General features: G+C 42.4%; 3 protein-coding genes across 3 annotated transcripts; all 3 read right to left on the minus strand.

Moving 5' to 3' along the window:
• Positions 1 to 5,966: 5,966 nt before the first annotated feature.
• LOC119466278 (uncharacterized) lies at positions 5,967 to 15,274 on the minus strand. The gene is made up of 6 exons (XM_037726755.2): positions 15,120 to 15,274; positions 13,421 to 13,566; positions 9,489 to 9,572; positions 8,984 to 9,022; positions 8,188 to 8,238; positions 5,967 to 6,102 (listed from the first exon to the last, which is right to left on the minus strand). The coding sequence occupies exons 1-6, from the start codon at positions 15,181 to 15,183 to the stop codon at positions 6,073 to 6,075; spliced, it is 414 nt and encodes a 137-aa protein (XP_037582683.1). The 5' UTR covers positions 15,184 to 15,274; the 3' UTR covers positions 5,967 to 6,072.
• Positions 15,275 to 21,857: 6,583 nt separating this feature from the next.
• On the minus strand, positions 21,858 to 31,494 carry LOC119431164 (uncharacterized). Its single transcript, XM_037698633.2, has 6 exons — positions 31,347 to 31,494; positions 28,967 to 29,112; positions 28,008 to 28,091; positions 25,869 to 25,907; positions 24,594 to 24,644; positions 21,858 to 22,048 (listed from the first exon to the last, which is right to left on the minus strand). The coding sequence occupies exons 1-6, from the start codon at positions 31,408 to 31,410 to the stop codon at positions 22,001 to 22,003; spliced, it is 432 nt and encodes a 143-aa protein (XP_037554561.1). The 5' UTR covers positions 31,411 to 31,494; the 3' UTR covers positions 21,858 to 22,000.
• A 1,824-nt stretch (positions 31,495 to 33,318) lies between these two features.
• Positions 33,319 to 37,975, minus strand: LOC119431165 (uncharacterized). The gene is made up of 6 exons (XM_037698634.2): positions 37,817 to 37,975; positions 37,235 to 37,380; positions 36,566 to 36,649; positions 35,444 to 35,482; positions 34,649 to 34,699; positions 33,319 to 33,439 (listed from the first exon to the last, which is right to left on the minus strand). Exons 1-6 carry the CDS (start codon positions 37,878 to 37,880, stop codon positions 33,401 to 33,403), a joined length of 423 nt encoding a protein of 140 aa, XP_037554562.1. The 5' UTR covers positions 37,881 to 37,975; the 3' UTR covers positions 33,319 to 33,400.
• Between the last annotated feature and the right edge of the window lie 21,674 nt (positions 37,976 to 59,649).

Consider the following 59,649-nt stretch of genomic DNA (forward strand, 5'->3'; position numbering starts at 1 on the left):
AAAATATGCCAATAATCAGCAGCGCAACCATTCAGTAATTTCTTCGTTGTACTTACAGCATTCTTTCTTTCAATAGTGCCTTCAATTCCAGATTTCGTGGATGCGCATTTGGTTCCATCTCTTGTTATTGGGACCGCCAGCTGAAACAACAACGCTTGTAAATATTGCATTAGATGGATTTGGGGCATTAGACGCTCAATTAGACGTAATAAACGTGGCATGCAGTCGTATTGACACTGTGTAAAAGTTTCAGTCGGGTTTCATGAAAATAATTCGTTGAAGCGTTATGCTAAATGAAAACTGAGGCTTTCTCAATTATACATTGAAAGAGCGCTCGCCATCCTTACCATTCACGGGTGGGAGGTGAAATAATTATGTCTTGAAAAATCAAGTGTATATTCCCAAATCGCTGGTGCTATTTCTCGTGCCAACAGACGATACTCTAACAGCTGATTGTAATTGTGTTGCGTGACACTATTTGTAGCACTATCTTTACAAAAATAGTCTTATTTCTGCAGCAAATTTAATTCCTGTTCCGTTTTGAAGTGATCGGCGACTGTGGCATAGGCAAAATGAGGAATATAAATGCTTTTCCTTAATTAGTCACCTTATGGAGCACTAAAGCTTCCGGATGTTCAGCGACACACTCTTGAGAAATCTTTGATCCTGAGAAAAGGCCTTCCAAAAGCTCATGGCTGCCAGCGTTGACACAAATATTTAGCTCAATTAGATTCGCCACATATTCCACTGCAAAAAAGGAAAATGCGAAAAGCTGTGTTATTTTGCCTTAAAATGGGCCTGCAGGAAAGCAATTTTAAGGGGGCATTTCAGAGCGTTTCGTTAGCTTTATGCTTAAAATCCACAGCAGCTCAGGCTTTATATATTATGTTAAGCTGAAGAAAAGACCCTACAAAATTTGTAAGATAAAGTGATGTTTCTTATCTTAGCATGTAAGATAGTTCGAGTTGAATATTTCTACATCGGGATTGTACCTTTCTCCGGCTGCATATACGTAGCCTACGAACTGGTCTTGCTCAAAAGCATTTCAACATGTGAACAAACTCACCTTCATTTGCTGCTATCAGTTTTTCGGCAATACTAAAGCACACGTACCCGGCCCGAAAAATCGTAATTCTGGCATTGTAGTGCACTGGATCAACAAATACGCCGACTACGTACACGGAGCAGTAGCTCACATGCGTTGAACTTTGTTATCGTGACAAGTATTTATATTCTTTCACGCCGACACCTGTGCCTTGAGGCCGGTGACGTTTTCAGACTTATGGTACAGCAAATCAATTTATGGAGCATGTAGTAAAGTTTGCAACAAACTCTGTGTGACCGAGGAGTTGGGAAAGCAGGAAGGAAAACGCGCCTTCGCACAGCAACAAATCATCTGTCGAGACATTTATTGCTGGCTGACGCAAGAAGGTATGTAGGTGGAGCGAGGCTGGTGTTCATGAACGCAAACATTTACTTGGAATTTTACTTTATCTTATGTGGGAAACCAACCACTTAATGGTTTTCGAAGTCGGGATTCTCTAATGTATAAAAGCGACTGTAATGGTCTACGGCTTAAGAAATGGGTGAAAACTGCCCGTGCTTTCTTTTTTCCGCATCACGAAAGAGATTTGTGAGCCGTGACCGAGATTCAAGAGAAGTTAATTCGATGTCTGTGGAAACCTTAATTTTCCTTATCTGCCGTTTAACCGTAAAATATCCACAAGGACAACTATGTAAAGTGATGCTGCGTCGTTATGCGACGGTGTTTTATGCATGCGCGATTGTTCCCCGATTACACCAAAAATAAGAAGGTTAGAACCCCATTTTTTTACGTAAGTACTAACCATCCCATTGTTTCGTAGAGAAGCGCCATGTTCACATGATTTGTCGATGACAAACTGCTAATAGAATCCCTGATACTTCCATAAGTAGGATTGCTCATCACAGCGATGGTTGGATCGCATTGAATAACTTGCAAATGTCGTGATTGTGTTTTTAGGTTGCGATGCACGTGATGCGATTCCAGAGAGGCAAACTTTTTTTCCAAGAGCGTTTCTGTAAGCGCATTCTACATAGCACTTCTTCCTGTTTTTTTAAATCGTCGCTGTGGCTTTTGTGCGGCATGCATTCAGAGAATAATATCTGCAGGAGCTATTGAATGCGTCTGGACGATCTCTCTATAAATATAGTGCAACAGTAAATTTCAACGCAGATGTAAAAGTGCATACGAGCAAATTCTAGGTACGAGCTAGTCGGTAAGTCATACTTCAGGAAAGCGAGAACACGGTAGAGACAGCACAAAAAGCACTGGGAGAGGACGGGCGCTGTCTTCAGAATAAGTCTTATCCAGAACACAATTTCGCTGTCTGTGCAGCAAACACCCATGCGATAGTCATGAACATACTCGCTACAAAATACAAGCAAAAACAAAGGATGATCGCCAAAGGAACTATGAATAATGCGTGCGAGTCAAGACTTGCGTCGAGAGCTGCAAAGGACAGATTTTTTTGGGACGACTCTCCGCGCATGTATTTTGGTTAAAATTAGTTTTTTATTGTTCGTTTCGCATGCAGGCTTTGTTTTTGTCCTTTTTTTATTTTGTATCAAGCGTGTCCACTGCGATAACTTGCTTCTTCACTTTACCTTAAGCAATTTCCTTATTCAACATGTAAACTAGTTTAATGTTAGCGCCCATCTTGTGGCATGTGATATTTCTCCGCATCTCTAGTTTGCAGTTGATTTCAGAAGTGCTCAATCGGAGCTTGTTTATTCTTCACTAAAATGTTCATTTGCTAAAAAAAGCCGGCAGATCCCACGCTATGTGGCAATAGATGTTATGCGAAGCAATGTGCGAGGAGCCTACCAAGTTAACGAAACGACCATGAGAGCACCAAGACGTAGGCGGATCTTTCATGACCTACATGACACGCATGCCATGATATTCATGTCATGAGTCCTCAGGAGTCCCTTTAGCTACACCTGAGAGACCTTAAGGCGAAAGCCTTAGTCATGCTCGTGACTATGACTTTTCCTTCACTTAATAGCTACGACAGAACCCATTTCAGTGGCTTTTGAGTGTTAATCTTTGTTGGCTGAGTCATTGTCATTTTTGTTGAGTCATGCTCACGACTATGATTTCTACCACCATGCTTTATTGTTTCCTTCACTTAGTACCTACGTCAGAACCTATTGCAGTGGTTTTTGAGTGGTAATCTTATTTCGCTGAGTCATTGTCATTTTTGCCGAGTCATGCTCAAGACTATGACTTCTACCAGAATCATTTAGTGTTTCCTTCACTTAGTACCCATGTTCAAACCCAGTTCAGTGGTTTTTGAGTGGTAATATTTTTTGCTGGATCGGTGTCATGACTTACATGACACGCATGTCATAACACTTATGTCATAACCAGTCACTTATGTTAGTCATACACTCCTGTCATAATATATCAAATTTGGTAGCTACCAAATTAAAGAAACGACCATGAGAGCACCAAGATGTAGGCAGCTGTTTCATAACCTACATGACACGCATGTCATGACATTCATGCTATGACATATCATTTATGTTCTTCATATACTCTTATCATAATATGCCAATTTTGGTAGATACCAAGTAAAGAAAACGACCATGAGAGCAAAAAGTCGTAGGCGGCTACATAGATGGATACTGGCAAACTAGCAAATGTTCGCCAAGAAATGCTTCGCATTTAAAACAATTGAAAAGAAGTGCAAATCACTGCGTGTGCCTCTTCCTTCAGTAAAATTCATTGAAGCAAACAGCAGTTATAGACCACTGAACGTAATTATAGGCTATCCATATCCGCATACTACGTGCTTCATTAAGGAGTTCCATGTTAACACATATATATACTCTATACAAAAGAATATTTTTAGAGCGAAGCTGTTTAGGGCTAGGGTGCTGTGGATTTTTCAACTCCGTATGCAAGAATTCAGGTATCAAATTTGATGTAAAATCGTTTCATTTTAGGCAAAACTTTTACATCTCATTACTTGGATATGCATTTTGAGTAAATTAGTTATCAGTAGGCACCATTCTCAAGATGAGTAGACTCTCTGGTAGATAATAAGGGTTTCTCAAAGATTTACCGCTATGCGGCCCACGTCGGCCATGTCTACGTTCACACCGCCCTCTCTTTGTCGTCGTTCCAACACAGAGAGGTTAAGCAGGCAATGTCTCCGGTGGGCTACATTGTACTGGGGAACTTGAGGAGGGTTTTGAAAGAATGAAATAAAAGAGAAATGAAAGCTTTAAGTGCACTTCACGGAACTCCAGGCAGTCAAGACTACCCACAATCCTCAACTAGGCGTTCTGATAGGTCGAATGTTGCTTTAAGAAGTTAAATCTCATAGGTAAGTCATTCTAAACTGCTAAATGCTGCTAGCCCTCAAGGAAAAATCCTTAGTGCGATGCGGTTGATACATTTTCAGAAGGATGCGACATCAGGTTAACGGGTATTGCACATATTAGTGGGAACAGCGTGAGAGGCGTGGACTGAGATACACAAAACACAGCGCTCGTCTTGTGCGTGTCTCAATTGTCGCTTCTCGAGCTGTTCCCACTAGTGATTTATAGCTCTATGTCTCGTAATTGCAAGCAGTGCAAAGCCTTGGCGTATTTTCCTGCAATCCCCACGGAAGATTTCCGTGTGTACTCCCATAACTCCACATGTTTTCCGATGCCTTCATGCAAAAATCACACAAAATTTGTATGGAGTCAGTAGATTTCATTAAAATGGTATCAAATCATACGGAAGGTTATAATAGCATACGACCCGCCACGGTAGATTAGTATCTATGGGGCTGCACTGCTGCTGGTCGACGGTTCACTTCCGGGTGTGGCGGCTGAATTTCTATGCGACTGAAACGCAAATACACTCGTGCACACAGATTAAGCCCACGTTAAGGAACCCCAGGTGGTCAAATCAATTCATGAGTCCCACACCACGGTGTGCATTTAAATCATTTCATGATTTTGGACCATAAAGCCTCGCAATTTAATTAAGAGAAGACATACGGGTATTTTCAGCAGGAATATGGCACTGTATTTTTTTTCTGTTTTCAATTTATTCACGATTTACTAGAGCTCCGAGCTGGGAACATGTGTGGCGAAATAGCTCCGATTCCCTGAAAAAAAATATATCAGCAGATCCAACACAAGTCCTTGAATCTCTGTGAAGCGATGCGTCCGTGAAGAAGTTCCGTGAAACTGGTGAGCGCGCATGCGCTCTTGTGCGCCCGTGCTACGCAATGTCGTGCTAGGCAGGGTCATGCAATCATATACGCAGTGGCAAACGCCGCGATGATCTCAGAGATAGTTGGTGTTCGCATATTGGAATTATACGCACGATTGGGTCCTAATGTTTATTAAGCATTGGGCTATTGGGCTGTGGGAGCGAGGTTCGATGTGGCCATCGGCGCCAAGTTCATTTTTTTAAGTATGCGACAGGACAGCAGGAACCATCAGAAGGCAGCAGACAGCAAGCACGGTCAGGAAGGCTGGAGTGGGCTAGCAAAGAAAGTTTCGTTTTAAAATTTGCTATTAAGGTTCAGAATATTCAATTGTATTTCGGAAGTCCTGCTTGCCTCAGCGTACAGATTTTTCTGCTATTAAACAATGTTGATGCGTTGTGCAGCATCTCCTAAATAATTGTTCTATATATTTATTATCCAGGGTTTTGTACGATGGCAAATGCGAAAACAGATTTCGCGCCGGGATCTTCAGACATTTATAGCGTAATGAGAGAGAGAAAGAGCGATCATGCTTAATTAAGAAAGTTCCTGATTATCGGCCAATCGCGTCCTGTGAGGGGCTTCATAAAACGTATGCCGGTATTGCAAGTAGGGTGATACCGCAACAACGTCTTCAGTATTTAAAAAGAACATATTAGAGTGGGGGTATTGGGCGCTGCAAAGCAGTGGAATGAGAACTCCTGCATGAATTTCTTTATTGTAATTGGTGGACAATAAGAGCAGGAGCTTCTTTTCGTCAAGTGGTTCTACGGTTTATGTCTGCGTTCAAATTCCCGCTAGGGGCTGTTGTCTGGAGTTTTCATTGTTTCCATTTGGGGCGAACGCAGTCCTGGAAAAACATAGAAAACCAGTTTGTGAAATGGAATCAGACTCACCTTTGCAAAACTACTTATTTAAACTCTCTTGTGCAACTGCACTGACTTTTGTTGCTGTATTTCGCTATACTTTCTGCTATGATACAGTGAAAGGTCTTGCGTTATTTTTGTAGCGGCACGGCAAAGGTCGTAATAGCTACCGGATACGCTGTCAGAGCGCTTGTGTTGTAGGCTTCTCATGTTGTACTTCTCGTTCGACACGTTTCGCCTCACTGTATATAGGTTTACCTTCGTGTTTAACTTTATTCTTTAATTTACGAAATTATTTGAAACCTATCTTATTGTAAGATTGATGTAACACACATTCTTGCTGTGCTAATTCTAGGAAGTGCTCACGTGTACCCGATTTACAGAGTAACTACGAACACCAAACTAGGAACACTTCGTGCCATCTCATAAATAATAGAAAATTTTAGCTTCAACTGTTCGTAATATGTCATGTTACTGGAGGTACGAACGGTACTAAGAACGCTAGTAGCGACAACTTGAGACGCTTTGGTCCAACCACAACACGTTCAAACTCTCATGTCGCGTGCGTGTTGTCGTTAACGAAACGAAACACCATGTAAACGATTTTGTCGCTGCCCCAACACTTTACACTAGCGGATTAGAAGATAATGTTTGGGGGCTATACTAATAGTTGTGTCTTCCTCTGGTTAGATTGTGTCCTAACAGATTATGCCACTGTGGCGCTGCTCGTGCAAATGGCTCCGTTAACCAGATGTTCCTTAAATGATGGGAATACGTTTACGTCGCAGATTAAACTCTTTGAAAGGTAATTTCGATTCCTCCATTAAAGCGCATGTGTTCAATTCAGAAGGATCAACTTTGGGTGAACAGTGTTATATCCGCGTCACACGGGCGTTTGGAAGGCCTTCCAACCGATAGTCTCTTAACTCAAAGGCCTAGTTCGAGCTGCTACACGGCCGGTTTCGAAGGCCACCGAGTCAGTAGTCTATCGAGTCAAAGGAGCACCCTACAACTCTATCGAAATTCCGATGGCCTTTGAGCAACGGCAGCCGCATCGAGTGGTGCAAACGTTGCCCCATGCAGTTTCGCTTCTCAACAGCTTAAAACCTAAGCCTATATGCAAAACAATGTATAAACAGTTTATTAAAGTGTCAAAACAAACAAAAACATTTTGTGCCTTTTACTTGGATTAATATTATTTAAGTTTTGGTGACATGGAAACGAAAGTAAAGATCCGCAGCGTCTCCCAATTTGTGCGAGAAACGCCTGAATCACTGAACGGCCTTTCGAAAGTGCCGTGTAGCAGCGCCACCATTCATTTGAACCGATAGAGTTTCGGCATTTCGAAGGCCGTCGACTGGAAGGCGCGTGCTCGTGTGACACGGGTATTAGGCACATGCATGTATTGCGTTTTTTGGAGTCCGCTGTCACAAATGTTTTCTTGCCTAAGAAATTGCCGTCTCGCATCAATTTGAGTGTTTTAGAAACTGAGTGTTTTAGACACTTTAGAAGCCCATGGCGGATGCAAAAAATGCGGTAAGAATTGCTCCTTACATAAATAATAAAATAATAATAGCTTATATGTTTACATTCCTTGTGCATTATAACCTCATGTGAACTGAGCAGAAGACCGGAATAAATGAAAGGAACGTGTAGAACAGCGCTCCGTCGCGTGTACTCCCGGTATTACAGGGCTTGGTATCTTCTTTTCAGCTTTAAATCTAACGTTAGTGTAGCTAACGCTTTCCTCCAAGAGCAAATAATTGTCGTTTTCAATGAGTCTAGATGTTAGTGCCATCATTTCAGAAGCGGTGTTTGCACTTATTCGAGTAAAATAAGCACGCTACTTCAGTAGCTATGACAAGGAAGATGTTCCGACCCCTGAGAAGCCGTGGTTTACTCGTAGTAGTCGTCTAGGAGCGGCAACTAGGTAGAATGCCTAGCCAAATTTTTCTGTTTACGTCACGTTGAGACAGTTCTCACATATAAAAATTTCCGTGCCTATATTCTCCTGGCTCTACATGCGTCATCTCACAATGCTCATCTGAGTGAGCAAGTAGCCGACCTACCCTGATCGCACGGTGAGCCGCAGTTTCTTTCTCAGTAAGTGGTGTAGATTCCTGCAGTAAAGAAAAAAAAACGGAACAGATAACGGAAAATTGAGCTACTAACACTAGTGTGCTAGTCCAAAATGTAACCTCGTCCGTAATGTATAGTTTACAGATTTGAAAGCGTCACACCTTTTCTTTGAGCAAGTCAACATTGCCCATTTCTACTCGGTCATTATTGAACGTTATTTTTAGGAATTGTGTCCCGTATGCTATGAGTACGAAGGATGATATAAAATGCTGTTGAAACAGGCGGCGCATCCTTCTGCCTGCATTTAGGCATAAATTATTGTTATTGCTTCCAAAGTGTCCCCAAAATAAAAAAAGAACTTGGCTTTTTCACCCACTTGAGATTGCACCCTAAAACATTATGAATTTCATTCCAGATAACTTTCACAAAATAAATGAAACATTTTTGCGAGTATGCCCCAGTTGCTCAGTGAAACCTATGTGGAACGAGATTAACATTTTCGGCCAATTTAATGAAAAAATTAGAATGAAATACAGTGTTATACAGCAGCAGTGACAAGAAGCTCGAGCGAAGGAAGAGCCTACGCTAAAGGACATTTGTACCACGTAGGTTCGGCATACTAGGTGGAACATGTCTTGCATATATGTTCCACTTAATGGAACATTTGTAGTCTAAGTGTACACCTCACACGAGCATGTGTACCTACCGTGAGGAACAAGCAAAGGTATCGTAAAGTTGCACATAAAGATAGCGATGATAGCGTATTCATAAAGAAAGCAGTCATACCATAATTCGTTTTGCTACTTCTCTGAAGCAGTGTCTCACCTGCAAGAAGAATAAGCAATAAAGTCCACCGTGAATATTATAGATGACAGGTACTATAGAACTTTATTTGTGCTGAATCTGGTCTCAGTGATTTAGAATGATTAGTAATGATAAGTAATTTAGAATGAAGCGTTTAAGCTTAAGAACTGAAATACTATAATGCCACATATTATGGTAAATCGTTTTAGGATGAAGAGAGCGTCAACCCTAATGCATAAATAACGGTGCCTGCTGGTTCGAAATAAATATTCCGCCTGCATCAAGGTACACGTTAGAAACCTTGTTCTTGGAACACTTTATTTGTCAACTCATTGACCAGCAACGGCTTCAGTATACCTTTTTTATCTGTCTTCAAATGTTCTATCTTAATGTATGTCGCGAAACGTCAGCTTTATTAGCACAGCAATGAGCGCTATGTCAATCAGTCACCACCCAAGAGGCGAGAAACCAATGGCGTTGTACTCACAGCATCTTCTCTTTCAATGGTGTCTTCGATGTCGGACTTTGTGGCCGCGCATTTCGTACCTTCTTTCGTAATGGGCACCGTCAGCTGGCACATGGTAACAAAGACTGGGTTAGGTAATCAGAGTGAAAACACGTGACTTCCTCTTTTTATCGCATTTGAGCTATACAATCAAGGCAATGGGGGAGAAAGAGAGAGAGAGAGATGCAAGGGGAAAGGCAGGTAGGTTAACCAGATGGGAAGATCCGGTATGCTACCCTAGGCTGGGGAGAGAGGGAAGGTGGAGGTACCGTGGACAGGAAAGTGGAGATAAAGAAAGGAACGTATCAAAGGGCGTTCCTATGTCCCGATGGACGATGCATTCAAAGTGGGTGGTGTAATCTAGGACATTGATGTCGCCATTCCCAACGCGGACTTGCTTATCCTCATCAAACCAGCAAGTGAGGGGTTTGTCATCACTCACAAATTCGCGCTGCTTCAAACTGATATTCAAAGGAGATTGCATACCATCTCACGTCAAAGTCGGTCACTTCCGACACGCTGTACGGCAATTCATACAAAAGTGTCTTGAATGTCATCAGTGTTCTATGCTTGCACATGTCAAGGGGGTCTGTCCAAACTCGTTACTGTGTCCCGGATGTGCTGAAGGGACTGTGGGAATCAAAGCAATGCTATTTGGGCAAAGCTTCCGCAAGTACGTTACGCCGCCAATTATTCTGGCAGCGTTTGACAGCGCTTTCGTTTTCTTGAAACAGGTAGTGCGGGAGGGGGGGGGGGAGGGGGGGTTAAGCGTAACTTCAGCGTGCGACCGTCTTGCATTCGCCCAAATGTGGTTAGCGAAATAGGACACACATAAAACTCGATGGCCTATTTAATCTTATTTTGCGCTTGTAAACGAGATTGTTTATACTTTTTTTACAGTTTACGCAATAGCTTACACTGAGGAAGTACTTACTAGTGCTCGATCAGCCTATGTAGCGTTACCTTCACTGCACCAGAAAGCTGTCCGCGATCACAACAGCAATGAGAGACTGTGGCAGTCCCTAAAATAGCCTGCGAGCTTTGTGCATAATGAAAAAAAATTATTTGGTATGTACACCTGTACACATGTTCAATAGTACGATTTTGTGTGTTTTTTTTTGTAACCAATAATTAATTACTCACTTTGGTAAGGTAATACTGGAAGCATTAATATTGAAACATAACAGTGTTTTATCATTTGCAGGCGTTGAAAACTTTGTACAATTTTGTTATCTCACAAAATTTTTGTGCGCTCTAATGAATAAGAAGTTTACGATAACAAGAGACACAGCACTAACACGACCATTAAAATATGATGGGCGAGTAAACAAGTCAGCTTCTTTATGCGACCAAAATTTGTTTTGCAGGGGTTACTTACATGAGATGTCTATCACTATCTCTATTGACGATAAGTTAGCTAAGACCTTTTCTTTAATAAACACCAGGATGATTCTCCTTCAAGATCGCTGGACTACAAAAAAGTGCAAAATTTCACTGCGCGACTCGTGAGAGAAGAGCCCCCAAAAAGGTGAAAGTTGCTCTGAAGAGTGCTTATTTGAAATATTGCTCTATATATTTGCTTCAAGTACGTCAGGCGTTACGATCGCATTCCCATGCATATATTTAAAACGCGACCGTATGTATTCTAGCTATTGAGGAAGAACAGGGAAAGGGTCTTCCGCATCACTTATTACTATTTCATTTGGAGATAAATTTTGCACTTTTCCTTCCTGACGAATGTAGACCACCTACTAAACGCAGCATTCTAAGCAGCCTGAAAATTTGTCGATGTACTAGTACTACTCAAAATAAATTCAACACCATAGTGAACCCCACTATCTTGTTTTTGCGAATTGCCCAGAAGCCAGCGGTTATGAAGTTGTTTGTTATACAAGGGAGGAGTGGGGCTCTTCAATAATCTTCAACCATGGTTGAAGATTATTACGTTAGTTTAATGGACGTATGTAAAAAATAAAAATTAGAAAAAAATATTTCAATAATGACTCTAAACGTTGTGGGAATTTAAAAAGAAAATCGTTGGTTAGATAAAAAAATTAAATGTATCTTTTCAGTGTGTGCAGCTTCCTTTCTGTGTAAGACTCGTTCTGCAAATCGAAATACGAAGCGTTTTGAAACTCGCCTTGCCTAAGTAGATTAGACTTATTCAGTTCACATGTAAGTTCATCGAACCAAATGTCTGCAGCTGCATGTCCAAATGTTTATGATTGCATTTTTGGTGGACGCGGGTCAACATTTTATAATTCGAGAATATTTCATTGGAATGGTATTGGCACACCGCTTATATAATTGTTCTCGTGTGTTACAATATTGAGGTTGCCTTGTCGTCATTGTAAAAGTCCTGAGAAGAGTAAAACAGCCGTATTTTTTGTGTCCATCATTCATTCAGACAACGCCCAAGTCCCTACCTGCATGACCTGTCGGCTGCTTGGTATTTGAGATGGCCATTAATTAGAAAGTTTCCTTGCATCATTTTCTAAATTCAGGGTTTGTGGAAACCAATGTTTAAGCCACCGGTGATGAGGCCGGCGGCGTGTTAAAATACTCTTGTCAGGACTAGACTCTTCATCTGCATCGCTCGTACTTTGCGTGTGACTTTGTGATTTGTTGCTCATGCCTCTCTGTTTTCCTCCTTCATCTCCTTCTTCTCTTTGTCGTCTTAATTTTTGTCTCCTCTGCAAGATGGAGGTTGCAGTGTCTCTCTTATCAGAATGGTAGCCCGCTTTTCATTCTGTATGTGGTGTCTGTATAAGTCTGCATAAACAATAATAATGATTTCAGGCTCGATGTGCCGTTTTGAAGGCCTCGGCCCGACAGTGAGACCAGAACTTTTCTTAGAACGCATGCCACTAGCGAAATGACGTATTTCCAGCTACAAAATTTGAACTGATGCTTTTTTTTTCTATTCTTGCTTTTATTATGCATTTGCAGTGCTACAGTACTGCTTGTTCTGACCTCCAAAATACATGCACAGGCACCGCTGCTTTCCAAGCTTATGTGGATGGCCAAAGATTGCCTAATCATTTCGTGGTTAGTGCGCCCTATTCCCAAATGAGCATTGCTGCAGTGACAGAAATTCAAATTACTGTAGTGATGGTTGTGGCGGGAGTATTGTTTTTTTTTTTTTTTTGTTCTTCGCTGTATAGCAATGAAGAAGTTGAGTATAACGAGGTGGCTGAAGACAAAAATAACGCCGATGATGACAACGCCCGTCGTCAGCGTAACGTAATGAATAAACTAACGAGGCAAACCCAGCATTGAGCAGTTAACTAAAGCCACAGCAAAAAAAAAAAAAGAAATTTTTATAGTGGCTCGAGATTATGTTTTGCATGTGACTCGTCGCGAGAAAAAATTCTATAAGATATACTGGGATAAAACAAGTAACTTGTCAGTATTCTGTACGGAAAAATTAATTTTAATTCACCCTCTTCGTTCTATGCGTTATCTTACCTTCACCACGTCTGAACCTTTAACATCAATGTCGTGGCTAATACAGATACGAAAACGATTGCTTTTAAAGCAAAGCTTTTTTGCCTCTTCCCGGATTTTTTTCCGGTGCTAGCTGCCAGCTGATGTCTTGCCGAGTATATAGTTTGGGTCAATGGGCATGCGAAATTGGGCCCATGCCACCGGGTGTATGGCCGAGTAGACAACTTGGATAGAGAGATCGGTCAGTCATAACGAAAAGAAAGAGAGGTTAACCAGGTTGAGCCTGGTAGGCTACCCAGCAATGCAGGGAAGGGAGAATCACTAGTTATACCTAACTGGCCACGTGGCAATGTGTACGTGGACATTCTTCAAGTGGAGAAACTTCAGTAAGTATTAAAGAACGCCTCACTTATCAGGCATTCACGCATAATTGTGGGATGGGCCGATATTTTGTCATGCTGAGTCACCTTCTTAAGCAGCTCTAAGCCATCCTCCGGATGTTCGGCGGCGCACTCTTGAATAGCTTTCACCTTCGCGAGTATCTTCTCCGCCAGCTCGTCGCTGCCAGCATGCTCACGAACACTCTCCTCGATGAGCTCGGCCACATCCTCCACTGCAAAGCCGGAAGGGGCATAACAACTAAAGATAAGTCCTTTCTTCAAAGCAATAGTGACACAATTAATATGAATGCTTGTGTTCTATGACAATGCTTTTTTAGCGCGAATGCAATACTGGCTAACCAACCTGGATGTCGACTCTGTCTGCATGAAACCTCTTCATCCTGCCCTGCCCCCGCGGGCCCGCGCGTTTCGCGTATATCAAAACAAAAGTTTCAAGCGCTAACAGGAAGTGAATTATGGGAGCGCAAAATCATTTACTGTAGTGGTTGGAAAAAGCAGTGTTTCAGCGATGAAGTTCGGAGGAAAGTTTTGTGGTTGCATAGTCTTATCTATAGTACAATACCTGACGCTGTCGGCGCAGCTACGCTCGGAACGCCGTCTCGACGCTTATGCCCAAGCCACGGGAAGCGCATGGGCTAACGAAACTCCCGAACAGCGACGACGCTAGGGTTAACGGTGCAAGCGCACACTAGTTCGTGCTTAACCAGAGCTAAACGTCAGCCATATTTTTTTTCACCTTGACAATTTTTTTTAATCAAACGAACCAAAAGTTCTAAATCTTTAGAGGTGACGAACGAAGCCACATCCAACAGTTCGATAGTGCCTAAAGAAATACTGGCACAATGTATTTTACTGGTCAATCAATATTTTGCATTATGTGAAGTTCCGAACTCTCTAAACTCTTGGAAAACTGTTGGCAAGCGTAAGAACACCCTTAATAGTTGACTATATTATAATACTTGCTTCTACAAACCTATTTCGGTTTCGATAGCTGGGAGTTAGCTGAAATTTGACGTAATTTCTCAGATTTTTTTCGCTTTCATTAGATAATCCATTAAGAATAATAGCTTCCAATAATAAGCGTGCATTTTGTTAAGACTGCCTTGACAAAGTTTTCAGCAATCGAATATTCTTAAACGGGGGAAACACTATTATTCAGGCACCTCACACTATTGTTTAGACACCTCAGGCTAACATTACGCGTTAGTGACGGCGATGGTTTCATCCGTGACAACTTACCAAAGTACGTCTGATAATTTTTCTGATCTGTTACTAGAGAGGTAGCCATACTCAACAGAAAATAAGAAAAGCCATTGTGCAAAGAGATACTGGCTTCACATAGAAAATGATGAAATCTTTGTGTCCCTTACTATTCTATAAAGTGCTTCTATATGTAGCCCAATATTGTGTGCGACTTTGACTGCGCCATACGTTAAAGTATTATTTCAAGACGTAGGACACTTCAACGAATAATTAACTATCTGAAAAAGATCCCGGAATTTTGGTAAGTTTGATGTTTTGTCTCAGCAGATGATAACGATGAATGAGACCGGCAAGGAGTGAAGTCGTGCACTCCAAGTGGCCGCTTATCGTGGTTTACTCACTAGCTGATAAACAACCCATGCGGTCACAAGTAGTAGAACTACAGGTAATAGACTTTAGCACGAATAGATTCAAGGGCAAATCGGAGCCTTTCTTGCGTCAAATTTACAGCTTTCCCTAAGTAATCATTACGAAAGGTGGCATTACAAGTGAAGCAACTTACCTTCGTCCCCTGATGCCAGGAAAGTAATACTAAGGCAGAGGTACACGACAAATATATTTTGCATCTTACTTCCAGTGATGTTCAACAAGAAATTGAAGCGAGTACGTGCAGAAAGCAGTCAACGAGACGTTATGAATTTCTTTGCAGGGACAAATGCTCTTATAGGCGCACGTAGACCGGAGGCATTCACCTTGATGATCTTTATGCCCTTGCAACTCCTTAAAGCAACACATGGCTTATAATCCTGCCTCAAAGAAATTCTTGGCGCGTGACGGTGTTATAATAGGAAAAAAAATACGTAGCAATAAGGACGCTTTCAACGACTGTAATAATGCAGCGTCAAATATACAAGCGCAGTAGAGCTTTGCCACCAAACGCACATGGAAGGTGAATTGGCCAGGCCACGCTCGTATGCGTGTAGTAGGTGTTTTACCTGGAAAACCTGCACGCGATAACGACTTCCTAAAACGGCACGCCTACTATTTCAAGCTCGCTATGGTTGTGTACATCTTTAGAGGGGGGCGTTCCTCTGGTTTTTCCGAGTCACGAAAACGACTTGTGAGCCGTGACCGAAAATAAATACAATGCATTTTGAACAGTTCGCTGGCGTTGCCTCTTCCTTGTACAGCTTATAAGGGCAAAAATAACACACATTTCTCTTGTCCTTTGTAATTGCTGCATAACTGACAGCTCGGAGCGAAGTGAAAAGAAAGCTATCGTTATCATTATGAATGGTTTCCCCAGGTTAATGCACCGCTGAGCTTTTTTAATATTGGTCAATACTCAAGCGGGTTTACTATAATGAAAGGGTATGAAGTGACAAAGCTTGCCTTTATTAAAAACTGTTTGCCATTTGGCTGGCCGCCTTTATTCACACTATATTCAAGATGAAGATTTGTCTGGCATCTCCTTTTACGTAGAATTTTTGCGTATGAAAGTATGTGTAAATGCGGTCAGCCCATGTTTTCTATGTCGCGCTAGTCACACTTCCTGCCTTTTAGCCTATGTATTATGTCAGAAAACATGACTCTTTGTTGACTACTTTGAACGCAGTCTTGAGAGCAGAAACGTCGTGCTGCTTGTTTTTTACTTAACAATATGTCTTTCGAAATAGCGTGACTACGATAAAACGTTGCCTCACGTGGCCTGACAGCATCACATCACGCGTCCTTTCGCGTCTTGTTTCTGCGACATCTATTTTAATCACAGGACCTTGGCAGCGGCGCCTGCCTCGTACCGCTTCCGTATATTTCCCGTCGGATATGATAGCAGGCTAAAAATAAACGAAATCCTTGTGCGCTCTCTCACTTTCATTATATACCCCCCCCCCCCCCCCCTGCCTCGCAACAACAAGTTATATATTCAGTTTCCCTGTGGTGGGACGCAAGTCGTAAGCCGTGATGAATTTCTAGTAGCTTTGCAACATTACGTATAAATTTTTTGTTTTGTGATTTCATGTATTTATTTTATTATTGTTCCGAATTTGTGCGTACAACATAGCGTAGCTCTATTCCGTTTGTTGTTTATTATTGCGCTCATTTAGGCTGTGTTTATTTTGTATAGGTATCTATAAACACTAGTGTTCAATTGTTTTTGTTTTGTATGAACTCTAAATCACACACAGCCTAAAGTGAGCGAAGCTCTTTGTTTCGGTGCTTACTGATCCTCCAGTGTAGTAAAAAGCGTTTCTGGCATATTTTGTATTTCTTGGTCTTTTATGAAAATTTTCTGTATATTTTATATTTTTCTTATTGTTAATTCCTGATTTACATTGCACTGTTTTTCTCTCATGTAAATCTATAATGCCTTTGGATGACTGTAGGTATATCAATAAATAAAAATAAAAAATCTAATCTTTTGCAATATATCCATGCTAACAATCATAATTCCCATAATGTGCATGCCGCTTCAGGCATTGCAGAGTTATCAGTCTTAGGCACTTTTAAAGCGTAAGCTGTTATGGGCTCATTCCAATAGCCGTTTCGGTTCGCTGTGGTGTCCACCGCCGCCGCCGCCGCTGGCGACCGTAACCGCTATCGCCGGAAATACGGAAAAAGTACCCGGTTCCCGCCGGGATCGAGCCCGGGCCCGCTGCGTGGGAGTCAGATACTCTACCACTAAGCCACGCAAGCGCTTGCTATCGGGCAGCGGAAAAAGTGTCCTATAAACGCTCCCTAGGGAGGCGCGCAGGTGCAGACGACCTGAGCCTCCACCGGTATGGTGGCGCCATCTACGTAAGGCACCTGCAAACGCAGCGTGCGCAGGCGCTGACGACGAGATGCGATTTAGACGTGGCGGGTAATCAAGGCGATCCCGAGCAGCCCAAGCCTCCGTCAGTATGGTGGCGCCTGCAAACGCAGCGTGCCCGACATGTAAGTTGCATCTAGCAATTGCCTATGTAACTGGACCTGGTTCACTCAAGCGGACTAGGTGACTATTTGTCTCCAGCCCATTTTGAAGATTCCAACAAACAATCAGGATCGTAATCATAAACATCATTGTCAACGTACCGTGCCACGGGTCAAAGGATGTGAGATGTGCGCCACGTATTCTGGATACCTCTTCGGCACACATTATGGCGTCCCTTCGCAAGGTACGGATCGCTGCCGAAGAAGCGAATCGTAGAGCTACGTGTGTGGCTACAACCATGCGTGATCGGGCTCAGCAGACTGCTGTGCAGAGAGCATTACAAGCCGCAGCTCGCCGTCGACGCCGGGCGGACAGTCAGATCGTTCTCGTCAAAACGAGGTGAAGTGGCTTTGCCGCGGAGACCCTGTTGTGCGTGGTGCCGAAATTGGACCTACTTTTGAGGCACTGCACCAGCTTGCACTGTGACTGTGCTGCGTGTGCCGCGCAGGCCTGTGACTTTTTCATTTATCTGGGATTAAGAGGAAGCTTTAGCTCGGGGGTTCCTATTTAATATATGAAAAATAATAAATCCTTTTTCTCGGCAAGCATTGCGCCAAATTTAATCAACTTATTGCATTTGAAAGAAAAAGGTAAAACTAAATAAGTATTGGCAGCGAAGTTATAGTAAAGTTCTAAATAAAGTTTGTTGAAAATCGCAAATGTTCAAAAGACAGAACCATCAAGTTTACATCTGTGTAACTCAGCAATGAAAAGGAATATCACAATTCTATCGATTACGTGTAATGGTACATCTTAAGCGGAGAAAGATTCTGTATTATACATGAATGTGAAACCAACTACTAATACGTGAGTACGACTTTTGCAGAAGCCTTTTAAACAATGTAGCAAATTCACGTAAAGTATAAATTGATAAATCAAATTTATCCGCTTTGTATGCTCTAACGAACGTAGTTAACATAATTGCGATATCTGTTCTTAGTGCAGAGCTAAAATTTTGTGAACTTCGTGCTCCTTTTCAAACTTACGAAATTAAAAAAAAAATTCTTTAGAAAAATCAAGCCTAAATAAAAATTCCGCTTCTAACTGTTACTAGGATTTACCTTCTCTCTGAAATGCAAGAGAGTTAATTGAAATTGACCCATTGGTTATCTCAGAAAAGCGTTTCTGTGTTTTGCATGTATTTGAATAGGCGGCATCGGAGTTGGGCCCGAGGTAAAGCTTCCTGTTAAGCTGCTGTATTAGGCTTTTTGCAGAGGTACGTTTATCTGCTGTATCGTGTAATAATGAAGCTACAAGATGTTTCTGCCTGGCAGACAGGCATTCATACATTTTCGAACTGGTGAGATAGATGGTAAATGAAACCTAATGCGTTCAAATGCAACAATGATCTGAGTAGCGCACTGCAATTTACTACTGTTAAACTTACCCACACGCTTGTTACACTACCGTTAACGTCCGTACCTTCGGTCAGGTACCTTGTAGTACATATAGCTCAAAAGCTGTCATGGAACTAGCATGTTGATCATATTCGTTATAAAGCTGATCGCATGCTTGTATAATTGGGCCGATACACTTACCGGCCCCAGCCGCCTGAAGCTCATTTTGTTCAAACTCTTAGCAAGATCGAAAATAGGTTTTGCTTCGTAAATATCAGATCTCTCAAATACTGCATTAATAAAGGCCCTTGAATACTTTCAAATTACTCTTGTCCCGCAAGCCTTTCGTCAATGATAGTGAACTTAGGTCTGCCGACATTTCAATCCCTCCGCTTATTCTGCCCCCCAGCCCCTTGACCTGTCACCAGATTTATTTCATAAACACAGCTTCTACAAATGAACATTTTCTTCTCCCCACTGTATGTCTCGTCGGAAAGCAATACCTAAATAAATATGTAGGTTGCATCATGCGTCGCTTAAATCTGCCATGCGTCACTAATATATTGAAGTAAATACTTGTTTTTTGGCGCAAACTAGCAGTGATCAGAACCAAGTTCCCAACTCCGTCGCTGTGACCTATGATTCTGCCGCCTTCAAGTAGGCCATGAATATTTTTTTTCTTAACCACTTCTCTCCTTGTTGCCTTCGGGTCCTGAGGGTATGTCAAAAATAAATAAATACATTACACTCACACAGTGCAAACTTTGTTTCCTCTAACTAGTACGTCTTCCCAAGCTACGCATTGTGCAAGTGTAAAACAAAGTAACCATCTTTGGTGACCTCCCCTCCTCCCTCTGTGCAGTTAACAGCACGACACAACTTAAGCCGATACACGTATGCCCTATACTTGGAGAATGCCAATAGACGAACAAACTACGAATACCAAATATATCGGCATATTAGGCCAAACGCTGCAAAGGTTTCATCAAATTAACGCAGATATGTTTAAAGTAACGTGCGTAACAATACAAACCTGTTAGACGTGTTAACATGCTACACTCTTGTGCTTCCTGAAATGCCTGTATTTTTCGTTAGACGTGGTATTTTGTTTGCACAATATTGCACATATGTGGCGCATTGTCGGGCTCTGAAATTCTCAAGCCCTTGTAGAATTTCGGCCTGCACCCTGAGATCACACTTTCTAAAGCGAAAATAAAACGTGGCTAGAGAACCGTGTGTAAGGGAACCGTTTTCGCGTGAAATAAAGACTTGGTTGATTCTGTTTATTTTTGCGACTACGGGTATGAATATTTTTTTTTCTTTTACCCTTTTCTCTCTGCTTTACTAAACATAAAAAAACTTTCTACGTTTCTCGTAGGAGTTGAACGGCTACCAGATAAACTTCTCCGTCCACTGCCTAACGAATAGACAAACACATGTGTTTCAGAAAAACTACAAGCGATGATCCTTCACTTCATGACTCCAGCACCCCTCCTCACGATCACCCCTGTGGCCTGCACGTTAGTTCACTAAAATTTGCCTTTCAAGTTGTAGGTACGGAGCTTGCAAAGAATCTTGACACACAGCAGTTGTCACTGCCATTAGGAAACACAAATTGTATACCCTGATCGAAGTGCATGGTGAATGGTAACATTCAACAGACTGTTTTGCCTTCTTGCAAAGCTGTTTTGGCATTCTACAGAACACCAGTTTTCATTGACCAAAAGCCGTTAGCACGCCTGCTTCACTTGGACTAATAATTATCGAAATTTCGGTTTTACATGCCAACACAACGACCCAATTCAAAGAGAAGGCCATCGTGTGCGGCTTCGTATTATCTCTGACTAGCTGTGGTTCTCTAATGTGCACTCAATTCACTGTACACGAGGGATTTTGCATTCGGCCCCCGTAAGGATGCAGACGCCAGGGCCAGCATTGAACGCATGACCTCGAGCTACAGAGCGGAACGCCTTCCCGACTTCTCTACCGCCTGGTAGACAAGTCGCGACAAGAGAAGGCCTGGTATCGTACTAATTTTAATTCAGAGACTGCAGAGAGCTTACTTGTTGAAAGTCTGTAGTCGTTAGCCAACAATTATAGCTGTCTAAACGCACTGTTTAAACATTCCAATAACGTCACATGAAAAACGTCTACGTACATTCTATATATGGCGCGGGCAGGGAGAGTGATAATCGGCTTAGTAGCAATCCCGACTTGCTGATACTGGTTGTCCCCTAATGTGCAGTGCCATAATGTGCATTATAGTCATCGGGGTCTTTCGGCCAATAGTTGCTTGGCTTTACCAACGAAAACGTTTAAGCTGTTCAGCTCCTACCCGCACATCCGTGTTGGACAATCAAGTATTTTCTCTTAGAAGCGCCTAAAAACCTAAAGCCTGTGCCCATGGCCAATACAGCGTGCCCCTATACCTTGCTGCAATGATAATCACATTAGCTTCTACAGCCATCGGGAGATGATTTCTGCCAGTATTCGTTTTCTTCCGCCTCCTCCACAACTGGAATATGTCAGGGGACACAAATAAAGGCTTTCCAAATGGTGTGAAGGGTAGAAATAAACCTGAGTACTACGCCAACCAAAGTATAGATTTATTAGAAAATGACTATGCGACTCCTACATGGGGGCCTTGCTCACAGTTAAAAACCTGGTCGGCATAGTACACGGGATTTTTTTTTGCGCCTTCACATTGTTGCATTCCGAAAGACGGTTTTCCGTCAAACCTTTAACTTTCCTAATGGTGTTCAATTGTGCACTACAATGTGCTGCGGTAAATTTTTATCTCGTGTTACCAGCTCGATCCAAACCAAAGCAGGCTGCTAACTAATCAACGATCCCTGCGAAGAAGATTCCCCACCATCTTTTAAAAATGGTTATCTCTCAATCTGCAAACGTGGCGCTTGCTATCACGATGCCACAATATGAATCAAAGAGCTTGATGTATACGGGACAGTAAAGGGAAGGGACAAGGAACGAATAAGAATAGCACCGAAATTTCCGGTTCATGATGTTTATTGAGCATTCAAAAGGAATAAACACTGCAAGGACCCACTTCGTTCACCTCCGTCAAGCAGAACAAGCAGTTAAACTTGGTGAACCCTCATGGGCTGTTGCTGTCCTTCAAACGCTGCCGGCCTCCAGCGCAGCCAGTTTTGGAAGAAAACAAGCCTGAAACAATGGAATATGAGTGTTATTTGAAGTAGTTTAAAAATGTTTTTCCGAAGCGTATCTGTTGGTTCTATGGGCATTTATCCAGGCACGTACCTGGGAACAATGTATTTGTGTAACAGAAAGCATGCACATGTAACATCAGGTGATGTGAGAGTTGTCTCAAGAAGACGAATTTTCATATTGAACCTGCATATGGTACATTGCCAGGAATGCTTATCTTCTCACAGAGACCAGTCACGTTAAATGACGACCCTCCGCGATAGCTCATTGGCTATATGGCGTTGCGGTGCTCAGCTCGAGGTCACTGGTTTGATTGCAACCGAAATGCGCGAAATGGGCGAAATGCAAAAATGTTCGCACACTTAGATTTATGTGCATGTTAATGAACCCCACGTGATCAAAATTGAAACTACGGCGTGCCTCATAAGAATATTGCAGTTTTGGCAACTAAAACACCATTATTTTATAATAATTTAGCATTAGAAGAGGAAAACGATGCTTCTATCTTCAGGATAATTTGACCGATGTGAAATTCACAAAGTTCGCTTTCAACTCATTCATATTGCTCGCTTCTTGAATGATAGAAATCCGAGTAAACAGGGTGTCACAATTACATCTATGCTAATGCTTCGCCAGAAGCATTCGTATTTACTTGAATAGGCTGCTTTCCAGTGCCACAGCCCCAGCAGTCTCCGTGATCACGCTTGAACGTATTCAGCACTAACAGGATCCCCCCAAAATCACACGAGCTAAGTTAGGTTGGTTGGCTGATATCAGCAGTAGTAAGTTGCTAAATCTTCGCCTTGCGCCTGAGGCTGCCGTCATTTTTGTGCGGTTATTTGGCCCTATGTTTTCTTCCACTGGAGTAGGTATCGATTTTCATTATACTAGTAGATTTATTTACAGATTGCAGCAGTGAACAATTTCTTCACAGGCCTCTCGTTACAGAGTTAGGCGCCTCGAAGCTGAGTTGGGAAATATGGAGCTTACCACGCTTGCTTGTTTTCTTGTGTGGGTATCGTAACTACGAGTTGCTGGTTATACTCTGCTAGGGCCACCTGGGAACTTATTGATCGATTTTTTTTATTTCCAGTCGTACACGCAACATAAATATTTGTCGTACGAAAGTAGCTCCTGATGTACGGCATCAGTTACTGTAGTTGAGACAGACGTTACGCTACGACAGGCGTTGAGACGTTGCGACAGACGTTCTCATGTCGCAACAGGAACTTTCTGTCGCGGCGATAACGTCGCACTTGGCGCTTTCGGTCGCGGCGCTAGAGAGGTGACAAAATATTTGCCGACGACGTGAGTTCTGATATTGCGACAGAACGGCGTTCCGTCGTGACGTTAGAATTGGGCCACGTCGCCCTAGGGAACTTTTTATCCCAGTTTAATATCGGTGGTGTAAACTGTACACTGTAATTTTTTTACGCAGTATTGAAAGGCGCTTTGTGCATATCCGGGAATTCTGATAGCAGCGATAGAAGGAGTGACGTTGGCGGGGTAAATGACTCCGATTTGTCGTGATCTTGCGGTGAAGACGTGCCAGAACCAACGGTCCTACCGTAACCCTGGAATCGGCCGCTGCTCAAAATATCGCAACAAAACGCATGTGCGGCAACGGCTGCTTTCCCACTCTGTGTTCTCGTACTCAAACTTTTGTAAAAACCTTGTGAATTTCTAATACACAATATTCAATGCTCATTCATCCGTCCGATTGGAATTTGGGACTATGTGGTTCTCTTCCACCGGAGGTGAGGCCTTGCGCACCTCGGCTCAAGCATATAAAAATTGAGACGGAGATAAAGGGCACTAGAGTTAAGCTTTGGCCACGGCAATTTAGCATAAATGGTCATTTTTTGTTTCTGTGATGACCACAGATCAAATGAGGAGCACCGTCGCCACGTATTGTCAACATGTAACAAATTTGCTGTGTGCCTCGGAGGCAGCCAGTCTTTCTCTCCCGCGGTTCTTTGAGTAAGATCTCCCTGGCGCGCGCGAAAAGTCGGCGCGCACCATCCCCTACTGTTATCGCTTGCGCGCGCGAGAAGATGCCGCTGTACCAAGCCTCCATTCTTGTCGGCTCAGTTTCGAATGCTTTACCTCGCACCTACAGCTTATGGCGCGCGGCCGCGATCCTATCGTATTTGCACTCTATATGGAACCTCACGGCGACGTCAACGGTGATTTTTTTCCTGTAGTGTTCATAAAAATTCTATCTGCAATCGAAATTTATTTCGTCTTATAGAGATCTCGGTCGTCTTTTCTAGTGAAAGATAATTAACTACTACAGGAATTCACTACATAAATCAGACGACAGGACCAAAGTTAGAACAGAAATTTTCTGCGTTGTTTTTCTAGTGTTTATTTATTTATTATTTATTGATTTATTCATTCCCCAAGGGTCCCAAAGGGACATTAGATGACGTACGAGTGTAAAAAGGGCTAAATTAGCGATGACAAGATTGCAAAGATGAATCAAAGCGCGGAATGACAGATCTAATGCAGACTGCTATTCATTGCTTTGTCATACACTTACCTTCATGGTCTCGTACAAGGCGGTTTCTTTCTCCGTAGGTGGAGTTGATTCCTGCATGGCAAATAAATGACCGACATATTAATACTGACCGTTACGTCTCCGCGATGAATCAAACAGAATTCAACCAAGCACAAATAATTTTATTAAGGGCATGATTTCTTATTACAAAAGAATAAAAAAGAGAACCTACCGCACCAAAAGTTGGACCTGAAAGATGCTCCTTTTTGAAACAGAAGTGATAAATAATTTGAAGTAATCTTGAATTAGGAGCTTCGACAGATTAGAAGCCATCCCTCAGTGACATGATGGTGTGTATACTTATGCTTCTCGCCAGGTTTTATATTGCGTCACAATTGCATAGGGAATGCCCTGCATTTCAGCTATTTGTCGATATATTGTGGTGGGTCTTTCAAACCGAGATCTTTTTTATGCACGGCTAGTTTTTGTGTAAATGTTTCCTGGATTGCCTGGATTCTTGTTTCTTTTACTTTGCTTCTCTTGTTATATTTGACAGGAGGACTTCTCTATGAATAATTCCCTATAACGCCCACTACAATATTGGTTGATAGCAGTCGTTTTATATTCTGGGGAATGTCCCGTATCGATAGTGCCACAAAGGTGTCATAGCACGTTTAGACGTCGAATGAAAGAGCCGTGTTGTTTTGTGCGTCCGCTGGTAGTATTACCTCGCACGTTCTATTCCTAATTTTCCAGCAAGTGCAATAGGATACAAACATTTCCCAATTTCTATCACTTACAAATGAACTGTGTTCTAGAAATCGAACATAGGAACTCATTAAAAATTTCAGTTAGTGGCACGAATTGTGTTTCTTTCATTCAAGGAAGCACGAAACTGTCACTAAAAGCAAACAAATATAAAAGAAAGAACAGTCAGCTCTAATCTTGAGTGTTGCACGATGGAAACGAGTGGAGAAGCTAAACGATTCATACCGTCGTGTGAGACGTTCCATGGATAAATTTAAAGGGACGGTCACTGCAGATGAAGTAGGTTGACCTTAATCAGAGTTTTTAGTAGAGATGATATGATTGTTCTTTTTTTCATCAGTATAACTGCATTATTGCTTCCTTAGCGTTAATAAACTACTGGTTTAACATATATTTTATGGTTTTGGAACACTTGCCGGTTGGAGAGCTTGCTGAGTCACGCTGGGGTAAAACAACACTTTTTATGTTATCGCGTGTTGCGCTCTATATTTTCTATGTGCCAGCTAAATGTAACGGGGCAGAATTTCTCGGTACCAGCGCGCAACTTACCAGATGGCGTTTTGAAGCCTCCCGGTAGCATTCCTTCTCCTGAAAAAATAAAAATAAGTAAATCAACAAATTACAATTATGAGTAGCGCCGGGGAATTAGTACCACCGACCGATCCCGGCCACGGCGGCCGCATTTCGATGGGGGCGAAAGGCGAAAGTATCCATGTGCTTAGGTTTAGGTGCACCTTAAAGAACCCCAGGTGGTCCAAATTTCCGGAGTCGCCCACTACAGCGTGCTTCATAATCATATCGTGGTTTTGGCACGTAAAACGATATACTTTAATTAATTTTTGGTACCACCAATCGAACGTCGAATTGCTAACCATGGCCTCGGAGAAGTAATACAGCTGCTCCTATTTCAACTTTTGAAATCATTTAAAATCTTGGTCATGGAGTTCTTCAAGCGACAATGATATAAGTTTACTTCCCTTTACGCAGAGGTCAGTTTAAATATAAGCTGCGTACTTCGAAAAAATGACGCCGCTGCAATGCAGAATGTAGGAAACCTGGTAATAGGTTCTAACTGAAATTTATGGAAACATCTGAGACAAATACATACCATCTCCGAGCGTTTGTTACCCACAGCTTTCAAATATATATTTCCACAAAGTGCTGCAGCTTTCCATGAAACAGCGGAAGTGTCATTCACGAGCACACGCATATCACTGTGCCCGTCAGAAAACTGTTCAATATTTATTCCCTAAGGTTCATATTGTTATATGATGAATCTAGATGTGGTGAGGTTCATGGTGATTACGCTAAATATGTCCGCAAGTTCATTATTGCCCCTCAAAATGCAAGGTGATGGCATTTCATCTATAAATCAACGCTGATTACTGCAGTGCAGCATGGTCATGACGTCACCTTCTGCCTACTGTTTGTGGCCTACTGCACACGTTAGAAGTCTTAACGCTTATAAAAAAAACAAAGAACGGGGTTTATAATCAAAATTATTACTCATTATTTTTCACGTAGCGGCTGTGGTATTAGTAATGATCGCTGTTCAGTTCTAACTCCGCTGCATTAGACAATGCCTTTGCGCAATGCAGCCCGGCCATTGCTTCGAAATGGCTTGGAAAAGAATTACTTCATTGAGTACTTGACTTTTTTTACCTCGAATACCGCGAACAGTGATTATTAGTAGCCCAAATCCTGGATTCGTTTAATGAATTCCTCGTGATCACGGAAAACATTAAATGCTCCTGCCCCCTCTCAACCTCTACGAAACTCAAACAGAACTCTTGTGCTACCGCTGGGCTGCTGAGCACGAGGTCGCGGGATCAAATCCCGGCCGCGGCGGCCGCATTTCCATGGGGGCGAAATGCGAAAACACCCGTGTACTTAGATTTACGTGCACGTTAGATTTAGGTCCAAATTTCCGGAGTCCCCCAGTACGGCGTACCTCATAAATCGTGGTTTTGCCACAATATGAAATAAATTTTTAACTCTTGTGTTACCAAAATAACTCCTATGAACTCTTTGAATCGCTAAGACGCACTCCACAGCAATCTGCAGAAGTGTGGTGTAGCAACGCCCTAATTATGTCCGCCCCCCATGCATTTGCGAGCCGGAGAAGTGAGGCAGGCTTCGTTAGCGACCCTTTGCGCGAAACTGCCGTTACTGAATTCTGGCCCAACATACTATTGCATGTACACTGTTCTCGTAGGAGGAATGAAATAAAATTGGTGGCACCACGATCAATTGACAGCGCCAGGCTTTCCAGTGATGTGCCCCCCTGTTGGCAAGAATGTCCCGTGGTATACGCGGTGGACAACATGAGGACGACGTATAGTCGTCTGCATTTGTAGTTATGTGCGCACATGCGCGACAAGTTGGCTTGGCTTAGTGGGTACAACCCTCTGCATGAAGACGCTTGATAACCACTTGATTACCACTTGAATATCTTTTCGTACGTCATGTTGTAGGGCTTCTTGACCAAATCCCGCCGAGCAAACACAGCGAGCTTGCTTCTTAGCTTACAGATTTGCTCGCATTATAACATTTGTTTTTTTTTCCAGTAGTTCATGAAGTGTTACATAAGTCAGTGCCATAATTGCCGTTCACTAGGTTGTTCCGCCCGTCTGTAAGTTAGACAGTCAGTCAGTCGGTCAGTAAGTGACTCATCAAATTTATACTTACAGCAGCGTCTCTTTCTGTGGCGTCCGCAATTCCAGATTTAGATGCGGCGCATTTCGTTCCCTCTTTCGTTATAGGCACGGTGAACTGAAAGAAAAAGTTGGAATAATTATTGCATGCTCTTGCCAATGAGCGGCCCCGTATTAACTACTTCCGTGCTTCTCGTGGTAGAAAGATTCGGATAATAAATCCAAAATGCTTTATTTTACCTGCTCAAGTACTACGCTGCTTCTTAGGTAAAAGTTTGATAATGCTTCAGTTTAAAATACTTTGTTTGTGGCAAGAGACGCTAAGGCGGAAGGGCACCTAGCTGACTGGAGCAAAGCCCATGGATCAGCTTGACCGGAGGCTAAATGATCACGGCAGGGAGCTCTATGATGGCAAGCGAAATATCTTGCCTGATTTCTTACCTTGTTAACTTCGATTTCGTTTGGAAGGCTAACACGTATCGATTATCTTCAAACAGTGAATTCAGACGTTGGGACTGAAATTTGTTAAGCAGCACTGCCTCGGTTATAATACCTTTACAGTTTTTAACCGCTCAGCTAGATGTTTATATTTTGTTTCACCAAATACCTGCCTAGGTTTTTGATCCAGCATACTTTATACAATGGGTGCTGCCAGTGGTCATTTCTTGCTTGTTCAAAGCTGTATTGCATTGACTTGGCCTGCACGCCAAATCGCTATCTCAATTCACTGTGTAAGATCCTTTTGTAGATAAGTTTTGGTTTTTATATACCTGGTGCGAAGTACTTTGTATGTGGAGTTTCGTCAGTGACAATTTGACAAGGCTGCGCCCAAGCTGGGTAGCACTAGTTGGTCTATTTGGTTGCTGTCACATTAGATGAAATTGAATTTACCTTACCACCTATACAAACCTGCAAATGTCTTCAATTCTGTGATAAAGTATGAAGCAGAGTTTGGAAAAAAAAGTAAGAGCATCTTTTTACATGTTGACTTACCTTTTTAAGCAGTTCGATGCCATCTTCTTTATGTTCCACGGCGCACTCCTGAATAAGCTTCACTCGTGCCAGTACCTTCTCCGCAAATTCATCACTTCCAGCGTTCTCGCGAACAGTTTCCTCAATGAGTTTCGCCACATCTTCGGCTGCAAGATTAGCAAGCACGAAAATCTAGTTATTACCCGTAGATGACAACAGCTGTAGAACAGCTTCACAAAACAAGAGTGTCAGGTCATCTATTTCACGGTTCTGGCAAGGGTGAGAGTGAATAAGCTAAATTTGTTTTGGGCAGCTACCAGTGGACATGAATATTGTAGCACTGTTAACTATAAACATTCTAAATAGTCAACAGCGACTTTGAAATCAGCGACAAGCAATTGCACTAAAGCCAGGGAAAATACCGAATATTATTCGTAGCAGGATGAGCTATTTCAACATTACAAGCAGCCATTAGAGAATAAGGTTCTGATGATGAAAAATAGCTGTCGTGATGAAGTATTTCCCAATAAAAAAAACTCGATTTTGTAACAGCCTTACAACAAAATGCTAAAGCATGGTACATTAACAAATCTTAAGGCCGTTTTGTTATACAGGGTAAGCTCACACACACAAGAATAAATGATGAACTATTCGGTTGAAATATTTAAAGCGAGCTTTATACGGCTAGCTGAAATCATGTGTCCCCAGAAACCTATCATCACCACAATTGGCTCGAGCGTCGTCGTCGTCTTCCCCAGCTGTCTGCGCTGCCGCTAATTATTCCAGCGTAGAATTTCACCTCTCGTCTATCATCGTTATGGGGAGGCCGCGTCTGCGGGGGTATCAGCCATTGCTTAAGGGGGTATGAGTCATTCATTGTCTTACATAACGGATAGATTTAATTTTAAAGAAATTTAATTTCGAAAAATCGCAAGCGGCAATGGCAGGCGAATGCTGCTAATCACACTGCCGAGCAAATTCGAGACATCGAACGCAAGCACGGCGGACTGTGGGCATACCGTCAGTTACGTCGTTCTCTCTATCGCCGCCGAACGTGTGTGTAAGCTCATATATAACCTCATAATTGATAAATACAATAATTAACCCTCGGTATTAACCCAGTGATAAGCACCGGGGCCGCACGTTGCAGCTTAGCTGATTAACCATCTTCATGGAGTGGAAGGGGCGACGAATTTTTTTCTATGGAAATTTGTAACTACCTCTATCTTAGTATTTTCGAAATGCTGTCTGCTATATGAGTATAGGAATTCGTGAAAAAGCCTTCACGGCGTGTTTCTTGAATGTATATGCTATCAAGGGAAAATATTGCATTTCACAGAAAATTTTGAGCTATAAGCGTGCTCTACCATCTAAAAAACCATCTAAAAAGGAACCATCTAAAAAGGGAACGAAGCTGCTGGTGTTCCTACCAGAAACACCATGCAGTTCATCCTTTGTTAACAGAACTTAAGCATAGCACATAATTACTTCACCGGGCGTCAGTGTTCGCAGTATATGTCATTTATTACGTTTGCTACATTACAAACACGTTTGTTTTAAAGTTAATTTTGTAATGCAGACTTCGTCGGTCGTGCTGTCTTGCACCCTAGTAATATTGTGCAAAATATTTTCTTTAGTAGAAGATTTGCTCCTTGCTGATTGCAGATCATTCTACAATTTATCTAGGCTTGAGCAATTTGGGTTAGGAGAAGGCGCTATTATATATAAGAAACCAAAAACGCGATCATTTGATGATGCGGGCAGACTGCCTATATTCACGTAATATGAACATTTCGTTAAAGTTGCGGACCTTTAACGTGCTACATTTATCATTTCCAAGTACATGCGTACATCAGATTAGTCTGTCCTCACATAGATTGAGTTTAAGCCTATCTCGTGGCTTTCAAGAAAATAAAGATTTCAACTAGATGGTAATATCCGCAAGAAAGTTTTGATTGTGTTCTTAGTGAATGTAAACTGACTATGTTACTTCAGAACAAACTCCTCCAAAGCAACGGTATGGAATGTCTTTCCTTTCTTTTGTAGGAACCGATAATATTGAAAATTGAAAAGCTTATCAAAGAACACTGGTACTTAAGGGCAAAACGCTAACTAAATCTTGTCTGCTTGCGCGTTGCTCGTTTTCTCAGCGCTGTTCGTGCAAAATAAATCTTCTCAATGGTAATGTGCTTGACGTGTGAGTGCTCTTAATGTGGTATTCAAGATTTTGAAATTCTGGTTCGGAACACCCAAGCAACTGCAATGGTGTTTTACGACATCGTATTCGTAGGTTTGTGAACCCTATATTGTGGTTCGCATCTTCCCTTCTCTTAAATTATTATCATCGTCGCCAGAAAGTATATCATCGTTCTGGTGCGTAACCACAAGTCAGCATACTCACCCTCGTCAGCGGCTACCAGGCAGACGACGCCAAGGCAAAAACACAGCACAAAACCTGTCTTCATTGTAGCTCAGCTTACGTGCACTCGATAAGATTTTCAAGAAGGGCCTGTATCCAACGAAGAATCAGATGTGTCTAACCGCATTGGCGCTACCACGTTCTTATATACTCTCAAGAACATCGCCAGGCCATCAGCTCGATGACGCTAGTGTCCTTGCGGCGTGGCGAAGCCACTTCTCAAGCGTGTTTGTAAACTTTGCGGCGCAAACGACTCCTTGAGTGAGGGAGCAGTTTGAAGACAAGAATAAAGGAAGATTGAAACGCCGCCAAGGTCTACAATAACGCGGCGGCAACTCGACGCCGTCGCCTTTTGTTTGGCTTCAATCGCACGAGGAAGGTGGTCGCGCAAGGCGGCGCTCGCTCTCTCGAACGTGAGACTTTGCACGCAAAACCAGTTTGCTAATGCATTCCTGATAGGAAGTGTCTGCTCTTTCAGGTCAGTTGTGGGTGTCCCATCTTTCAGATGGGAGCTCGAAAGGGGCGTCTTCTCTTTTCCAGAGTTGTTAGCCGTGACTAATACTGTACAGAGAGAGTGACTTACACCTTGCGCAAGCCTCAATTTCCGCCCAATTATCATTGCGGCACAGAAAATAATAAGGAAGCAGAACTTACTTGTACACATGCTGTGCGCAGCATGCTTGATTGACAGATTTGAGGAAAACGTCATGATCGTCATGCTAGCATTCGGTGAAGAGGCAAGACAAAAAGATTGCACCTGTATCGAATCGGTGATAAGCACTTCTGTCGAAAAGAGTGATGTTGTAAGACGTTCGCTGAGTTTAGCTAATAAAAGCCTACTTGACAGATTTCAAACTGCATGACACGTGATTAAGAAGACTTGGAATTGTTGATTTTCTTGGCATTTAGTCGTTTGCGCGTTTCTTTATGGTGGAAGATCAAAGAGTGATGGGAGCTATTAAAGATGACCAGTTGCAAAAAAAAAAAGAAACCCGCGCGCTTTTGGCATCTCTACACTTAAAATTTTGACGCCTCTCGCCATGTTGCGGCACACAGCACTGTTCTTACTGATTTATGTCCAAATATTTCACGTGCGCCTGTAACTTGAATACTAGTATATTATTATATTATTATATTTTACGTGCGGTTTCGGAGCAAGCCCAATACTTGAGAATATGTAGGGCTTAAAAAAAAGAAATCTCGAAAACAGGTATTCACAAAGCTAATTTGAAAACACAAGCTTAGAGCAAACATAATATATATTCTCATTGAACGATTTTAGCATGTCGATGTGAAATGAATTGCTGACATACAGGGTGTTCATTCCTAAGTTTTACGGAATTTTTAGAAATTGCCCGTAGCAGGTAGCATAATTCTTATCATTGTGCTGGGTTATTCGATGAGACGGACATTAGCAGCACGAGAAATCGAAACACATATTCAACTAATTAACAAAAATTCAACAATAAAGTTCTTAGTTAATTACTTTACGACACATATTGCAATTTACAAATTGTAGCAGGTGAGCTTGTCAGGCGTATCCACTAGAAATGAAGTTCCAGAATGCAGAAAAACTACTTTTCAACGAACATTTTACTTTTCAGAACCCTTACTTCTCTACTTCCGGTGGCGGGATTCGCCTTCCTTTGCAATATTGCCAGATGACAGGCAAGAAATTGAGCGCCCATTTACCTATATCATCAACAGCTTTAGAGCCCTCTGCACATCACACCTGGCGCTCATTTATGTTTGTATATAAGTGGAATTCATAGACACAATTACGAAAAGAAACAAATTCTATCTTTAGGAGCCATGAATTGAAGTCAACGTCATTAAATCTGAGGGGAGAATTCTTAGCTGAATATGTTTCAAAACAAGGTGAGAATAAAAACATTTAACACTGAAAGAACAGAAAAAAATGGCGTTAGCACGCTTGTGACACAATGTGGACAAGTTGGAGACAATAGTTTTATTATGCAGAAGGTCCTACAAAAGCTGTAAACAAGCCGCTCAGTAGCTCCTGCTTCACCTTTCGCTCATTCCTTCAGTGCCTCCAAACCTTTGACAACGCAGACCTGAAAGGAGGAGCACGAATTGTTTGCAGCAACACCTCACATTACTCGGAACCTAATGATGCCGGATCACTGATTTAAATTAGTTTGCTCGGTCTTAGCAATTCCCGATATGTAACTGCACTCTTTCATATAGTCGTAGAGTTTTGCGTTTATGTTTGGGCACACCTCTTGCAAATTGAGCAGGAATTTGCATTGCATCCAGCGCTGATTAGAGTAGATGGCTGTTAATAGATATAGATTCATTGATTGCTGCGCGGGTTCCTTGTCAGCTGGGCAAGCAACCAGCGCAACACAAGAACGCGCCATGCGACCTTTGTTCGAGCTTTTTGTGGGCTTTATGTCAGGCTCAGAAATAACTTTTTTTAACTTTTATGTAGCACGTATTGAGCAACAGAAAGCTACATCGAGAATATTTCAGGATGGTCTGCAATTTTCACATTAGCACTTTTACTCTGAATATGGTATGTAATGAATCTGAACAATTAATAATAGCTACAGATGTAATTAGGCGAAATACAAAAAAAGTCTGACTTGTTCCAAGTGACGGCCAACATTACCTTGGTTCTCTCCAGCTACGCGGCACTCCTATCTTGAAATTTTGGCGCAATTTACTTGGAGCACCATGTATATGTATTAAGGACAGGGTGTCCTCGTAGACAAGCATGATTATTTCAGACGGGTCGTATCGACTCGCCGAAATGTACTACATGCAACGAGACATGATACACTCAAAACTGCTGTAGACATGCCCAAAATATCGAGATAAAAGGTTCGCTCCACTGGAGAAGCTGCAAAACAAAGAAGCACCTTCATCCGCTTGCGTGTCTGCCCTGCTTTTTGTTTCCACAACGATAAGTTACAGTCAGCAATGAAGCATCACGTCTTCTCATTCCATTCCTAAGAGAGAATGGTTTGCTGGAGATGCGGTGAAACACAGGAGTAATATTGTAAGAGACGCTCGGCCGGATCCAATACCAGCCTTGATCCCCAGGTTAAAACCGCATGCTACTACAATTCACTACCAACGCAAGCTTTTGGTAATCTACGAACAGAAATCCTTGATTTTGAAAAAAAATCTTTGGATCCGAATATACAACGAGAAGCAAGCTTCGTGCCTTAGGATTTGGAGCGATATCAGGTTTTATATGCCAAATATTCTAATATACAGTTCAATTAAAAATACCACGACGCTGCGAGATTTAGGCTTACCCTTATGGTGTCGAAGACGACGGCTTCCTCCTCGGTAAGCGGTATCGAGGCCTGCAGCGATCGATAAAGTAAGGTCCGCATGTCATACAGTGATGACTATGTTGCACTAAACGTGGTAACGTGGCAATGCCCACTACAGTGTTAGCATTCTGGGAAAGTACCACATACAAGTTGACCCTAAGGACTAGCCCATGATTGTTTACGATTACTTTAACGACGATTAGAGTCGAATAGAGAAGAGAGGGTTGTTCATGTTCACTTGAGCCTAAGACATGTTTATTTATATGTAGAGAAGAACCGTTCACCGAACCCCAACCGGAATGTAAAGCACAAGGCAGGGACTTTTTATCCTAAGTTATATAAATCCACGGGTTTAGATTCCTTAATTTCCTGCATCGTATGTTAACTGGAGCAATTCAATTTCTGTTTTTTTTTTGTAGTACGACTTCTACAGTACCTGTGACTTGGCATTTTAATTTCAGATTTCAATAACGACGTGCCACACATCAACACAAGATAGTTATCCCATAGCAGTGTTCTTTGTAACATCAGAAATATGAAGCTTCGAGTCAATTATTCCAAGCCGAAAGTTGAACTAAGAAGACAAACAATATTTTCACATGAGAAACACCAGAGCATCTAACAAATTATAGCACTCTCATTAAAACTGGCTAATTTATGCTAGAACACCGAAAACTGTACCCAAATGCAAAATGTGCGCAATGGTGCTGTGGAGCATTTTCAACGCAACTAAAATCTTGGATGTTTGTCGAGGTTCAATACAAAAAAGTGTACCTTTGCATGGTCCGCCACATCTGTCCAACATTTTTTGATCTGCAAGAAAAGCAGGGATGGCAGTATTGTCCACAAGACCACACTGTGACCAGTACTTGCTCACAGGGACAATCTGGAGACAATTCCGAAACAATGCGGGGCATGCTACCATACTTCTTTCTCGAGATAATAGCATTTGTACTCGAGAATTATACCTCAAGTGTCCTTGGTCGGCATTGCGCGCTACTAGGTGTTCCATGTACAAAGACACTATACAAAGAAGAAAGCGTACATTTATTGCACTCGAACCAGTACTAACACATGAGGCAGAAATTTGGAGATTAAAAAAGAAGCTTGAAATGACTCTAATGACCAGGTAACGAGCGGTGTAACGGTGGAACCATAAATTATCGTCGTAACATTGAGTGGCATAACAGCAGCGGTGTGGATTTAAGAGCAAACAGATGTAATTTACATTTTAGTTGAAATTAGGTGGAAGAATTGTAGTGGGGCAGGCCATGTAACGCATACCGGAGATTACCAGTCCTCTCCTAGAACTATGTACTGGGCGCCGAGTAAAGAGAAGCACCACCGAGGACGGCAGAGAACTAGGTGTGGTGAAATTAGGAAAGTGTGCAGCCTAGGATTTATCCTTGGCTGCAATAAAATTATCCCTCTCTAGCTCATGCAAAGGGTGGATAATTCATTGTCTATGGGAGTGGCTTTCCTCCCGCAGTAAAGATAAAACAGTATGGTGATGGTGACAATAATGATGCATGCGCTGGTGATGATGATGCAAAGGGAATCCAGCAAAACCCCTATTTTTGAGTAATGACACACGCACTAGGTTTTGCTCCTGTCTCTTCCACAGACATGTTACATAATTAGCGTGAAACGGTTCACGTGATTTCATGAAACGTAAAAAAAACTAATTTCTCCATTTCAATATTATGAAGGTCGTAAAAGCTGCATTAAAAACAAAGTTGTTGCATGTAATGCCACATAAAGAGCGTTTCAAGACAATTACCCATTTCGGATCTAAACAGTTATCGATGATTGACTGCATTCCTCTGTTAACGAATCATTCAATCACGTTCGTAACTGATGAATAAACAGTGGGCGTAGCGAAAACTTTGAACTTACAGCAATGACTCTTTCTGCAGCGTCTGCAATTCCAGACTTCGTCCTGACGCACTCAGTTCCTTCAGAGCCAATTTTCACAAACATCTGAAACAGCCAGGGTCAAACACGAGCTTTTGTTGTTTTGCTCTCTCTTTTTATTCGATGGCTCTCAACAACTCATTGACACTGGATTAGGTGAGCCTACTCGACAACAAAATAAAATAACGATACAAAGGTATCGAGCATCAAGAAGCTATCTATTTAATAGTCAGTGGGATGCACAACAATAATAACAGCATGCCAACGGTGGTCACGTCCATGTTACTGCCTGGAAAGGAAAGATTCGTTGCATACCTGTAGAAATAGAAGATGCCATCCCTAAGCTAATGTTGAGTTATACGTTCTAGAGCCGATATTTTATATAAACATATTTCTGAGACTTGCGGAAAGCGCTCGTGAAAATTGAAATTCAGTTTACAAAATTTATACCTAGATGCTACCACTACAAAACTTTTGCCACGGTGACTCTGGCGCGCACAATCGATATGGAACAAAAGAATAGTAATAAGCTTCGCGTATGCGCAATACTTTTCGCGCTGAAGGAAATGTACACACGAAACAAATAAAGAACTAAAGAAACAGTAAATGTTCAATGAAGTGGCCTACAAATTGGACACTTAGTCTCCTCACCTTTCTAAGAACAGCAAGGCCATGCTCAGGATGCTCGAGTCCACACTTTTGAACAATCCGGGCCTCTACGAGTAGCCTCTCCGCGAGAGCCTCCGATCCGGCCCGTTCGCGAATACCCTGTTCCATGAGCTTCCACACATCTTCCGCTGCCAAAAGAATTGAGGGAACGAGCAATTACTTCAGCAGCAGCTATAGTGGAGTGCAATTTGCCACGATGTCCACCAATTGACAAAACAATGTAGTGTTTACTGAAACATGGATTAGTCTCACTCCGATTAAGTTGGGGCTATAAAAACGCCGCTCGAATAGGTCACATCAACATTAATGCAATATGCAAGCGGTAAGACTTTCTTTCTAGTAGGAGCAGCATTTGAAATCTATACACTTTCACCCGGCATGTAGCACGAACTAGTAAAAAAGTTGTTAGCGCAAAGTTAATGTGAAAGCTTTGTATATCCTTTCCAAGATATAATCATTATTGGTTTGCTCAAACCTTTGTTTACCCTCTTCCTCCTGCCATACGTTTGTAATGACATACGTGCAAGTGTTCTACTAAGAAGAAGGGACAATAATAAAACTAACCTTCATCGGCTGCAGTGATGCAGGTAAATCCAAGAAAAAGGCAAGCGACGAGAACGCTTTGCATTGTATTTATCAAACGTGCACTGTAGCGTTATGGTTTTGCCTAACGGCGGGCGTCAAGCAGACGCTAGTCGTGTATGTATGCGAAGTGGCTGGAAATGGATACTCTAGGATCTTATATAGCAAGGCAAGGGCAGCTGGACCTTCGGAACGATGACGCCGCTGCCCTGGCATTGTGCCAAATGCAAATTATCAAACTTGTTTCGCCAGTTCAAATTGTCAAGGAAGCTACGCTTTATGCAATGGTACGGCATGAAATCAACAAAAAAATTACGGCCAAACCGAGCGGGTGCTATTTTCAAAACACCAAGTAGCAGAGAGGCTTGGGCAATTGCTTGCTCAATGGCAACAGAAGGTGTGCGATCAAAAGGCATGCTTCTTAAAAGCATGCCTTTTGAAGCAAGCACGCCTGCAAAGCAAGGTCCTGACCGAAAGTCAGTGCCATTGAATGTACTGTAGAGGTGGCAAGTACGATGAAACTGCAATGAACTACCAGGCCTCGGCTAATGTTGCTGGTACTTTGCTACACAACCTTACTGCAATAGGACGCAATGACATAGTACAAGAAAACTTAGTAGATATGATTGACAGGCTCAGCAAATACTATTTGCGGAGAGATTGTGTTTGTTTACCTGGAGACATTTCTTTCTTGAGGATGTGGTGCACCTTCTAGGTTTTTTGCACATAACTTTTTCCTTCACATATGTCTTACACTGCTCGCTTGCGTGCTCGTTTCCTTTCTTCACGTTTCACGTTTTGCCACCCTACCGCACTCGGTAACAAGTAGAACTTTCTGTGGGCCTAGTTGGTGCATACTTGATAAACTTTTTAGAGCGCAAACAAGAGACAAGGCACAAAAGGAAGGTCAAACACAGGACAATTGCTACTTTCAACTGTTTGAAAGTTGAAAGTAGTTTGAACAGTTGAAAGTAGCGCCTGCCCTGTGTTTGACATTCCTTTTGTGCCTTGTCTCTTCTTTGCGCCGCAAAAAGTTTATCGGTAACTAGTTTTCCTTCTGTACTGGTAGATTATTGCCACATGGACCATAAAACGCATATAAATCAAACTTTCGGAGCCAATGTGCCGCTCATGCATCATCGATATACACTTGTTCTAGATTATTCGTTCATTCTTAAAGAATAAACGCACACAAACAAAGGCACGGTGCTTACATGAGCTCCCAACTGGCAAAACGGAAACATAATGGAAACCTAATGGAAACATTTCTTATGCAGTAGGAAAAAACACATCTGGCTGAGATGGTACCTTAGGCAGTGCACATCTCTGCTATCACCGATGGTGGGATACCAACTGCGTACCAGCTGTTCCCTTTAAGAGGAGGCCCTACTGTAAGGTCCTTCATTTTCTTTCTCGAAAAGGTGTCATGAAAAGGAAAATATTATCCTTGTCACTCAATTGACAGGGGTCATCGTTTCTTTAGGGGGCGTCTAGTTACATCAGTGTTTCTGCTTATGTTTTCTTTGCTTCATTCATTCCATTCTTATATGGCATAAGACATGACAATGATCATTACCGAGTAGCTGCTAGAACAACCAACTACGATATCACCACAAATGCTGCTTGAAGACCGTTATAAGCTGCGTCGCTGTAAAAAAAATTCGTTTTTGCAGAAATTCACATATTCTTTGGAGTAATTATAAATATCGACAGTGGCATATGCCACAATTCTAATACTCGTGCTGCAAAACTAGAATAAGCGTACCCCCCTTTGTTGCATGAGAAATCTATAAATCATTACTCAACTAGGAAAATTTCATGATTTACCTTATAACTATTCACGCGTTCTTGAGTGCACATAATGCAATTTATTAATTATCGCTGGTCAGTTTCGAAGCCATATTTTATTAGAAACAACTCTAAAGATGGCAGCCCGACGCGGTGGCTTAGCGGCTATGCTGCTGTGCTGCAAAGGACGAGGTCGCGGGATCAAATCCCGGCCGCGGCGCCACATTTCAATGGGGGTGAAATCAAAAAAGGCCCGTGTAAAATGCATTCGGTGCACGTTAAAGATCCCCTGATGGTCAAAATTAATCAGAGTCCCACAGTACGGCGTGCCTCATAATCAAATCCTGCTTTTGGCGCGTAAAACCCCAGAACTCATTCATAAAGATGGCATGAAATTTTGAGAATTCTTTCCCAAAGCGCGTATTCAAATAGTTCTGCTTATGGTTATTTTTGCCCTGCATGCAAGCAACATTTGTGTTGGTAAAAGCTATGTGAAAAACACTGCATTTTTCCGCAAGTTTGATGCGTTATAGAGCCCTGGCACCTAAAGCTTGTGTGAACCATCACACGATATTACACATTTTACCATATGACTGGAATATGGCACATGTTGTGCCGACACATAAAGTTGGCTCAAGAATGATTTAAATACTACATACCCATATCAATGACATCAGTCTCATGCAAAATACTTGAACATATATTTATAAAGAAATAGCGAAGCACTTAACTGAACATAACGTATTAATCAAGAAGCAACATGGATTTCGTAGGGAACTGTCTTTAGAACACGGCTCCTTGTGTTCTATCATGGTCTGGCATGAAACGTTGGTGCAGGTGGACAGGTACAGACAGCATCTTTCTAGATTTCAAAAACGTGTTTGACATGGTTTCACAGTCACTCATATTGCATAAACTTACTGCACTAAATATTGATATATATGGATATAATAATTGCTTCTATGAAAGGAGTCAATGCGTTGTTTTGAATGAAAAATGTTCCGAGTACATAGACGTTACATCCGGAGTCCCACAATGCTCTTTTGAGTCCACTTTTATTTTGAATTTATGGTAATAACTCTCTGCAGGAATTTCGTCTTGCTTATGGTTGTTTGCTGGTGATCGTGTTGTGTACAACAAGATTGCTAATAAAACTGACACTGCTAACCGTCACAAAGACGTAACATGTATGCATAATTGGTGCACTACGTGTAAAATTAAACTAGGTATAGAAAAGTGTGTGCACGTTTCCTTACCAAAAAGAAGCCAATTCAATCCCTGCACTGTTTAAATAATGTAGCATTAAGACAAGAGTGTGCATACAAATACCTCGGCATAATAATATCACCCGACTGCTCATGGAAGCCGCATGCAGGTAACGTCGTAGCTAAGGGTGACAAAGCATTGAACTTCATTCAGCGGAACTTGCGAGGCTTACATGTGAAGTTAGATAATACGGCTTACGTGATTTATATTCGGCCAAATTAGGAGCATAGATGTGGCGTCTTGAACTCCGTTGAAGTCCTAATCATTACTCCTTTAGGGCAAATACATAACCGAGTTTCCAGGTTCGTCGTAACGAGGGGGGGGGGGGATTACGGAAACAGAGAGAGCAACACAGCATTGAAAGATTAGCCTTTTAGCTTTAGCTGTCTTGGGAATCGCTGAGTGCCAGGCGCAGACAACTGGAACTGAAGCTGTTATATTTATTATTCCATTCCATCTTATTTTCCTTCGTCAAAAAGGAGGGAACGGCACTAAAAGTCGCAGCAGCGACTTCACAGAGGTCCCGACTCCCTATTACACGGCAGTAGCAGCTGTCGTGGAGAACGAACATCGTTCATAGTTGACAAATACCTTGGACACTGATTACAGGCAATATGCATACAAGAACATGGTTTTACATTGCATAGACAAATAGAACACAAAAAGAACCTTCATTCGAATAATACAGTAAGAAAACACTGCTATTCTAGGACAGTTTGTCCCGACAAAAACACTTAATGGCTGTAGTAGAAGCCCGCAGAGGATCAAAATCCTCCTTGAATGGTTTATTTATTGGTACAGGCACCGTGTATCGCAATGATTGTGTATAACCGTATACTCTGGGGGTGGGCACAGCCCATGGTTCTTTGAACCTCGTATTCCTTATACACGGATTTTCTTTCAGGTTCACTAACGAGAGAGAATCATTTTCGTTATAACGGAGGAAGCATTTGTATACCATCGTTATCCTGTGATCAAATAAACAAAACACTGGTAAAATATCATATTTCAGAAAAAGTTTAGATGTAGGGTAGAGGTAAGGGACATTTGCTATACACCGGACAGCTCTCTTTTGAAGCATATGCAGCTTTTTTAGGTTTGTGACGCCAGTTGTGCACCACACAATACTACAATACTCTAGAAGTGAGGAGACAAGTGAATTACACAGCAGAATTTTAACTTTGACAGGAAGTATGTGCCTCAGCCTTGATATAATGCCAACAGCGCCGGAAACTTTATGTTGAATGTGCTCAGTATACTTATTCCAAGTTAAATGTTCAGAAAAGATAACCCCAGGAATTTTTACGGAGCTTGCAAAATTTATAACGTCACTGCCAAAGCGAATGTTATTGGCTGTGCTAATTTTTTCACTTTATGTCGGTATAATATCGCCTTCTTTTTTCCCGGAGTTTGTTATTAGGCGATTCATGTCTGCCCAAGACTTTAAGCTTTCGAGAACCTCATTGGTTGTTTGCTCTAATTTACCTTCTACTGTTCCTGAAATAAATACTGTAGTATCATCGGCGTACGCGACAAACTGTGCATTATCTGTGATGTGTACAATGTCATTTACGTATATACAGAACAACAATGGTCCTAACATGCTCCCTTGGGGGACTCCTTTTCTAACAGGCTGCATGGAAGATTTCGCAGTGCGGATATCTACGTACTGTGTTCTGTGTGTAAGGTATGACTCCAGGAGCGCATGAGCTGTCCCACGGAAGCCGTATTTCTTGAGTTTTGAAAGAAGAATGGTGTGATCAATAAGGCCAAATGTTTTTGAAAAGTCAACGTACACACCTATTATGATTTCCCTGCTATTGAACGCTTCTAGGATAATTTCTTTCTGCGTAGCTATAGTGCCGTTTCCGTGGAGCGATGCTTTCTGAAACCGTGCTGAAAATTTTGCAGAAGGTTATATTTATTAAGGTACCATATGATTCGAGAGTGCATTATTTTCTCTATAACTTTTGAGAATACCGGCAGGACTGATATAGGACGGTAATTATTTAAAGTGTTCTTGTCACCGTTCTTATATATTGGCACCACGCGTGCAATCTGCGTCATTTTAGGAAAAACACCGCTTGACAAAATGATGTTGTAAATATGGGTGACGACTGGGGTTATAATGTCAAGGACATACTTTACGGGGCCTGTTTGAATCCTATCTGCGTCTTTCGTTTTGCTATTCTTCATTGAATGGAGACACAAAAAAAATTTCTGCGCAACTAGCTGGTGCAAAGAAAAATGAACCCGGGCTACTGTTACCAATGAAATGTTCACCAGGAACAGGATTTGAACACTTCGGTCATTGCTGTCATTTGACTGGTGCGCAAATACGCGGTTAAGGGCATCCACGTACGAGCGATTGCCCTGATAGCTGTACACCTTCATTCAAGATGCTACCCGAGATAGCTAGCACTCTCGATGGATAAATATGCGTGTTTAGTTTGCGCCATAGCACCTCTGACGTTTGCGTATCTTTCTCAGAGAATAAATTGATGTAATAGGAATCTACCAGGGTATTAATGTAATACGAATACCAGAATATGACTGTAAGAAACACAGGAACCTATCTAAATAAACATCGCTATACCTGGAGACATAATGATAATGACAGTAAAATTATTGAGCAGGAAACCAAGATGAACAAGTATGTTGACTTTTTTTGTGCGAGCCACTGGAACACGCTCACTGAAGAGAAAGTACACGGTATAAATGAAGATATATGCTATTCGCTGCTGTAACCCCCCCCCCCCCCCTTGCTGGAATACCCTTGGACTGCAGGGTATTCTTTGAATAAAGAATGAATAATAAATAAAGACGACGATGACAATACGCAACAAGAAAATAAATCACAAGGAAATCGAGGCTTAGTCACCCTGGTTCTTCACGCCGCTCGCCCTTGTGCCATATTGGAACCTAACTACACCATACCAGTAGGCACTAACAGCTATAGTCCTACGTTATCGACGCAGTCGTTTATCCACCAACAGAGCTCGCAATTGCAGGAGCATGTCGCTTATTGTTGCTCATAAACGCACAGAGAACGCGAAATCAACGCTCCTCCACTCACTCGCAGCAACGTCGGGGCCATTATCATTTGGACGAAGCACTTTTTCTTTAAGTTGTGGGCGTGAGGAACTATGTCGCGGCCAGGCTAACGCAACACCATCAACAGCGGTTAGCCTCACGACGTTAGATTAGGTCGAAGGACGCTCCTAACGTGACCATGTACCTTCACAAAGAAAATACCTGTAAAAGTATGACGCTAAGTGCGTTGCTAAAATACAAAACAAAACACGGGTAGGCGTATTTCGTGCGAGTGCTTGAGCGTGCTATGAAGGTCCTTTGCATCTTAATTACTTCTTCAAGTTCTGTATTCGCGTTCTTCGCTTACATCGTCTGGAAAGAGAGAGAGAGAGAGCTCTGCATTCAAAGTTTTGCGTGGTTTGTTGGGATATCTTCACCTACGTGTTGCTGCACACGAAACGCGGGAAAGGATAGCGAAAATCTAAAACACGGAACTTTCCACATTCATATTACTCAAGCTTCTCTATCAGATGGAAGCCTGATTGCTGAGCTAACATGCCCTGTAACGTGAGAAATTTAAAACTTGAAGCTCATACAACCGTAAGATGACGCACCCAACACCAGTTTTTGATTCCTTTTATATTCCCGTGATAAAGTGGGAGACCAGTTTTCCTAATTTCTTTTTCTGCCAAAATTAAACAAGGCATACTTTATTGACAGAAAAGGTGGTTCACCAATGTCAAAAAACAACACAATGTTTCGGAATCTTAGATTGTAAACAAGAGATCTGTACGGATCCCAGACCGTCAAGTGCTTTTTTTTTACATTGGACAGTGACGTGCTCTATGATTATTGCGTTTACCTGAACAGGCGGTTTTCCGTCGAACCCTAGATTACAGACTTAACTTAGTGGGGTTAAATCATTTAAAAACTAGTGACAATGGGAAATACTACTTCACAAGAACATAACGCAGTACTTACACTAAACTCACACTGGTGGCGTATCAATAGCATGCGTAAGTCATCACATTTTATTACGGCCAATTGAAAACAAGGTTTTCAAACTACTGAGGGAAAAGAAACTGTCGCGAATGCAGAACAGGAAAAAAGGGCATAGCTTTCAAGTGTTTTTTTTTTACATTGGACAGTAACGTGCTCTATGATTATTGCGTTTGCCTGAACAGGCGCTTTTCCGTCGAACCCTTGATTACAGACTTAGCTTAGTGTGGTTAAATTATTTAAAAACTAGTGACAATGGGAAATATTACTTCACAAGAACATAACGCAGTACTTATGCTAAACTCACAATAGTCGCGTATCATTAGCATGCGTAAGCCATCAAATTTTATTCTGGCCAATTGAAAACAAGGTTTTGAAACTACTGAGGGAAAAGAAACTGCAGCGAATGCAGAGTCAGGAAAAAGGGCATAGCTTTCAACATGTCATGCACGGGCTTAAAAAGTTGAGCGCATATTTTTGCTTGATTTATGTAATTAAAATTTGAAATTGTGGGCTTTAAGGGTCGGTGGCTGCACCATAAACAATGCATTGTTCTATGGATCATGTGAAACAAGGCAGGTCATCAGAAAAAAGTGAGACGCTCGTAGGGTTCTTCTGGGTCATGGCCAAGTTACAGGAGGCTGAAATCAGAGGAAGTTGGAGGCAAAGCTAAAGTTTATTGTTTCAGGTACTACTTTTGCATTGCACAAGAGATTGGAACAAACTAGTCTTCCTACTCTCTCCTTGTTGAAACGTTAACCTTACTAAATCCATTGCGGTCGGTGTCCTTACTGGGTCTCAAAAAGTCGTGGCCGCAACAATGACTCACAATAGCCATACAATGATAACATTCGCTTACATATTAGTGGCAGACCTATAGAAGAAGTCGAAAGTAAGACCTTCATTGGACTTAGAATTATTTGGGGAAAACGAAACAAAAAAGAGCGCATCTCGCACAAGTCACAGCAAGTTGCAAGCGGAACATGTAACTGAAGACCAGTGATGAACTATTATATACGGAATCATAAACTGGGACAAAATTAAATAGCGAAATTTAATACCACCTGAGTAATGAGAGTATTATTTGCATGTATCTGGCATCTTCATCTAGTGGCGTTGTCAGAAATAAAGTTGACACCGGATGCATGAAGCTGCGATTGTTGTGGACTAGGTATTTAGCTATGCATAAGCAAGATTTGGATTGGCAGTGTACAATATTATAATCTGATGGGAAGTTTCTTTCTTGCCATATTTTGTCGTTGCCATCCTACACCTATTGACATTTTTAATATTGAATGGAATTCAATATCATTAAACATGACTTAATGTCATACGAATATTTAACTTTAGGGTAATGTTCTGCGTTATGAATTTTAAAGCGCTCGCCACCGTTGAGTAAATGTTTCTTTATGTTCGTGGTGTTACACCTACCCCGGGTGAATAAGTAGCTATAAGGGGAGTGAATGAGGGAGGAATAGAGTTGCTTCTTGAACAAGAGAGGAAGATCATTAAGAAAACGGTGCACCATTTCAATTTCTCTCGAAATTTTATGTGTGTGATGCCTGCAAGGCTTGTTTTATTATAAATACCTACAGCGCCCGAGTTGGGCATTATCGTAGGGGGGTTAATTACAAACGTAAAGGTCAAATATTGAACTTCAAGAAAAACAGCATCACATCATTTATGGTATTACAAATACAATAATCGTAATTACAGAGACAGACAACACATCCAATACAAAAAAACATCCGATTGTAAAATTTGTTGCACAATTCATGAAACGGTACACTGGAAATATTGTCTGCAACACATTCATGTAAAGTTCTCTATGGCAGATGAAAAATTGGGTGCAGACACTATCTCATCCGGGAGCAAATTCCATTCTGCAATTGTTCGCGGAAAGAATGAAAATTTAAATACATTAATACGACTTTGGTAGGCCCTTATTTTCTTGGAATTGTCGCGTCTCTTAGACTGATAATGAGGTGTTTTTAAATATATGTTCTTATCGATTCCTGTGTTACCGCTGTTACTGTTGTGTAAAAGCTTTAACCTGTTTTTGCAGATGGTTCTGTTACACAGACCTCTTCCGCGGCAGCTTACACGGTCCCTGCAATGGGGATTACGCAGCGGTTCAAGATAGGACACAAAACATCGTCTACAGCAGCTGAGTTGACCGGCGTTCGAAAAGCAGTCTGCTGCATACTGCAACAAAACCTCGCTAACTGGACAGTGTTCTGCGACTCAAAACCGGCGCTGCAACTCATAATCAATTATATGAATCCCAGAAGCGCATATAGCCCTCTAATCTACGACATCATGGCTCTGCTTACTGAGGCGTCTCAATCCGGACATACCATTGCGCTGCAGTGGATTCCCAGCCACTGTTGAATACCCGGAAATGAGCAGGTTGACGCGGAGGCAAAAATGGCGCACACTGACGGGGAGATTATAAAACTTCCCTTTTGCCGTTATGACATCAACGCCTTGCTACACAACTCCACCAAAACGTCTATGGCGCGACAATTGGACAGCCCCGAATATCGGCAAGAGCGCCTCCATAGACTTGATGCCGGTTTGCGATTCCGATTTCCACTTCGGATGCGGAGAGGCCAGGAAACGCTGATCCATCGATTACGGCTTGGTGTGGCGTACACTCGCAAATACCTTTACAAGATTGGACGAGAACGGGACCCTGATTGCTGCGTCTGTCACACTCCCGAGACAATAGACCACAGACTTTGCGTGTGCCCTCAATATGCGGCGGAGTGAAGGACACTAAAGCATAGTGTTGACTGTTTGAACTCCCGCCCCTTTTCAGAAGCAAAGGTTTTAGGCGCGTGGAGAAGCATTGATAATGCCCAGCGCACCATAAGATCACTTTTGAACTTTATGTGTGAGACGGGCCTAGACGGTCGTCTCTAGGACCTGTGCAGTGTGCAGTGCGCGAAATCTGTTTGTGCGATGACGTTTTGTGTGGACAACACTACTCCTGCGTGTAGTGTGTGAAAAGTGCACAACCGCGTATTGGACAACGTGTGCAAATAGTAGCTCATTGTACGATATCATAATCACCTGCGACCTACCTCTCCCTGTATCTCCCACTTCCCCTTACCCCAGTGAGGAGTAGCAGGCTAGAGACACGCTCTCCAGGCCGACCTCTCCTCCCTTCTCTTCATTAAAATATGCTCCTCCTCCTTAAACTGATTATCTTTCTGCGCGTGGTTCAGCAACTTCCACCCCAGATTTTCCCTGATTTGCGAACCTCCAATTTTGTAGTCGTAGATGCCCGTGACGAACCTTGCAGCCCTTTTCTGAACACGCTCTAACTTATCTTCAAGAACTTTTGTGAAGGGGTCTCATGCTGCACAAGCGTATTCTAACACCGGCCTAATATTTGTAAGATATAAAGTTTCCTTCAAAGGTTTGGGCGCATACTTGAAGTTCCTCTGGAAAAGGTGCAAAAGGCGGCATGCTTTAGCGCTTGTTATGTCAATGTGGGATGTCCAGTTTATTGCCGCCGTTAAAGTGACGCCCAGGTATTTGACTTCACCAACGCATTGCACTAAAACATTATTTAGAGAGTATCAACTAGGCACTTTTTTCCTTTTGTTCGTAAATTGAACATGATAACACTTTGCTACGTTCAAATCCATCTTCCATTTAGCACACTAGGAACACACTTTATAGGGATCAAACTGCAACACACTCGTATGTTCGGCACATAGCACAGGATGGTGTACAACGCAATCATCCGCATACAGTCTGATATTCGAAACAAAGCCTTCACTTAAATCATTGATAAAAATAAGGAACAGCAATGGCCCAAGGACCGACCCTTCAGGCACACCTGATAAAACATTAACCGTTCTCGACGTCGCACCGGTCAGAACCACTTTTTCCTGCCGTTTATACAAATAATCTTTAAGCCAACCGTAAAGTGAATCGGGGAGGCCAAGAAATGACAGTTTGTGCAAAAGTAAGTCATGCGGGACTACGTCAAACGCCTTTCGGAAATCAATGAAAACAGCATCTATCTGTGTACTATTGTTAAAGCCGAGTGCAACGTCATGTATGAATTCAGTAAGTTGAGTGGTGCAGGATAATCCCACGCGAAATCCATGCCGGGTCGGGATGAAGAAATCATGGTTATGAAGATGCTTAATAAGACCAGAGTAAATAACATGTTCAAGTGTTTTACAACAAACAGATGTCAAAGACACTGGTCTGCAATTGCTTGCCAAAGCCCGACAACCACTTTTAAGTATAGGAGTTACATTGGCCATTTTCCAGTCACTAGGCAATTTTTGACAATTTATTGACTTGGTGAATAATTCAACCAAGATAGGAACAATACTGTGGGAACAGCGCTTCAAGACGTGGTGTTAGGCTTACTTTCTTTTTATTTATCTCCTGAGAAAAAAGGATTGCCAACAATTTTTACCTGTACGATCAGATAACAAAGTTCTATGACATAACATATCGGTATGTTTTAGGAATAAAAAAAGCATAAACGGTAGTCTTAGTGGTCAACCGTGGTCGAACGAGGGATGTGGCTGTAGCCAGTGCTTGGTCAAGTCGGCTTGTCGAAATTTTTGGCTACATCTGCATTCCTCGATGAACAAAGAACGACGTGGTGAGGTCATGTGAGAGCGTTGTGGCTCCAAACTTTTTTCAAAAGTTTGCATCTACAAGCTACAAGAAACTGCGCAAATATTATTTTTCAATGTGTCGTGTAGGATTTCCACTCACCCGTGACTGTAGTGTAAAGTCAGAGAAATATCATACATTTTACAATGAAGCTACTAGCCTCTCGGTGGTCGGCATTTTTCGCGTCCGCGTCCATGAGCAGAAATATGGGTTGATCCCGGTGGCCGTGCTGGGCAGGAGGAGTAGCTCGTACACCCGTAAAGCAGAGGATTCAAGTGCTCAACAAGACGAAGCAAACAGTTCATACATTCTTTGAAATCATGCATAGAACCTACAAAACATCATACGTTTCAATAAAGAACAAGCACAAAACAAGCATCTGAATCATAATTGATAATGCGCTGCTGATAGCAATGCGAAGCGCGTAGCGCTCCCTGTATACTGTTGCCGGTAAAGATTACTGTTGCACAAGCTGCCGTGGCGACGGCAGCTTGCGACGTGGGGAGTGCTGTCCCTAGCCTTTCGTGTATAAAAGAACCAGCCTACCAACTGATTTTAAGGTGGTTGCAGCACCGCTATGGGTAGCAGCGTGCTGTCAAAAGTGAAATTATTACCATTACTACAAATGCTCTAAATTACCAGTACTACCATCACTCTAGAGCAAAAAAGCATTGCATACCACCATTAGCAGTTAGAGTGGTGGTTTGCAACAGCTTCGCCGGACATCTACTTTCGTAGGGCCATGATTGCGAGTCAATTTTAAGCGAAGCTTTATAGGCCCAGAAGTTTCGACGGCGGTGTTGGTGGTGTCCCACTGAAAAGTGTGCCGATCTTAGAGATAGTGCAAAAAGGGTCTAAGCTCAATGGAACATAGCCCTGTCGTATGGGCCGATCCTGGTGATAGTGCAGAAAGGGTCCAAGCTATATGGCAGATACCCCTTTTGGCTCGGGGAACGGTAACGCGCCCTTCAACTACCCTTGTCACACGTGGGACCCAAAGACACAAAATCACCAGCCCTTGCCCTGTCGAGAAAATGGGGGCAGGCGAAGATTGTTGCCCGATTCTAGCGGGAGGGCTTCCGAAGCCCGGGCTAAATGTCAGAGAAGAGCCGTGGACCCCGAGTTGCGGGAGCGCGATGTTGAGGGCAAACGTCAGGGAAGAACCGCCGACCCTGAGTTCAGGGCAAACGAAGCAGAACGCCTGCGACATTGTCGTCTTGCCACAAGCTTCGCTTACCCACATTTTCTCTACAGGGGAAGGGCTCTGGATATTTTATAGACGAATATCAGTCTTTTATGGAGAAATTATTGAGCGAATAATGTGAGGCACTCAGGTGAGAGAGAGCGATCAACTGTATGAACCAAGTCAACTAACACAGGTATTTGTCACTGGACACACGCACAAGCAAAAGACAAATGCATCGTAGCAGAATCCACGAAGAGGAAAGAGACCAGCTCTGGCCACGGAAGATCGCGGGAGCATGACCAGCTGTCATACATCTTGTCCTGATGAAGCCGTTTGAATATTTCGCAGTGTTGTACACGTGCTTACAAGCCAGTGGGATGCCAGTTTTGTCGGGCTAAGCCCGAAGGTCGCTCTACCAAGCGTCTCGGCTCCTGCTTCCTCTTATCGTCCAATCCAATGCGCATCGTAAATGAGGCGTAATCGTCAACTGTTCTTTCCGTTGCTCGTGTGTGCCTCAGCGGTACGCTCGATTCCAGTCAAGTGGAACATGTCGAGACTCCTTTAAAAACGGTGGGGCTTGGACCCACCTAACGTTTTGGCATTTAGTTGCGGGTGCTCCTTCATTCGTACACGGGCCGACAATGAATCTAAAGTTTTTTGTCGCAGCGCTACTGGTGTCCGCGGTCAGCATTGGATGCGCGCAAGGTAAGCAAACACCATGGTATTTTTTGCCATAAAGCGACGTGTACATCTGAAACAACGTGAAATGGTAACGTGAAACTTTGCGGTTGCAAACCACAGGGTCACGAATTATGATGGGCAGCAGATAAATGTGTGAAAACTACAACATTTTATATCAAAGTGCTGCACACTTAACTGAAACGAAGCAAAGGCCGCAAAAGGATGACCTGCGCGTTTTATAGACAGTGCTCGCAATAACAGTGCAAACAAATATCATACTAGACAACTCTTTTATAAAAAAAAGCACTGAACGACCAGATCATCGCAAATGAAAACGTTAGTCGTTGGTTACAAGAATTACGAGATAAGAAATTATTCGTCTGCTTCAAGACTTGGGAAAAAGAAGAAAAATAGTTCCGCATTGCTGATAGAACGCACCACGTCGCACACCCCGTCTATATGGTAGTGCTTTCACAAAATGGGTGTGTTTATCAATACTGACCATGATGTACTGGAATGTAGGTGTATTGGGTACGCAAGTGTTCAGTTTATCCACAGTGCAATATCACAGGTTTTATTTCTTCGCCAACACTGTGCAGAATTAGAAAAAGAAAAAGTCACGTGCACGACTGATCACGCAGTTATTGAAGTGGATATTCTAGGGAAGATGGTTGCGTATATACGCTATACATGAGCTTTTAATGCATAATACAGCTACTACTGCGAACTCTCTATGGAAGCGTTTTTATTTTCTGGGTGGGCCACGCTTAAATAAGCTACATTTATTACTGGGGTACGAAACTTACCGGCTTCATCTACCATCTCGAGATAAATAGTACAGAGCTGAATAGTGATCATCAGCAATTGGCTAACCACGTTACCAGGAACAGACGCAAGGCGGACTGGGGAAGCCGCGATGGTGGTACTTATTTTCTATGTGTAAAAGATTCTCAATTCACTTACATAACATTTGGCGCTAGTGTTCATTAGTTGCTTGCAGGAGAAGCAGCATGAAAACTTTGACAATGTTCAAGCAATGTCATTTATTTCGCTCGTAGCTTAGACACTCGTGATGAAGTTGACGCTGATGAGTTCTGCAAGAAAAACGTTGACAAACACTAAGAAACAAACGGCACGTGGAACGAATGGGAGGCGCTGCTGTCTAGCCCGCCCCTGGAAGATCAGCTACGACTGATCCAACGAGCTGAGCGGATGGCCCGTGCTAGTGGGGCCTTGGAATAGGGGCACCAGCCTGCTGGACAAACTTCGTCTTTAACCCCCTACCCCCTCTGTGGACTGGGGTAGGAGCCTCTCCGGTTTATGATTATAATAAAGTTTTACTACTACTACTACTACTACTACTACTACTACTATTACTACAACTACTAATACTAAGTCACATTGATCAAGCCAATCGCAATTCTCGGGCAATATTTCTTTGGTACGCTGACCGTACAGTACGAAAGGATCTTTGTTTTACTTATACCACATAAGCAGTTAAAGTGCGTTTTGAGCTAAATTATGTTGCTTCGGTGTCTACGTCCACACCATGCAAGCCATGGTTGCAGCGTGCTCACACAGCACAGGTATAACGCACAGTCAGTGCGATCGGAGAGAGAATAACGAATTCGTTTCTAAACAACCACCCATTGTCACGCGTGAATTCAAATGTAACGTGTTTACAGGTAATCAGTGCGTTGCCTCCTCAGCATTTAGCTTCCTTTCACAATCACAAGGGGCAAATTGTTTAGCCAATACAATCTCTTGAGTGAGTGAGTGAGTAAGTGAGTGACACAACTTTAATCGGTCCACATTAAGGCGAGTAAACTCAACGTCACCTGGCTAGGCCCACTCTGGGACGCAATAGTCGAGCGAGAATCCAAGCGTTGTACAAATGCGTGTATTTGTCTTATGTAAGCGTTATGTGCCAACAAACCTCATAAAGAACATGTGTACTCTAAAGGGTTATGCACATTTTGCAATATTTTCACAAAATACTGTCTATATATATATATATATATATATATATATATGCGCGTAGCCCTTACTGTGGCCGCAGGGTGTTTATCTTTACGTATGCCCTTACCGGGCGCATGCAGGCCAAGGAGGAGGCCTCGTAGAGATTGTGCAGACATTGATCGATGAGAAGGTCACCGACCCTGAGACCAAGCAACTCATCATGAGCAAGTTGCCCGATATCCAGGTCTGCCTCATGGGTATGGCATCCATGACACCTCAAGTTGCCATGCAGGTTGGTATCGCTCAATCTGTGGTAAAAAATAGATGCTGCAAGATCACATCACAGACGCCTTAAAGAAATTCAAAGAGGTGCTATTTTTTTAGTTTTCTTTGCTCAGATATGCCATATAGCCTGTGAATTTTATTAGAACAACCACGTCGGAAAAAGCGTAAACACACGAAAAATTTTCATGAAATTTTACTCCTGATTGCTTAAGAGTGAGATGGGCAGTCAAAGTGTAACGAGGTACCGAGTGTGCTCTGGTCCAGGAAAATAGCTTGTGGCAATGGATTAGCCTGACATTATACACAATAGCGAATGTGCAAATTAAGGGCTAATAGGCTCATAATTTGCTTCATTGCGTTCGTATTCCATTCCGTCATTACGACATCTTAAATGCCTCTGAAAATGCACGTAACACACGAAAAAAAGAGAAGTGATAGCTCGTCGGTACGTTCCGGCTCATTTCGTTTTCCCAGCTCAAACGATCTGAAGCGCCGGTTCCTTTCAATTTTATAGGGCTTCCTGTAATAGCTTACCGTTTGTTACGCTATTCTTTCAGGTTGTTATGTTCGGAAATTTCGGATTGAAGCTCATCATTCCTCGATGGCGCCGGCTTTCACTGCCACAAGTTTTCACAGAAAAAGGACACTTCGCGGATTTTCAGTAGCTTGATTTTATGTCTTCAATCTAGCATGTTATCAATAGTTTGCTGGCCTACTCAACTTCAAATAACATTATGCCACAGTAGCTGTCTGCTTCATTTGTAGCGTTACTGCAAGTGTTATTGGATGTAACGTTTGTCCAGTTCATGCGTTCTTTCCTCATTGTTTCTTATGAAACGTATAAACGGCGTTCTACTGTACATGAGAGGGGGTTCTACGCCCTCTCTCTCATGAGAATACCACAAAGGCTTCGCACCTGTGCTTACAACACACCGTTACCTACATGCACGAACAACATCTTCGGCTAATAATCATTAAAAATAATGAGTAGCAAGTGTTTGTGAACAATTTCGACGTTTCACAGTGTCTCATTTCAATGACTATGTGCCCTCCGTAGGAATGCTAATGTGGCTCTTCTGAGTTTTATAGCCGTAATAACTCGGATCTTTTGCACTCATAATGCGTCAATTCTGAAAAAACAAGAAATAATACCTTTGTAATACATTAACCTTTTCATCCAGAGGCATTCCTTAGAATGAATGTGCTGCTTGTTTACATACTCAGATTATCGTGATTTGAATCCTGAAGGTTACACAACGTCTCTTGCTTTCTTTTAGATTTCATGGGCTGTTTGACATCCCAAGATTTTTATGCTCGGAAGCCGACGTGCTTTAAGGCAGTTAATGAGACAACGCATGTTAAGCAATCTTAGATATAGTTAGCCATGTGACAGGGCCCTTTGAATCTTCAAGTGGAAACTTTCTTCAGTGGTGTAACGGCAAGGGAGGAGGAGGAGGAGGAGGAGGAGGAAAAAAGAAGGAAAGGCAGGGAGGTTAACCAGAAGCACGTCCGGTTTGCTACCCTACACGGGGGAAGGGGCTTAAAGGGATGAAAAGAAAGGAGAGAGAGAGAAGCAAGTACTCGCAGTATAAACACGTGCGGTTTTCCAACACTTCACAATCGGTCACTGAGGCCAGTCGACTTCATGAACTGTAATAATGCCCGCGTCGCTTTGTAAGCCTGCGACGCGTGGGGCCACGGTCCAAGAATCTTTGTCTTGGTGTAACGGCAATAAGAAGGGAAAAACTGTGCCTTTAAAACTGTGTCTCGTAAACACGTGGCTTTACAGTGACAAGCCCCACTTAATTATTTTTCTTGCTGTTTATCGCTGTGTTACAGGTCATCGACCAGATGATACCCGCTCTAAATACATGCGGAATGATGTTGTCGTCCACACCTGACAGTGAAAAGTCGAGCGTTGTAAGTGAAATTGATTTTCCTAGTTCATATCTTACAAACTTCTTAATTCGGTTCACAGCATACACTGCAGACGAAAGAAGTTCGTCTGCAGTGTATACTGTGAGCCGAAATAAAATGTTTCGGCATTTTCGATGCCGAAGTGTTCAGGCATTTAGCCCAAAACGTATTGGGCTAAATGCGTTTTGCAACACCTGATAAAGGCCCATCCTGCCTGCGGCAGTTCAAGCACATGCGAATTCAGCAAGCATACATTATAAACGCTATTATATAACCTTATATTATTCCAGCTAAGGCAACCTTTTCAAGACAAAACCAGCACGTCGCGGCGTTGTTGTTTGGTACACATTGAACTAATTGGGATTCACACGTATTCAATTTTTGGTTTTTGATATAGAAGCTATGCAGTGGTCAGAGACAATGTGTCAATAGTTGTACTGCTCTGCCTACCACACAGAAAGGTTGATTTTGCGCTCGTAACACTTTTGTTCAGTAAACGCTAAAAGAAGGCGCGTTAGAACTTCTTAGGGGACTTTAGTGGTAACGCCTTATTCGATTTAGAAGGCGCCGAAACTGCGCAAATCAGTGAGCGTGTAGTAGGTTTTGTTGATACAAAAAGAAATATTCGGGCGCATACTGAACCCGTAGAAGTGAAGTCATCAAGTGTTCAAGCCATGACCATACTTTTGGAATACTTATACTGGGTTACTTTTCGATTTCCGGTTTCTAAAATGCGCCATAAATTACGTTATTGTTTCCGAAGTTCTTTTCTCTAAATGCCTCCCAAGATGCACCATGGCTGTCCACGCAGTTGCCCAATGACAAATAAATTTTTTTGGTAATGATAAATATTTATGTGCTGAAAGTAAATATAACAGCAAGGCTCAAGGTAATATATGCGTGTCAAGGATCGGTTGGCTTTATTTAAAAAATTTAAAGACAATCCGCCTCGTTCGAAAATGTCCTCATGACGTAACTCAATATATTTGGCCAAATATCAAGCTTAGAAGTGTTAAATACAGAATTTCTGGCTCTGTCGTCTGCTCGAACATTGTCCTTCCGAAAAAGTGTTTTTTAATGTATGCTGTCCGTATATGAACAGGCGTTTGTAAATTTTGCGCAATCAATGAGTGGGCTATGGACATTCCAACACAACAGTGACTTCGAGATGTTTCGAGGATCCAAAGTGGCCCATAGAAAGCAACAAGTGCGTTGTTTGTTTTTTCACGAGGTCATTTTTCTAACATCTTGACAGCCACACCTGAGGTGGCAGCTACTAGTAAGACACACTGCCTTTCCGCCGACAAATGTCCTTTCATCTCCACAATGCACCACTCGAAACTGATTTTTCACTGATGCAAGGTTTTAAAATATAAGTATTTTTATTAGACATTTAAAACTTCTCTTAGATTTCGCACTGTTGTTTGACACCTTGAAGAGCACATCGAGTATTACAGGCGAAAGAGTTTTTCGTGCTATATCACTACAAAAGTTTCGAACTCTGGAAGCATATTCAATAAGTTATAGGTCGTAAGAGTAGTCGGTAGGAACTGCAGCTAGCCACTAGAGATAATTTTGCTATTCAATACACAAATGGTATCATGAAATAAAATATTTGCGTAGAATATTCATATCTTAAGGGCAGATCATTGACACGCTCCCCTTTCTTTTCTTCGTCTATTATAGTACGTGAGCTGCTCGCAGGAGGCCGTCACCAAAGTTAAGGTAAGTGCGTCAAAAACGTTTACGACTCGATGCCATGGAGGTCTAATTGTTTTACTCAATAAAGCGACAATTTACCTAAAAGTTACCAGAGGCTGTTCGTACTATTTCAAGCAGTACATGATCTTTAAAGTGGCTAAGGCAGCCGCGTTACCCTAAATGAGGCGTTGGTTATTGGCGAGGCACCCTACAACGCCTGTAGAAGTATTCACATGATGTCATTTTTCAAATTTTGTTTTTAATTTGAAAGCACGGAATACAATTTTATGCGTACGTAAGTGCTTCTACATGAACATAACGTGCGTTAGTAAAATAGTTCAGTAACACCGGTAAATAAGCGCGATAATTTCATGAGGCATCGATTACACAAAGAAAGCTTGAAGATGTATCTACAATACCACCATGAGAGCTTGCTGATAACTGTTAAGTGGTCGCGATGCAAGCATGAGCAAACTGAACTACCACGGCCAGCAAACTGGCCGTGGTAGTTCCATGGCAAAGCCGTTCCGCTAGTGCGCACGACATCCTCGGTTCGGTGCCGTCCGCGGAGGCCGCCTTCAAATACTGACGGAGCGCAAAAAACACTCGTTTACTATGCAGTCGGTGCACATCAAAAAACCCTAAATAGTCAAAATATTTTTAAACACCTCCCCTCCCGCTCGGCCACACTCTGGCGTCCCTCGTAACCCGATGGTGGTTTCGGCACTTAGAACTCCAGTATTTAAATTAAATAAATTCAAAGCTGAAAAAAAGTTCAAATGACCAAAGATTGTGGTGAAGTGACGTCGGCATACAGCTGCGCTGAATGTACTTTCTTCCAAATATCCCATAAAAAATGCTCTCTACCTAGAAGTTTCTTAGAGCGACAAGTAGCCCCCATAGATTTGTGCCACCTGAGGAGCTGGCGTTCGCCAGAGATGTTGTTTCCTGTTCTCAAGTGTAAATACCTTGCTTACAGACTGCCACCGGAATGGGCGCCGACGATGCCAAAATTTTTGACGACGGAATGGTACGTATTACAGCGTTAGCTGTTATGGGCTCATTCTGATAGCCGTTTCGGTTCGCGTTGATGTCCGCCGCCGCGTAACCGCTATCACCGGAAATGCGAAAAAAAGTACCACCCGGTCTCCACCGGGATCGAACCCTGCAGGCCCGCTGCGTGGGTGTCGGATGCTTTACCACTGAGCCACGCAAGCGCTTGCTAGCAGCGTCAGAAAAAGGCCCTACAAACGCGCCCTAGGCAGGCGCGCAGGCACAGACGACCAGAGCCTCCGTCAGATCTAGTTAAGGTGCCTGCAAAAGCCGCATGCACAGGCGGAGACGACGAGATGCGATTCAGACGAGGCGCGCAATAAATCGCGATTCCGATGTGAGAGGTGCGCCACGTATTCTCGGTACCTCTTCGGTACACGTTATGGCGTCTCCTCGCAAGGTACGAACCGCTCCTGAAGAAGCGAATCATAGAGCTACGTGCGCGGCTACAACCAAGCATCATTGGGCTCAGCACACTGCTGAGCAGAGAGCATTACAAACCGCAGATCGCCGTCGACGCCGGGCGGACAGTTGAGATCGCTCTCGTCAAAACGAGGCGAAGAGACTTTGCCGTGAAGACCCTGTTGTGCGTAGAGCCGAAATTGCTACTCTTAAGCCGCTCCACCAGCTTACGCTGTGACTGTGCTGCGTGTGCGGCCTGTGACTTTTTTTACATTTTATTGTTATTGGAACTCAGATGGACAGGTTCGAGCGCTCTTTTTCGTACGTCGTAGACTATACCCATGCTAAAAGTACCTGCATGTGTGTATGTCGTGTAAATTTGTACATGTTGTTCATCATGTTTGCCACCTCTGTTGTTTATTGTGCATGGTTACCATATTTGTGCAGAATTGATCCGTTATATTTATCAGCATTGCGTTATATGTTTTTAAGCATATGTTGCAGCCATATCATGAATTTGTGTGGGGCGAATGCACTTCTGTCTTTCCTATAACCTAGCTAACCACTTGCATTAAGAATCTCGAAATTCTGTGCTGATTTTATATAAATATTTGCTTTGCTGTTTGTCACTTCTACCATGGTGCTTAGCCTCTGTGTGGCAATGGCATCAGTGGTGTTAATAAAGAAACAAATACGTAAAGGAAGAAAAAAGTTATTCGAGATTCACAATGCCGATTTCATTTTGTTAGTGATGTCTTCCATACTAAAACGTATGCGCCAGGATTCACTGAATTTATATTGCCGGGTTATGTTTACTGTGCTCAGGCGATCTTCACCAATGCCTCTTAATGAAGTTAAACCATCTTTTTTCGGTATTACGTGACATTTTCAACTC

This window comes from Dermacentor silvarum, chromosome 10 (genome assembly GCF_013339745.2).
Source record: "Dermacentor silvarum isolate Dsil-2018 chromosome 10, BIME_Dsil_1.4, whole genome shotgun sequence".
Classification (NCBI taxonomy): domain Eukaryota; kingdom Metazoa; phylum Arthropoda; class Arachnida; order Ixodida; family Ixodidae; genus Dermacentor; species Dermacentor silvarum.

Coding starts and splice junctions, on each gene's coding strand:
- LOC119466278 (XM_037726755.2), bottom strand. CDS start 15,183: ATGCAAAATATATTTGTCGTGTACCTCTGCCTTAGTATTACTTTCCTG. Junction 9,573..13,420: donor GCTTAGAGCTGCTTAAGAAG/GTGACTCAGCAT, acceptor ACCATGTGCCAG/CTGACGGTGCCCATTACGAA. Junction 8,239..8,983: donor AAGTAGCAAAACGAATTATG/GTATGACTGCTT, acceptor TCTTTACTGCAG/GAATCTACACCACTTACTGA.
- LOC119431164 (XM_037698633.2), bottom strand. CDS start 31,410: ATGAAGACAGGTTTTGTGCTGTGTTTTTGCCTTGGCGTCGTCTGCCTG. Junction 29,113..31,346: donor CCTGGTAGCCGCTGACGAGG/GTGAGTATGCTG, acceptor CTAATCTTGCAG/CCGAAGATGTGGCGAAACTC. Junction 22,049..24,593: donor CCTTGTACGAGACCATGAAG/GTAAGTGTATGA, acceptor CCATTGTTTCAG/GCTTGTTTTCTTCCAAAACT.
- LOC119431165 (XM_037698634.2), bottom strand. CDS start 37,880: ATGCAAAGCGTTCTCGTCGCTTGCCTTTTTCTTGGATTTACCTGCATC. Junction 35,483..36,565: donor CTGCAGAAAGAGTCATTGCT/GTAAGTTCAAAG, acceptor CTTTTCTTGCAG/ATCAAAAAATGTTGGACAGA. Junction 33,440..34,648: donor TCGTCTTCGACACCATAAGG/GTAAGCCTAAAT, acceptor TCCTCCTTTCAG/GTCTGCGTTGTCAAAGGTTT.